Source organism: Limanda limanda, chromosome 9 (assembly GCF_963576545.1).
Source record: "Limanda limanda chromosome 9, fLimLim1.1, whole genome shotgun sequence".
In the NCBI taxonomy this organism is placed as follows: Eukaryota; Metazoa; Chordata; class Actinopteri; order Pleuronectiformes; family Pleuronectidae; genus Limanda; species Limanda limanda.
The window spans coordinates 22399179-22460143 of NC_083644.1; the positions used below are offsets into that span (position 1 = coordinate 22399179).

General features: G+C 43.4%; 1 protein-coding gene across 1 annotated transcript; it reads left to right on the forward strand.

The window, feature by feature from the left end:
• The first annotated feature begins 10378 nt into the window (after positions 1 to 10378).
• On the forward strand, positions 10379 to 38804 carry lnx1 (ligand of numb-protein X 1). Its single transcript, XM_061078488.1, has 10 exons — positions 10379 to 10827; positions 26289 to 26536; positions 28725 to 28883; positions 30910 to 31118; positions 31251 to 31664; positions 32790 to 32924; positions 35226 to 35403; positions 36292 to 36538; positions 37173 to 37331; positions 37852 to 38804. Exons 1-10 carry the CDS (start codon positions 10418 to 10420, stop codon positions 37985 to 37987), a joined length of 2295 nt encoding a protein of 764 aa, XP_060934471.1. The 5' UTR covers positions 10379 to 10417; the 3' UTR covers positions 37988 to 38804.
• Positions 38805 to 60965: the final 22161 nt, after the last annotated feature.

A 60965-nucleotide genomic window follows, 5' to 3' on the forward strand; every position in this document is an offset into this window, starting at 1 on the left:
TTTTGCTCATGTGGATATTTGTGATGAAACATTTCATCACACATTAAAGATTTGTCTAACTCTCAGAAATGATATCGATCGGGTCAAGCAACATGGCCCGGCAGGAGCTATACTAAAAAACGGAAACTTAGCAGAAATCATCCTGTAACCTGATCTTTGAATTGACCCAAAACAAAAGAACAGAAAAAAATCCTGTCCCAGCAATCTGCAGCAGCTGTAAAGCAACAAACCTCAACTAGAGTCTCTGTCTTTCATATTGTGTCAGCGAATACAGTAAGAAGAATTTTTTTGATAACCCACTAAAAGCAGTTTGTGGTGATGCAAGTTCAACCACTGTTCTTCTTCTATGGGAATTCACCAGTGATTCAAACAGAGGGAGAGTCTTGCACGTTGACATTGTAAGTAAATGGACTGTATTAAGAAAAAAATATTCCAGTCCTGTCCATTCCTATGTGTTTGGCACAGCCACCATGGGAAAAATTTTGTATCTTGCCCAAGGACACTTCAAAATGGAGTCTGGGATCGATCCACCAATCTCCTGGTTAGTGGATGATCCTCTGTACCTCCTGAGTCACAGCCGTCTTTAGGTAGTCCCCATGACGAGTCCCGGTGCAGTATTTAACCAAAAAAACTGAAAGCAATTGGTGATGGGTCATTAAATGTAATCTTTTGGTGCCATGTCACCACTGTTTTCCACCTGATTATGTACGTTGAGGGAGGAAAAGCAGGCTGCTTATATCCTCAGTGTTGCTTATAAGCTGCTCACTAACCTGGGGGGTGGGGGGGGGGTGTTCACGGCTCTGTGAAGCTGAACTAACGTGCACCTTCTCATCCTTGCTAACATGGTCATTAACATGGTTGGGTTAACATCTAATTAACAGTAAACACGAAGTAGACAAGTGTGATGAGAATATCCAACATCAGAGTATTGAACAGATTTGGACTGATCTTGTGCTGACGTCATGCTATTAGTGTAATATTCACTCTTCACTACAAATCCAACAAAGGAAATGTCGGGGGATAAGACTAAGGATTCATTTTTTGGGCACCATGGATACATCTGTACAAATGTTCACAGATCCATTCAAATCCAGTATTTGTTGAGATATGTTTGGACCAGTTGACTGGCTGATGTTGCCAGCCAATGCTTATTGCATGGCTAAAGCTGCAAATTGTAGATAATGTAATTTTATGTGTACTGAAAGTTGCAGACATTTGTTGTATTTGCAGACATCTTCTTTGTCAAAGCAAAACTAAAATGGACTCAAAGTCCCACAATGACAACAGTGACGATAAACCAGCATGAATCAACACAGCCAGTAATTCACCGAGAAGCGGCCCGGCCTTGGTGCATGAGTACAGTAACTACAGGATTTCCAGGGGAATAATTGGTTTTTATTTGAGATGGTTTCTGTTAAAGTAAATACAGTTTATTGTTGAACATGCTCAGATTGATGTTTGTGCGAAACTTTTTATTCTTCCGATTTATACTGAAGAAATGATGAGTGAACTATCATCTTATCAAGATACAGACAGAGATGGAAAAAAAACAAAATGGATTTTTGATGGTCTACTGCTCCAAAATATTATGCATGGAACTGCCTATCACAATTATATACTTATTTATCAAAGGTGTCAGAACACAGCTTTGTTCAAACCCACTTTAACCTCTGGTGATGAAGGACACAAATATGACAACAACACCTGGGTTGATCGTTGATGAATAGAATTTCTGTGTTATTTTTCATTCGTGCAACTCTTGCAGCCATTTCTTGGTAATGCTCCGTTCAGAATGATTTCCAATAACAAAAACAAGAGAACAGCAGAGCAAGGTCTCAAAGTAGGATTTTCTTATATACAGTTGTTGACGGTGTGTTGACTCAAAAATTATTAACCTTTCGGAATAAGCAGAAAGCTGAAAGTAGCTTTTCTGCTGTATCGACCCCGAATGTACTTTCTCGACAACGACACACAAATGTCTCCCTTGACTCAACACCTGCAACCATTACAGACGCCGTGTTTTGAATGATCACATCAGAAGGAAAAGAAGAAGGCCATCTCCGTGGTGACAGTGGAGCTGCCTTGGCTGTGTCTATTTGACGACCTTCCTTCTGCTTCTGTTTTCCCTCTTTAATATTCTTGCTACGAAGAGGATTAGCTTTGGAACCACAAAATAAAGATGGGGCATGGAAGGAAGAGAGACAACTGACCTTTCACTGGCACATCAGGAAGAATAGAAAAAAAGAAAGAGACAAAGGATGTTTCAGAAAACACAGATGTAGTCCTTCTCTTTGTATCAGCACATTCTCATCTGCCATCTGAATTCAAATCATTGCTGGGGACTGAGGGGAAAGTGTGACAGAGGAATTTAAAGCCAGCTAAGCCAAGAAGAGATAGAGGGAAGTGTGTGTGCGTGTGTGGTGTGTGTGTGGGTGTGTGTCTGTCTGTGTGTGTGTGTGCGTGAGAGAGAGAGAGAGAGAAAGAGAAAGTGTCCTAGAGAACCGAGGGTAGATTGGTTTCACCTGCACCACACAGTGTTTAGATAAACTTCAGCAGCAGGGAGCAGAGGACTCAGCAGAAAGGGAACAGGATGCAGGTTCGACTCAGCACTTCAAAGAAAACTCAAGAGTCCAAGAAACTCAAACTATTTAAACCACTGAAGAAATAGACACTGCTTCATTTAGGAAAAGAACTGGGTCCGTTTCCTGGGCAGTTCTCGCTAGTAAGCATATCCTGCCGTGGTGTGCAGACGGGACGAGAAGAGTAAAGAAGAGAAGAGAAGAGAAGAAAAGAGAAGAGAAGAGAAGAGAAGAGAAGAGAAGAGAAGAGAAGAGAAGAGAAGAGAAGAGAAGAGAAGAGAAGAGAAGAGAAGAGAAGAGAAGAGAAGAGAAGAGAAGAGAAGAGAAGAGAGGAGAGGAGAAGAGAAGAGAAAATAAGTCATGTCAAAAGGAAGTTGCAGTGATACGACAGCGTTAAAGGTCACAGTGAACTACTCCACTGTCTCTTGTGAATCAACCATCACTCGTCCGGTGCAGAGGCTTCACTCAGCCTGATTGTTCAGTGAATGTGAAGTGACATGACAAATACCTTTTACTGTCCAGAGCAAAAAACATATCTTCTATCAAATAGTTTCTATTTGTGTCAAGAGCACATTGGCTGCTAGAAGTGTAATCCACCTAAAAATAAAAGTGTTCTTAACGGAGTACCGCCTTATGGGTTTATCTGTTTTATTATGAACGTCAGAAACAGCTTTAAATAGCGCCTCAATCCGTCAAGTTACTTCACAGGTCCCCACACCTTTTTAGAGTGCCTGTATTTTGATCTTTTACACAACCATAACATTACTGTAATTTTAAAATGATGATGTTCTCATGAGAATGATGAGGCAAAAAGACAGGGTTAGTAAACACAGTGAAAGGGCAAAGTTCACCTGCCTACCTCATTCATTCATGTTGCATTATGTCGACTTCATCAATTATAACCAGAACCTGTTTACTTATTAGCACAAGCTTTTGTTATACTTTGTGTTATACTCTACCTTAATCGTGGCCCTGAGATCAAGGGCCCTAATTCAGTTATTTAGCTTTGAACAGGATGGCTTCTAGTAGTCTTAGTCATGTTCAAGTGTCCCAAGTATTGCACTTCGGTAACCACTAGTGTGGGACATTTCTAGGCATTTTGCTTTAATGTAATGTGCCTACAAGTGTCCCACGTATTGTACTTCCCTAACACCAAGAGTGGGACATTTCTAGGCATTTTGCCTAAATGATATGTGCCTAGAAGTGTCTGGCTCATTCTGATTGGTCGGGACATTTCTAGGCATTTTTGCTATAATGTTAAGTGCCTACAAGTGTCCCACTTATTGTACTTTCCTAACGACAAGTGTGAAACAATTCAAGGCATTTTGCTATAATGATAAGTTCCTACAAGTGTCTCAAGTCTTGCAGATCCCAAACTACAAGAGTGGGACATTTCTAGGCATTTTGCCTCAATGATAAGTGCCTAGAAGTGTCCGGCTCATTCTGAATGGTCGGGACATTTCTAGGAATTGTGCCTCAATGATAAGTGCCTAGAAGTGTCCGGCTCATTCTGATTGGTCGGGACATTTCTAGGCACTTTTGAGACAGGGATCATAACATGATGGGGGGGGGGGGGGGGTGAAAAGTAACCTGTTACAGTTTTGTTCAAAGACTTCTGATACAGGATTGTTACCATCACTTGTTTTCCTAATTTCCTAGACTAACCCATCCACCATCTGCCTACACTGTAGTCTGCCAAAACACGTCGATGATGATAACATCTGAAAGTTCAGAAGCAAGTGTATCATCCTGCATTATTAGCAATGTGGGCATGTGGCTGCAAGTTACTTGAGCCTATTCTCCATTTATTTGGTAAGCAATGACTCACCTCTGCTTTCTGAGTGACTCATGTGGAGAGCCGTCATTTTGTGTCTGCAGTCGTGTTTGCCTGCAGCACCTGAGGCTCAGCGTCGGAGTTGAACGATCTGTGTGTGGCAGGAAAAGTCAAGAGGAAAACCACATCTGAAAACCAGGATAACCACTGTTTCTGCACAGAGCCAGAGTCACACGCACAGCTTTACAATGGCAGCAATTGTCAAAGAGAAGCTAAGCCATGCACAACAAAAAAGGGCCCTACACAAGCAACAGGTCTGTATTGTACACAGGTTTAAAATACTTGCTGTACATAGTACTATTATCTGAGGCTGAGACGTTGTCATTTACTCAGATTATGGGCTTCCTCTTTAAAGAGCAGAGCACAGTGCCTGTGTTTATACAAATCGTCTGCTGGAAATCAATCATGCAGGTATTTCAAATGTTTTGTGGGTGATTACATTTTGACTGTGTTACAGCAGCGGCCCTGTCAGAACTTGTAACTCAAGAAGCTGGTGCACTTTTGCGAGACATTTCAATATTTCAGAAGAAAAAAAGCCTTTGTCTGCTTGTGCTACCGGTGCACTTTTGAAAATAAAAATGTCTCAATTGCTCGTCATATAACTGTCTCACTTCGTTTCCAACTCCATGTCCACTCCTTTTAATAGGAAATTCCAGCCTCTCCTGAACTCCCGGAGCAGGTTTGGGCAGCTCTCTTGTTTACCTTTTCTGCGGCCCCCGCCCCTCTGCTCTGCCACTTCCTGATCACCTTGGCCTATTAGAGGTGAGCTGGCTCTGAACTCACACCGGAGCAGCTTTCCTCACTTTTGGTTTGAGAAATCCCCCGAGACTGGCAACCAGATACAGTTTCTCCACCTGAAGGCCAGCGGCCAATCGGCGGGCTCGGTGACTGGGACAAAGTCCTCTTTACTGAGTCATTTAACTCTCTGTTCCCTCCCCTCCACCTCGTCTCTGAATGGTTTAACGTTACACCCTCTGCCTGGTTTTACCTGTCCAGGTGAACTGCACTGCTGAAAGTGAACGTCGCACATGTAAGTACACTTTCCCACTCCAAGTTGGCTTTGTTATTTGAAATGGGATCTTCAATTGTCTTAAATTTGTAATAGTTGAGCTTCGACTTCATGTGAAGTCATAGAACTGGTTCTGCTGGTCTTTTTCATTTGCACAGACTCCCTGTATGAGCAGGGTTTCACTATCACTTCACATGTGAGTGAGAGATGGATGACAACTACAGTTACATTGTGTGTGTGGAGATTTTCTGTTCCCTGTGCGTGTGTGATGGTGTTCAGTACAATCTGTGCTGATCCAGTCAGCCATTCTAATATTAGAGACACTTCACGGAGCTTCACATCTGCCTGCAGCTGCTATCCCAGATTGGGGTTTCAGGTCTGGCTCAGACTCACCGTGGAGCTTGCTATGAACTACAGAGTGGGACTGGTATACACAAACATACACACACACACACACACACACACACACACACACACACACACACACACACACACACAAGCTTGATGTGGAGGTTATTGAGAGGGTAGGAATTACATTACTCTGTTGCTCTACATCCCATACTCACTGGAGATGGAATAAGGAGCGCTGGATTTCAAATTACTGTCTGTTGTCTTAATATTACAGTTATGATAGTGTCCAGGTCTTAATGAGTGTGGCTTAAACCTGAGATAACAACTCGACAGGGCGTGTATTGCATAGCACTTATAGTTTAAGTCCTAATAAGGAATAACACACGCCTTATTACTTAATTATAATGAGTTATAATTATAATGAGTTATAATTAATTATATATTATACATATGTTTTGTTATGTTTTGTTTCTCAGCTCAAAGAGAGAAAAGAAAGAATTTCTTTCCCTGAATTGTCTGCGTTTTACGGACATGTCTGAACACAACAGACTTTGCTGGATTCTCTGTGTGTTGGATTTTATGAATACTCTTCTTGCCCATAACTCCAGGTCGCATTCTGTTAAACCAATTTGTGGTCAGGGTCTGTATTTAGCTGCACGGAGCAGCGGGGCTGTTCTGACATCAGACTCTAGCTGGGAGTATTTTCAGACTTCTTTTATTTATGATCTGATGACGTTTCTCACAGTTGCTCGTGACGTTCATGAGCGACTCGTTTTGTGCTGTATTTAGGCGCGAGTGTTGGCCCTGTGTGGCAGTCCCTGAAGGAGTTTCGTTCTTAATGTGAATCACAGAACAGTCCGTGGTCTTGAATGTTATTACATTACATTTCATTTAGCTGACGCTTTTATCCAAAGCGACTTACAATAAGTGCATTCAACCCTGAGGGTACAAACCAAGAACAACAAGAATCAAGACAGTAAAATTTCTTCGAAATAAAGCAAAACTACAGAGTGCTATAAGTAAGTGCCATTTTAGTGCTACCAAAGTGTTAGTTTTCAAAAGTGGTTTTTTTTTAAATTTATTTTTTTTTTTTTTTATTCAAGGTACAGTCGGAAGAGGTGTGTTTTTAGTTTTCGGCGAAAGATGTGTAAACTTTCAGATGTCCGGATGTCGAGTGGGAGCTCATTCCACCATTTAGGAGCTATAATCTTTTGAGGCCACACCTGCTAAAACCACAAGGAGCAGGTCCACTCTGGGACTTTAGAGACGTTTCTTGCAGGACACAAAAGAAAAATCATCAATCATTAACAAAGTGGTTGAGCAAAAGAAGGCTGTGTTACATGTCAGCCGTCATGCCTTTCACACACGTACACACAAACTGTCTGATTGAGTGTGCCTTGAGTGCGTGTGAGTGTGTGTTTGATTGATACGGATGTGATTTGATTTCTCCTGCGGAATGTAAGGCTACGTACGGCACATAGCGACATGCTAGCTGAGTGAGGACAGCCAGAGTGCTGACGCAGACACAGTTAACTGTCACTGGGTTGTTTTTCACCCTCAGTCATTAAAAGGGGCTGAGTTGGCACAGCCTTGTATCATTATTAACTCAAGTCGTCGCAGTTCATAGTAGAGTAACCCCAGAGTGATTCCATGTTTGCATAACATCCGCTATGTGTGGGGAAGAGGGTATTGGCCTAAACAAACAACTTGCATTTCTTCTAATAGTCGAAGAAGCACAGGGGACAGCCTGCTGGGCCGAGGCAGGACATGACTTTGGTTCAAAGACAAAGGAGACAATTTCCTTTTTCGCTTTCGGTTCAAACCTGAAATAGAAATGTATGTCATTATTCTGCAGCAAAGCTGAACCCCTCATGTTTCTCTTGCTCGCTTGGTTATTGGATTTGCAAGTGTCGTTATTAATAAAACATCAGCAATTTGTGGTTAAAGTTCAGCCAATCCGTTTCTCTGTTATTGTCGCTAAAATGCAGCAGGACTGTGGTGGTAGCGTCGTCTTGTCACTTCGGGGAATGAGGGAGCTGATGTTCCTCAGGCACGGGTGTGGCTTCTGCAACTGCCCGCCTGTGCAGTGGGTGTGTGGAGGTGTTTGTGTGTGTGTGTGTGTTTGTTTCAGGGCATGTCTCAGCATGCAGCTGGCTGTATTTGTGAGCAGGAATGTGCGATTTCCATTCCAAACACACATTATTTGTCATGTAGGTTCCAGTCAGGCTCTAAGTAAAGTGCTGGATGTGTCATCCATTTTTGTCTCAGATTAAACAAGAGCACATTCTGATCCTTTTTGTTTTTGTTTTTGTTGTGCTGATATATTCTAAGCTTCACAGCAGAATAAACAGGTAACCCTAAAGGAAACTGCTCTGCTGTTATCCTGCTCAGATCTGGAGCTGGAGAGAAAAACATCAAAGCACCATCATTTGTCATTTTCTTTAACTTTGAATTGATTTATTTTTGTAATGTGTGGTTCCTGCAGGCAGACACTTTCTCCTCCTTTCTCTCTCCCTTAATGTCTCTGCACACATCTCCTCCTGCGTGGTGATGAAAGGGCCCTGCTCAACAGATCAGAGCAGACCTGGGATGCAGCAGGTGCCACAGTGTGCAATGAATCAGACGTGTTACCACAAGCTCTCAGTGGGAAAGTTCATCCTTGCTAAGACTGCTCAGCCTCCTCTTATTAGCCTTCCCCCCCCCCCGACTCACCAAACATGCTGAGCTCTCACTGACACTGACACAACTCGCTGTGCGCTGTCTACACACTGTGTGTGTACAGAAATGAAGAGAGCCTGTTTGTTTTGACAACGTGGTGGTTACTCTGTGGATTTGTATACACGTGCTGTATTTGTATGCATTAGCATATTGGGACGCACATCACACTCTATTGTTTGCTGCGATTGCATTTAGAGAATGGGAACGTGTCCAGTTAATTAGCGGCTAGAGAACTTTTGTATTCTGTTGTCGTTGGTACTTTTTTAATAATTTTAATCAGATCTAGCGTCTCATTAAGCAGCCAGGACACAATAGTGGGTCCAGTGCGGAGCCAACAAGATGGCTGTTGCCAAGGTGACGTGTCTGACTGAGCCCATCTGTTCGTGTCCATGTGCTTGAGGATCCTGTTTTGGATATGACGTGACCACTGGCACTCTCACAGCTCTGAGCACAAAGTGAAATCTGGGTGACAGGAACAAAGAGAACACTTGGCATGTTGGAAATCATGTCACATCCCCATGTGTGTTCGTCCTGTGCATATCTGTCTCAAATCTGCCACTGAGGCGAACGGTATTGATGTCCCTGCATCCACAGAAGAAAACTCAGTGGTTCGATATTTCCTCTCAGTGCCAGAGGAGAAAAAATCTAAAAAGTGGAAAAAACTCAGCGGCAAAATACATTTTGTAGAGCTGCACAAATTCTGTGCTGCCGTTCTTCACATGTGTCTCAAAGGGAACAAAACACCCTGTTGAATATTGCATGTTTCTGCTGTGAGGGGAAGCAACTAACTCATTTCCTCAAGTACTGTTGTTGAGTACAGTTTTGAGGTACTTGCATTTTACTCAATTAGATGCTAATTCTACTCTGCTGCATTTCACAGAGACCCATTGCACTTTTTACTTTTTACTTTACAATTATCTGACAGCTTTTCTTACTTTTTTATTTCACTTAATCACATAATCGAGATATTCAAATTGGCTCCAAAATAACAAAACCAGGCCTCACAGAGATATTTTCCCTTCTTCCTCCTCTTCAAAGACCAAAATGGGAAATTTGTACATTATTTTACAAAGAATCAAACAAAAGTCTTAAAACAAGGTCACGGGCAGCTGGGGCTCAGGAGGTAGAGCGGGTGGTCCACTAACCAGAGGGTCAGCAGTTTGATCCCTGCCTCCCCCCAGTGCAGAAGTGTCCATCAGTCACACACAGCCGGCAATGACGTGTGATAGAGAAAGTGCTGCACATAGATGCACTGTATTAATGTGTAGGTGATTGGGTTAAAGGGAAAAACTGCATTTTAAATGGTTCATAAAGACTAGAAAAGGGATGAATGAAAACAGACTATTTACAAAACTACGTATCAGAACTTCTTCTCTCCTTCCCCATAACTCATCATCAGACCACCCCCCCCCCACCACCACCACCGACAATATGGAAGCTCCAGCTCACATCTAGCAGCTACAGCAGTAAAGTGCTGCTCACACTTTGATGCACAGAGGCCACGCCCAGAGAGACAGCTCTACACATTGTGTGCAAGGAGGTGAAAAGCTTTCAGTGAAACACCCGTTTCGACCTTTCTAGTATATAACATATAAGTGTATGATACCTGAGGCGTTGGTGCTCCCACCACAACTCACCAGAATGAATTTAACGCAGTTTAGAATACATTCTACATGTCATGCAGGTTATACTACACTGAAGTACCATTATTTCACCATTTGCTTCCCTCTTTTGTCATTTATTCACGTTCGAGGAACATAAAATCTCTAGTATTTCTACCATAACTGTCTTTCTTGCAATATATTTATTTTTCTCCCATACTTCCCCACAGATGCTGCCAATAACCTCCTCACTGGATCCTCCAAGACATCCTGAATCCATGTGAGTAACTTGGAGGCGAGCGTACAGCCTGGAGGTGCTGCTGCAATGGCCGAAGCACCGGCGCTGCCTCTTTCTCCCTCTGACAATGGGCTGTTGTCCCCGCCCCCTGACCTCTGTGCGGCATGTGGCCACAGTCACCAGCTGGAGGAGAACCACGAGTACCTCTACAGAGACGAGGTGGACGATGACATCGTTTGTCACATCTGCCTGCAGCCGCTCATCCGGCCCCTGGACACGCCCTGCGGACACACCTACTGCCAGGAGTGTCTCACCAGCTTCCTGCTGGAGAGCGACTTCTGCCCCGTGTGCCGCGCGGCGCTCATGCTGCAGAGCTGCAGGAAGCCCAGCCTGCTGGTGCACAAACTGCTGGACAAGCTGATGGTGGCTTGTCCATTCACTGAGCATTGTACTGAGGTCGTGCCCCGATGTGAACTGGAAGCCCACATCAAGAGCAGGTAGGATGATGGAAGCACGATTGAGTTCCTCCCAACACTTCTATTTTCCTTTAAAGAAACTAAGATACAATCCTTACTCTTATATGTAAGTAAGCAATAACTTAAGCTACTTTGTTTCAAGTGTTTCTCTCCTATTTACGTCTGCAATCTGACCTGCAGTAATCACACACTCTGAGTGCCCTGCCCCACTGTTATTTAACTCCAGCCCCAAATGGGAAATGTCTTCCTCTAACCAAGCTTTCATCTAAACTAGGCACAGCTCCTCTGTTTACACTATATATCATCAAAAGACAGTAGTTTGGTTTCTCTCAGTCTGGGAACATTTTCATTAGTGCTCATTAACACTCCCCCAGCCCACGGGCCGCTGGGATAATTAGTCCACCTCGCCACACATCCCACACAGGCAGCAGAGGGCTTCCTTCTCATTTGCACTTTACTGAAACTCAAGGTGCATAAAACTCCTCCAACATAAGAAGTTGTTTTCTGCTCCTTTCGTCTGTCTCATTTCCCCTCACCTACACACACACACACACACACACACTTATTCAACCTCCATCTTTTTTCTCTGCATGGCTCCACAGTTTCCCGAGTCTTTCCCTTCATGTAGTGAGAATGGTATAATGAGGTGTGGAGCTCTGAGGCCGACTCCCACAAGGATTCAGCTGCTCTCCCATAGTTAGAAGTGGTTATCCGTGGAGGTCAGAGGTCACGTCCAGAGAGACAGCTCTACACATTGTGTGCAAGGATGTGAAAAGGTTTCAGCGAATCACCCATTTCGACATGTCTATTCCCTTCACTTATTTAACCATGGTCTAGTGATTGTGGCTGTTTATTGATAATGTTAATGTATCTGTGGTTGGATAGTTTTGTTTAAGAGTACTGGAAATGGTTGTTGGCCTATTTGTTGAGTTTTTAGATTTGAGAGAAAAAATACTTACACTTAACCAGCATATACCGTATACTTAGGTTTATACTAAGATATTGGTAGAGCTACCACAAGTCACCTAAACACACTTTAGAATAGATGTCATACACGTTGAATTTGTCTATATAAATTCCAACTATACAGACTAGATGGAATACTACTATCAATAATGGAAGTGATTAGAGCTTTGAAACAACAACAATCTCTCATAGGTGTTCTCTTAAGAACAAATGGCCTAAATGACATTCATGTACATTCAAGGGCCAAAGCTCTCTAGTGGCTGTAGAAAGACAAAAGTCTGCAGAGGGAGGAGGTCAGGATGGTTGTATGGGAAAGCAGAATTTAATATTAGGGACCATTATCTATGACAATGTTGGTTTATTTTGACTATAAACAACATATAATATATATATATTATTTAGTGTTTATTGAAGAAGAAGAAGAAGAACAACAACAACAACTAATGTGTTCTCACACTGCTCATGGGGAGTCTGCCATCTCAGGATTATTATCAATCTAGAGCTGACTAAACTTGGCCATGTCTCTTGATCAAAGGCTTGGGCACTTTGTAATGACTTGACTAGAATAGTTATGTGCTACATGTAGTCGAGAAAATATACCACTTGCCCTCAGTTCCATTGTCCAGTGTCATGACTAGGGTTGCAAAGGGGCGGAAAGTTTCCAGTAAATTTCCGGAAACTTTCCGGAAACTTTCCATGGTAAGTTTAGCTCGGGAATTTGGGGAATTTTGAAAAAAAAACATAAATATGTAAATTAAACGCTGAGCAATAAAAACATCATTCAAAACTCTATTTTAAAGATGTATGGAATGCAGCACACACTGCACATTGAGTTTCAACCCTCCACTGAGCATTCTTCCATCACATGCACAGATAACTCCCAGCATCCTGCTCACTACAGCAGGGCTATTGAGGCCTGCTGTAGTGTGCAGGACTAGTCAGGTTAGTTTCAATGATATTACTGGGGAAAATATATTAGCATGCTGATTGAGGATTGTTCATCTGTTCATCTAGCCTATTTCCATCATTTATCCATTAATTGTAAAATATTTTTACAGATGATTCCAATAGTTTGGCTAACTATTTAAATCTCTGGCATTGTATTAGTGTTTTTTTACAAACTTTTTTCTCATCTTACTCTACAGAACAATGCCACATGCACTTTCTCATGCGTGGAGACATTTAACCCCATCCAATGTAGAAGGAAAGGCTGTGTACATTTGCAAATACTGTGCAAAGACCTATGTTAAGAATGACACAACGTATAGTCAAGTGCCCAAAGTTTCCTCAGGGCTCAAATCAGCCTATGACAAAACAAAATGTTTATATTTATGTCTGTATATGACAAGGTAAATAGTAAATACAGTTAGTATAAATTACCCACAACATTTCCAGTTTATTCCCGTTAATTCCTGTATATTCCCGTTTATTCCTGTATATTCCCGTTAATTCCCGTTAATTCCCATGGAAAGTTTCCAACTTTGAATATTTCCAGAATTTTGCAACCCTAGTCATGACACAAGATTGTGGACATTGGTGCTGTTGTTTTCATCTCTGTTTCAGAATCGGTAAAATCCCTAGTGATGGGCTCATTGAACCATTTTGTAACACACCTGTGGAGGAGAATGCTCCTGTCCTACTTGTTACACATCTCTCAGTAAAGTATATGTCAAGGGTGCCTGGGGATCAGGTGGTAGAGCTAAGTATTTAGGGACATATTGTAGACACTGAACCCCAAATTGACGTCTGTGACCATATCTTTTTGGGTTGTCTGCTGTGCCAGTAGTGTCTCTTGCTGTACCCCAGAATCTGGCACTGGCTCTGGAGTTGTAGTGGCTGAGACAGCTGACCATCTGGTCAGAGCTGATTTCATACTCATCCAATCACTCGTGACCTTTGTCGGCTTCTGGATGGAGAAATTGTTATTCGGGACACATCTGCTGCGATCAAATCTGATCAGTGGTATATCTGTGTTGGCTTTGTTCATTCGTCCTGTAAGGGCTTGCACAGAATCAAACCTCAGGTATTCTCTAGTGTATGTGTCGCTACATGTGCGTGTATTGCCGTTAGTCCGCATAACAGGTTTTGCTTCTTAGTCTTAGATAAGTAAAGTAATTATCCATGAATAGGTTTTTCAGATTTTCTGCCTTGAGCGTAAAGCTGTTTCTTATTTCTTCTTTTTTGTGAAGAATGAATGTGTTTTCAAACCAAAAAATTAAATTCCTAGTAGTTACTTTAATTTTGCTCTTGTTACTTTTGTGTGTTATCTTGTTTGTAACAGAGAGTGAGACAGGGTTGAAACCACATTAACCAGTTCAGTTATGGTAACCTGTTTTTCTGCAGTATTAGAGTTTATATATCTACACTGCGCTATTATACACAGTTAAACACACAACAATCTCTCTATCTCAATAAGCTTTATAAAGGAAGACTTACAGCAGGATTGTTGTATTGGCTTCCATTAGTTTTAGCTAGGTGTGCCCAATGAACTGTCTACTGAGTGTAGAGCCCTAAGGTCTGGTACACCTGCCCCTGGTAGACCCACATGGGTTGAGTTCAAGTGTCAGGACAAGCAATTCATATGATCATTTAGGTTGGACTTCTTGTTTTGAACAATACATAGATTTGTCATCACTTTGTTTCTTTGGCTCCTGTGAATGAGGACAACTTTTAAGTGTTGTCATGAATTCTGCTCCTCTCTCCCAATCAGCCCCAGTCCCACTCCCTCCATCCCAACCGTCATTCCCACTTTATCTGTCTCAGTCACTTCACCATCCCCACCCAGTCACACTAGTGTTTCCAGTTTTCCAACGATCCACCTGATTGTAGTATTTTGTGTTGTAACTTCACTTTTTTCATTAGAGTGTCTTCACTGCCTGTCTACATTCGTCTCCTCCTGCCGATGTTCCGCACATCAGTTGTGACCAATGGGGTAGAGTGTATCTGTAGATGTGCGCACAGTGTGTTATGATGGTGTTTTCTGTGAGTGTGAGTTAATGTGCCAGTGTATGAAGCGGCTCCTGTGGGGCAGACTGGTTTCTGTTCGCAAACTGCATCCTGTCACAATCCAATTACATTTCCATTTCCTGCGTGCCCTGTGGTCTTGTTGCTGTGCGTACTGTTCAAATACCGCAGGACAACGTATGCCTCAGTATGCACACATGCAAGCACTACTACACACACACACATTCACACACATCGAAACGCACACACGGGCACACACACACACAGACAAATTCAGCCTGTAACCACACAAACTCCATCTATGAAATATTCATTCAGATGGGGTATTTACGCCAGTTTAATGTCTTTCTCGGGGATTGCAGACAGCTCAGTGCTATGAAATATGATAAGAGCGGTGAAAGAGAAGGTAAAAAGAGGGGATTCAAGTACAAGGAAAAGTAGAAAGTGATCGAAAAAATATGGAAATAAAGGTCCGGAAAAGGAAAATGTTGAGACAAATTTGTGACATGGGTATAAATAAAAGTGACTAAAATAAATAATACAAGGATAATGGATCAAGGTTGAGATTTGAAAGGAGGGAGTTAAAATAGATCAGAGGTGCTGTGGTGTTTCATATTTAAAGGTGTTTATCGACCAGCTCCCACTTGGTGTGGACTACAGAGGTAGGGGTCGGCAGTGTGAGGTAAAGAGACAGAAAAGACTGGGAACGAATCCTGTGCACACCTCAAACAAGCTCATGGCTGATTTCTTCAGAGTCAAATCAAACCTTCAATCACCACTAGCCACCTAACAGTCTGTCAACGCACACCTCTCCCACAGTCACTTCCCAGCTTCCTGCTGGTGATGACAGGAGGGTTTAACCGTTCTCCCTTTATCTTTTGCTTTATGTTGATATATTCTGAAATAGAATGAATGTGTAAAGGACAGAGACATATTCCACATCTCAATTACTTCTTTACCCGCCTTTCTCTTTCGTGTGACTCAGAATAACAAGCTTCATCCCTGCAGAGAATATTGATTTGCCGGTTGTGTTTTGGTCTTATGTTTTTTTTTTTCTTTCCACACATGTAGGCAGATTCTTTTGAGCGATCAGACCAATCTGCAGCACAGGGAGCAGTCCATTGCTGGAGAGGAGGGGGGTGAGGGTTTGGAGGCAACATATTCGCTCCCTCCCCCCTCATCCTCCCCTTCACGGGTGGAGGCAGTGGGAGGAGGTGAATGCAGAGGTTGTTCGTGTGTGTATGAGAGTGTGTGTCCGAGCCTGTGTGTGTGTGTGTAAGTACACGCGTGTGAGGAGGCCAGAGCCAATCAGAGCAGCACCAGGTACCTCCCCCCATGTCATTGTTTGGTCTGCTCCACACCCCCTCCCTCGGTGGTTTCTGCTGCAGTATAAGTCACAGCCTGCGCTCTTCTCTCTGACATACACACGCACACACACACGCACGCACACCGAGGGACAAACAGACATGCACACACACGCATACGAGCGCAAATCCTCTTACAACTCGCCAGTGCCCAGAGCAGATTAAGGGGCTGCACATCTCAAATTGTATTCCAAATGTGCCACCTTTGCATGGGTCTCCTTCCTCTTCTTCTTGCACTTTCTCCTCTTCCTCCTGTGCACCAGCGGGACATCGCTCCTCTGCACCTGCTTCTGCCGCTTCCTCCTGCTCCGCTTCCGTCTGCAGCCTCTGGCACCTGGCCCACTTGCCTCTGCAGCTGAGATGACCAGGCGGCCAGCCTGAGGCACAGGAAGGAGCTGAGGGATAGGAAGGGTGAGAAAAGGGGGTGAGGACAGGGGACGGAAGGCAGGGAAGACGGGGAAGAGGGTGGAAAGGTAAGGAAGTGAAGAATTATTTCAGATTTCTGGAGAAGGAACGCAAGCCAGGAGGAGAGGAAGAGGGGGGGAGGAAGAACAGTACGGCCAGGTTGGGAGACTTGGAGGTGGTGGAGGAAGAGGGGGGGAGGAGGAGGAAGGGGAGGGGAGGAATAGGCGAGGAAAGGGCTTCAGTGAAGAGAGGAGATAAAGAGGGGGGGGTGGGGGGAGAGAGAGGACCATGAAGGCTCTGTTGTTGCTGGTCCTGCCCTGGCTCAGCCCGGCCAACTACACAGACAATTTGGGCAACCTGCACATCCTCTACTCTGAGCTGTGAGTACGACCCTCAGCCTCCACCTGCATCCCCCCCCCCCCACCAGCACCATGTACCTTCATCTCACCCCTCCATCCCTCCCCTCCATCCACAGTCCATGCAGCTTTTTAATGGGTTGTTGTTTCTGCGCGTCTTTCACTGTGATCAGCCGTTTGTGTGTGTGTGTGTGTGTGTGTGTGTGTGCTGGTGCACAATACCACAATCAGTGTTGCAACTTCCTGTGTTTACATTTCCATCGTTTACTTAAAATATGCCTTTTAAGTTGTGAGCACATTGCCACAGGGTTTGCTTCCCGATGCTGTGGTCGGTGGGATGCAGATGCAGTAGAGGCAGCAGGTTCATAGAGCTTTGTGCTGTTCAGGACAGTTGGGATGTTACCGAGCAGTGCTGCAGCATGGCATCTGTGTGTGTGTGTGTGTGTGTGTGTGTGTGTGTGTGTGTGTGTGTGCGTGTGCGTGTGTCTGTGTGTTTCGCTGAGCATATGGACAGTTGTAAGTACACTGTGTGTGTGGAAAAGACTTTCACCTCAGCGTTAGATATTCAAAGCTTGCTTTTCTTTGATCGCCACTGTTCTATATACAACACACGATCCATCATCATACACATAACTTATATAATTTGTAATATCAATAAAGCATGAAACAACACATAACAAGCCGATCTACTTGAAGCACATTCGCTGGACATTTCAATTAATATTTAATGACTGTAAACATAAAGATGGGCAGCGTGTCAAATGTTTTGACACCATGGAAACAAGCCTCTTGTCTGTGTGTCAACATTGGAGCTGCAACCCAGGATTGCTTACATCACTGACTGATCTGTGAAAGGTGTACACAATGAAAATATGAGGGAATTATGTGGAATCTGACACAACATGTTCAGTGAGCTAACAGTGATGTTTTGCACATTTTGTCTGACTAGTCGTCGGTATAACAGTTACGATGATATGAAAAAGAAAAAAAATAGCAAATCCTCACATTTTATCTTGGAAATCACCTTGATGAATAATCAGTTATCAAAATTGTTGTCGACTTCTCGAGTATTTCATGAATAGTTTCAGTACAAACCAACAAAAGGACAGACAAACTTTGTTACATCTATACATCTTTGCTCCTGACTCCTTGTCCTCTGAACGTCTGCTCTGTATTGGCCCCCAGACTCTTTTTGTGTTGGAGTTAATATTGACTATAACCAGCGGCTCCGCGTGAAGCCGGGGTTCTCTGATCCCTAAGCTGGGCTGCCGCTCGTCTCTCCAGCCTTGGCAGATATGTCCCATTATACCGCATGAATACATGGAACAATGGAGAGCCTCCGCAAATCTCCTCATTTCATTGTGTGCTCTTTCTTCCGAGTGGGGCTTTTGGCCCAAGCAGCCACCAAGAGCCAACATTGGACGGCCGTGGACGCCAAAGACGAGAGAAGAGAATGGGGGAGAAAAGCCAATGTTGGCAAATGAATAGGAACGGTTAGACAAGGCGGAATACTCACATTTGAAAGCAAGAAAGAACAGAGGAAGAGAGGGAAGAGAAGGCTGCAGTGAGAGTGGAAGTAAAGTGGAGGGGCCGTATAGCGGAGAAGAGACAAGAGGGTATAAGGTCACTTCCTGTGCCTGCCTTCCATCTGGCCATCCATACGGCTGCCATGGTGACGGCACCCCTTGCAGCGAGGGTCGTCTCAGTGAGGGGTTCCTTGGACTTTCTATTTGACATTAACTTAAACACACTGTGGGAGGAAATACTGATAGTCAGACAGCGTGTGTGTGTGTGTGTGTGTGTGTGTGTAGAAGTGTGTTTCTGTCTTTTTTTGCTGATTATGACATGACACAGAGAGAAGCCAGGAGCAGACACACGCGGACGTGGTGTTTTTCTGCCTGGCTGGAGAGCAGTGGCACACCATTCATCTTTATCCACACTGCTGTTGACAGGAGAAGCCTCCAGGTTTTCCCCTGCTCCCTCTTTCCACTCATCTTTCTCCCTCAGCTCTTCCTTTTTCTGATGCCTTTCCATGCAGGATCACCACAGTGGGGAAAGTGAGAGTGGCTGCAGTGTGGCTGGCTCACACAGACCATATATTGGCTGTACACAGGGTTTAGATGGGACTAACAATGAAAGAGGAGAGTAAACGCTGCTCTGTGATGAAATGCTTAATATAGTTACTGACATTTCACTCTGTCAGCAGCAACCAATACAACCGTTGCAGCGGCTCAGAGGACAGCACTTCGATGGGGATATTTGTTTCTTCCTCGGGCCCACACACCCTCTTCCTGATAATTAAAGCACAGTGCCATAGAGCATTAATGATTAATCCACGTTCACTTCTGGGCCACAGCTAACATGTCTTAAGCACTATGATTAGCTTAGCTTCCGTCCCTTCAGCCCTCATCTCGGAGGTGTTTGATCACAGAGAGCCGAGCGCAGTCCCGGACATCTTCAGCATGGACGCATCCTAACAAGATTAGCCGCCCGCCTGCCACGCATTCGCTGGGTCTGAACAACACCACTCATTGGTTTGAGCCAGTTTCCTCTCTCAGTCTGAGGCAGAGCACCTCTCCGTGACCTCTCCGGCCCACGTAGCCGCTCCGAGTGTGGGGAGGGCTTCACTAATTAGACTTTTGTTTGGATTAAATATTAATCCGTGCTCTGTGGTGAGGCAGCTCCCCCCCCCCCGTCTTATTGTAGCTGGCAGGCGAGAAATACAGGAACGTCCAGGCTGAATGTGGCTGAGAGATCAAAATCGACAGCCTACTTCCCTACCCTCATCAACAACCCGCCCAGCTCTGGAAGGAGATAATATTTAAATCAGCTTAATTATTTGATTATGCGATTTACACCACGGAGCACATTCGGCTGCTCCATCGTGGGAGTATTTATATGCACAGTACACAGAGTCAACAAGAAACAACAGTGTGAAACAGTCAGCACCGCAGGCTTAATGAAGCGTGAAAGGAAACATGGGGCAAGGACACAGGTAGAGGACACGCCGATGTGTTTACAAACAATCAGACCGATGTATACATTTAATACATTACACTTTCCATAGAACAAATGGCATGAAACATGTTCTACATACATAATTGCATGTGTGAACGAGGCATGTGTAAATACACATTCACATGAACCCCGATGAATTATGCATTTATTCATTTATTCATGAGAGAAGTGAGCAGCAGGTCAATGTGTTCACTTGAGCAGAGCCGTCCTCTCAGATGTGTTTCTGTTCGAGCCCAAATACGGCAGCACAAGCCAGGAGAACAGGTGCCAGCATCCAGAGAGGCTTTAAAGATGGGCCTGAGCACTGCAGGTTGTTTTTTATCAGTCAGTTTACTAAGCTTGGATATATTGTATTTTGCTAATCAGCCCCTTTTTCTTAGACAATTCTTATTTTGGGGAAAGGGCTTTTGTCATCTTGGTGCCTCTGGCTGCCTCAGACTGCTGAGGGTTTTTGAAGTGACATGTTAAACATGGAATATTTACTACCTCCTCCCGTCTGCAGCGGGCTAATCTGCAGGAGGGGTTCCGTTTGAGCGGCCTGCAGAGCAACGAGCCAGTGGGGTGTAACTGACAGCAGAGAGGAGAGCAGTGTGGAGTTAATCTCTCACGTGAGCGATGCCCTACTGAGTGCCAGGGCTTTGGGTTGGGCCGCGGTTCAGGCTGTAGTACCATGGCTATGGAGGTAGAGAAATCGGGACACTGCCAAGGGCTGGTGTGGCATAAAGTGAGAAATATAGGCTAAAGGGTGCCAAGAGCAATGTGGGACAGCAGCCTCGTGGGGATTCTCTATGATCATGTAGTGTAGTGTACAGGGATTTACAGTCAGAGTGGTCTGCACTTCAGTGAGAGGATAGTACACATAGTATTTCACAGCAGGACGGAGAGCTGCCACAGTTGAGGTGGACATATGTAAGGTGCATTAGTAAGCTGAGATCCAGCTCAGCCAGAGCGCAGTGATTAAATCTTCTGGAGTATCTCCTGTGCTCCTCTTTGTTGACAGACGTAGTGTGAGATTCCTCTCTTGGATGAAACCGAACACTGAAACAATAAATGCTGCATAAATGCTTCCTGCCTGATCATGGGGTCAGGACTCAACTGATGATTGTACATATTGATTGGCCGAAAAAGTCATGACTCAGTGTTGGGGCTCTTTGTAACGGGCTGACTCGGCTGAGACTGTGGTGGCTGGGAAGCCTGGTTTCCCGTGACGCACGGACGCAGGAGGAACGCCAAACCTGCCGAGCCTGCCGCTGCCGGTGGAGCACAAAGGAAAGTTCAGACACAAAGAAAGGATTTGTGTGTTGTGAGTCTCCAGCACACATTCGCTTTTGGTTTGTGTTTGCATCGGGGTTTTTTTTCCAAAAGGCTGTAAGAAGTCACACCCAACTAAGCCTGGCCTCTTACTTCAATTTAGCAGATCTGTCTTTGCAAACAAGCTTAGCCGAAATTTGCTCTCAGGACCGACGGAGAGTGTCTCCTCCAGCTCCTCATGGGATTACACCGCACAGCAGGGGCACACAATCAACACACCAGCACATCCCTTGATTCACACTCCTCTAGTTCATCATTAACTGGATTACTCTGTGTGTCTTTAGGTCGCTCACTCCCCTCTCTCTGTCTTGCCCTCTCTCTATATGTGATGTACAGTACATGTGACCTAAGTAAATGGAATTGAAAATGGCATGTACACAGTCTTGTGAATATCTCAGAGAGCTTTACATTACAGTCGCATTCACCTATACACTGCTTATATACACACTACATTCATACACTGCCGACACAGCCGTCAGAGGGTATATTGAGGTTTGGAATACAGAATGGAGTAGCGAGGAATCAAACCACACACCTTGTGGTTAGATGATCCTCTCTACCTCCTGAGCCACAGCGCTAAGTGTTTGACAAAGTAATAATTGATCCATTAATCTAATCAAGGAGTAAATTCACTCCTTAATCAAGGTAAATCAAATTATTGCACGCCGCACCAGCAGTTGTTTGGCTGCATTGTGTTTGTGCAGGTCTACATTCCCCAGAGTGCTGTGTTTGGTTGTAGTTTCCCCCGGCTCAGTCTGGTGTAGAGCAAGTTACACCTTAATGGGACTTAGCTAAAGGCTATTCTGGACAGACAATCTTCTCTCATGAGCTCCATCCTGGTATCAGCTGGATTAGATGATGAGTAAAGCGGGGGAAGATTGTTTTTCTTGCATTATTCGAGAGACGTGGGAAATTTGTTAGAGGTGGGAATATATGAAAAAGGTCTTCTCAGATGAAGACGGAGTTGGGATGAGGATATTTTGTGCGTAAACTAACAGATGATTTATATAAGTCATTGAATATTGCACAAACTGTGTCTGTGCTTTCCCATGTTCATTGCTGCTCGGAGAATAAACTCTCTCACACACCTCTCACTTTTGAGATCCTCTCACATTCTATTTTCACACGAGGAAACCTCCCACATGTCACACACACTTTCTAAACATTAGTCTGTGAGAAAGAGAACCTGGCGGCTACCAGCAGGTAAACTGTGAAGACACTTTCCTATGCGCCTCAGGTTCTAACATGTCAGGGTTTCTGGTGTATTCTTGTGAAAATCTGAAGATTGTCTGCCAGAGTCTGAACTCAGAATCTACTGTGTGGTTTCAAATGAATGCGGCAGTATAGGAGATTGAATTTTATTTGTGTAGTGCTAAATCACAACATTCATTATCTTAAGGCACTTTACATAGTAAGGTCAAGACTTTACAAAATTACAAAGCAAACTAAAAGTTTCCACAAAAAACAAGAAGCGCAGACAGTGGAAAGTAAAAGATCTCTTGACTCAAGCTGTGGATCATGCAGAGGTCAGCCAGCTGCACCCCACAGAGACACTTCAGATTCCAAGCCAGTTGCACGATTTCAGTGTGCAACACGTCCGCAGCACGTGAATATCTGCACCCAGACGGAGCACAGGTTCTGGATCTGACCGTCTGACCTGGAATTGGAGGTAATTTGGACTGTGTGCAGAGTGTGGCCCAACACAATGCTGGTGGCAGTCAGGGAGCGGAGAGAGTATTTGGGTTAGTAAGGATAATCCACTCACCCCTAAAGAGGATGGAGAATCTCACAGGCTTTGATGAGTCGTGAGCTGGTGTTTATTTCACATCGCAAGAACAAGGCTGTTTGTGTCACAACCAGGGTGGTTCCGCACGACCACCGTGTCACTTAGAGCTCCATGGGTATATCGGAATTGAGCTGGAGAGAAAGTGCAGGAGAGGAGGAGGACGAAGAGGAGGACATGGAGGAGGGAGGAGCGCTAAGCATGTTTTGGTGTCTTTGCTCCTTATCGCGCCACAGATCCCGGGGTTTAGAGAGATGATGTGATAACCGAGGCTGTGCTGACCAAGACAAGGATACTGCAGCGCTAATGAGCATCCTCTAAGCTCAGTGATCATCCCCTGAGAAAAAAAACGATGCTTCGATGCTTATGCAAAGGACAGCTTTGCATAAGCACTCAAACGTCCATCTTTGCACACAAAAATAATGTGAGAGAGGGAGGATGAAAATAAGAAGGGAAAGTGAGCAGACGTGGAAGTCTATGCGAGCGCTTCACCTCTGCTGCAAGTGCAGACTTAATTGGCTCGCTTACCTCGGCTCTCAAAGCTCCAAGACCACCCTGGTGAGAAAGACAAGGGGTTTCTGTCATGCTTGCCTGCTTGTAACCTCAGCCAGCACACACTATGCCCTTAAACATTAAAAGTCTAAGCAGCTGAAATATGTCTTTAAGGCATCTCCTATTCCCCTCACAGGAAGGAGATTTTAATTGCAGGGAGACAAACCTTCTAATAAACCAGTAACACAATAAACAATGGCCGTGCTGCTGCTGCTGCATCACAGACTCTGTGCTGCAATGGCCTTTATGTTTTTGTACGACTTATAGGTGGGACAGCTCCAAATATTAATTTTTTAAATTTTTTAAAATCATTTTCACTCAGAGAAATAAAGACTGTAAGACCCTGCACAGTCAGAGAGCAACTCTGACTCAAATTATTTGAGCAGTGTGCATTAATTAATACCTGGAAACCAAAACTGTTGGGTGGTCTGTAAGATTTATTTAACTAACTGACTGTGGTTTCTCATTTTCCACCAACGTCGGTGAAACAGGGGAATGTTGTCTTAACGTTTCAATTCCATGTAGTCAGTAGACCAGTAGTGCCGTCTGAGAACCTATCAAAGGTGTGTGTGTGTGTGTGTGTAGTTTTTGAGGACCATTTTTTTGACCTTATGAAGTGAGGACCATTTGGCCCTTCTGAGGGTTTAGGCTTGGTCTTAAAGTTTTAATAGTTAGTTATTAGTTTTATTAAAGCATTAAGTAGTGATGATTAAGGTTAGGGTAAGGGGCTGGGGAATGCATTATGCCATATGTGCTCAGTTTTGTTCCCTGTTTAGGACCCTTTCTTGCATAAACACCTACCTTCCTAGGACCAGTAGACCTTAATAGGACCAAAGCTCCGTCTTAATGAGGTAAAACACAACATGGCGGAGCTCCTGGTTAAGGTCAGGCTTAAGATGTGAATAGTGGTTAGGTTAGGGTTAGGGTTGACCATTAATGGTAAAGGTTAGGAATACGTTTTGCTTGTGCTCACCACAATCAATGGAAGTGAATGCAAAGTTCTGATAGAGACAGCTTAGCAAACTTGTGTGTATGCACATGTATCTGTTTGGGGTGTCACTATCCTTCCCCCCTCATAGTCTCTGCAGCCACTTGAAGACAGTTGTGTGGGCACCAGCCTTCATGCTGCATTCAGCTCCAATTCCTCTAATTGATGCTGAGTGACACGAGGAAAGATTCGGCCCCTTCCACGCTGCAGCGCTGCCCTCGCCTCTGCTGATGATTGAAATATTGCTCTATTCAACCACTTCACTCAGTTAAGTGGTGTGTTGGTGCACGGACATGCTTGATAGCATTCAATTTGCTAACTGAATCGATGGACAATAATAACTCAGAAGGGGCACTGCCCACACACAGGTACATACAGGCACATGCACTGTATCGCAGTGTTATGTTACAGAGCTCACAGTGGGATCAATGGGCTCTTCAGCCTCGGGTCAAGCTGAACCTAAAGGAGAGCATGACTTGTGAGATTTAAAGCCTAGTTCAGGATGAAAGGAATTCTCCCTGTGAAATATATGGACAGAATGTAGGACCCACCAGGACAGCTCTGTTTTTGAAGAGGCTCCTTCTTGTGATGTGATGATGTGTGAAGCTCACTGACTCTCACCAGCTTGTAATCTTGTTTCTTTTGTGGCTCGGCAATCATGGCCAGCGTTTATATAAGAGTCAGTGGTACCCAGCCCATCGTACAGCACAGGAGAAAGGATGCTGCTCCCTCTTGTTTTTCTGGGCTACTGTTGAAGCAGAGCCTGGGTTTGATCCAGCTCATTAAAACCCAGTTAATGTTTGTGCTGATGGGCCCGCAGAGACAGCCGGAGAGACAAGCCAGTGTTATTCCTGCCTCTGACGAAGCGTCAGCTCAAAGCCTTTATGGCTTACAGATGGAGGGAAAAAATTCCCCAACAGTACAATACCCTCCTCTTTAGGGATATCTTTAATTCACAAAGAAACATTCCGAATTTAATATTGTCAGTATGAAAAGCCTTTTATGGTACGGGAGAGAGAGAGAGAGAAAGAGAGAGAGACCTTGTCAATGTGCTGTGGTGATGTTGACAGCGAGAAGACACCTGCAACTTGGGAATTTGTTTCAGACGATCTCAGTTTTATATTCAAATGTTGTGTCAGTTTCCAGCCCTCTCAGCCCTGTAATGAGTGTTTTCTTACATTTGTGTTCAATCATCCGTCGCAGATGCTCACAGGCAGTGCCACAGAGAACAGCCATCCTAAACGTGATCCAGATATTGTTTTTTACGAAGAAGGTGCTCAAGCAACAGAAACTGCCACTTTTTCTTTTTGAGAGTAAACATGACATTCATGGTACGTTCTCTGCGAGCTACTGTGTGGGAAATATAACACCGCACACATTTGTTGTTGCGGCTGCTTGGTGCTGTGGAGAGGTTCTGTGTGAGTGTTAAGGTCAGATAAGCAGCCTTTGTGTGGAGGCCGTCTCACAGTAGAAGACAGAGGTCGGCGTGAAGAAAGCCTCAGGCTGGAGGAGAGGCTGAAATCTGCACACATTATTTCTCAAGAACACGACCTTTCTTTCCATATGAACATGAAATTGTTGACTTTCACTCTACTGCGATGAGCGGTGCTTTTTTTTTGTTTTTTCTGCTGCTTCGACATGTAGTTCATTACAGGATGTCAGCATGCTATGTCACATCATCAAAGTCACCATTTCATCAACATGTCGGGTATTAATTGCACCATGCCTACTGTGTAATATGAGTTTGAGAGTGACCTTCTGACCTCTGTGTGCAGGTGTAAAGGGGCCTCTCACTATGGGCTCTCCGCCGACAGGAAGCGCCGCTCGCAGGAGGGCGAATGCACCGACAGCACATCGGAGCTCACCATCGCCACGCTGCCCAACGATGGCCCCACCTCCGCCGCTGTGGCCCTCCTGTCTGATGACCCGGGTCTGGTTAACCCCGCCTTCGACCCCAGCATGGAGGAGAACAGCCAGTCAGGCAGCACGACCAGCCTGGCCGCCCGCAGCAGCTCCAAGAAGAGTGAGTGTGAGTGGGCGAATGGATGTTTGTACTTGTGTGTGTGTGTGTGTGTGGTCATGTTCGGTCTTGCATGATGTAACCCTGAAGTTGTCTGTCGAGTGAGAGAGAGAGAGGGAGACAGCTAGAGGGAGTGTGTGTTAAGCCAGAATGACAGATTGAAAATCAATAGAGAGTGGAGAGCCTTCTAGTCACAGTTACATAGTCTCCCGGTCAAAACCTGATACAAGTGATCTATGTCCAAACATACATTTACGCCCGCAGACTCTCGACATACAGCCCAGCCACTCGTTCACCCTCCAACACAGTCTTTGTTTTCCCCTAATGATCTCTGATAGAAATCCTATCAGCCAATTAGCTCTACTGCCTTGTTTTTTTCCACCAATCCATAAAGTCTCTCTGTGGAAAACAGAAGAGAAGCAGAGAGAGAGAAAGTCACGGAGAGGGCAGGGACATTATGTACTCAAGAAAAATAAAAAAAGGATGGAGAGGTGTGTTAATGGGAGAGACCGAGGGGAGGCTTGCAGCTTTCCCTCGATCTCTCCCACCTGTGAAACCAGGAAACGGTCACGGGTGTTCTACGCTGGCCCTCCATCGCTGCCCCCCCGTCCTAACATGAGCAGTGGGGACACCGAATGACGCTGCACCAGCACTTTAGGCCTCGGCCGGCCGTGTGCCCACCACCACCACCACCACGAGCACCACTACTGCTGAACAAGCTGTCAGCTCCAGAAGCGGCTGGGGCTTTTAAAGAGTAATGTGGCTGTCAGGAGCCCTTGCATCTCCCCGAGCCCACAAAGAGAGAGGGGGGGGGGTTCTGCAGAGGCTCGCTGCCCTGTGCTCAGTGCAGCAGGGCCACGGCTGCTGCCTCTCCACTGCAGCCTCCTGTTGCCCGGCTGTCTGTTTCTGAGAAATGCAAAGTACCAGACGAGAGTCTCTCTGGGAGGGTCTTTTTTAGACATGGTCATTAGAGTCCACGTCTTGTTACATCACTGCTGTGGTTATGCAACCATGTAACTATACTCAGCAAAGATTGGATTTGTTAATTAAACAGCCACTGGTTGAAAACAGCTCCACTATCCGCAAAGAGGATGCTCTATTCGGTCTTGTTGAGTGTTGCTCAACAAATAAACCTCTGAATAAAAGGCTGAGTCGAGGCCAAAAACTCCTCCTTCGTTTCAGTGAGACCAGTGCGATGACACATCAGATCCTGCTACGACGGGCTCCAGGAAAAGACACAAAAGGACTTTCTGACCAAAAGAGCAGGCTCAGCTTTTAACGTGTGGTGCCTTCTTTAAAAAGGTTACTTTACATACAGTTCAATTTCATTAGCTCTTTCTTTAGGAATATAATCGCTTCTTCTTCTAATTCTTCTGTGATCGGTTTATTGGCAGGTGGCAACCAAAGTCCAGTTGCATCACTGCCATCTACAAAAACAACACAGCTTTTTTTATCAGTCACATTTATTCAGGCTAATGATTCATGTTCCTTTGCATCGAAGAATTGCTCGTGGAGGTATACGTGTTATCATTATCGGCTCAAGCTACCCTGTGACCCTTAAAGGACAAGCATCATAGATACTGTATGGATGTATGGATGGATGTATGTATGGATGGATGTATGGATGGATGGATTGGTACTTTGTATTGACTAATATGCGGAGTATGTAGGTATGAGGAATTAATGTCACTTAGTTATAGCCAACTCAGAACATCCTTGATATTTACTTACTACAAGTTCTATTATTCACAGCCTATGTGGGTGCGTTGCTATTATATCGCACCACCAACTGCCAATCAGGAGAATATCATTAAGCTGGCAGAATATAAAGAAACAAAAGGCCCACTTGTAAAAACAGTGCTTCATATCATCATTACATCAACAGACAGATGAAAACTGACCAAAGTTGTAAAATCATAAGAATAAAAAAAAAACTACAACGTTTTTGCATCAAGTAAACCTTAAAACTCATGGTTATATTATTCAGACGGGATCATACAGGTGTTTAATCTTCTTACCTGAACAGATCTTATGAGGTTTTTCCATTCAGTTGTGTTTTTCAGTCTTAATGGTCTTCAAAGCCTGAACAGTCATTGGCTGTGAGGAGGCAGATCCAGACATGTCCGGGCATGTTGAGGCTGATGTAATCTATAAAGTGCCTTTTTCTCTCTCTCCCATGTCTCCATTGCAGTCAGAAATTTTGACCGATCTTCTGTGAGGAGCCGCTCCTTCAGGAGGTTGAACCGGGCGTTCAGTGTCCTGCGGAGGACCAAGAGTGGCAACGCAGTGAGCAATGAGACGTCTGAGGAGAGAGACAATGCCAGGAATTCCACTGGAATTCCACAGGAAGGTATGGATCGAGCTCTACACATCTGTTCTCTTACTTTTTGTGATGTTTCTTGATTTGGTGATGTCACTGCTGAGCCTGCACTTTTACAGTTTTAGAAGAGGATACAAGAGAGAGACACAGAGAGAGAGAGAGAGAGAGAGAGAGAGAGAGAGTGCTGAACGTGCGTGCATGCTTCTAAATGTGTGTATGTGCAATGTTACCTTGGCCGAACAAGGACGGTGACACAGCTGGGAGCCCACAGCGTAACAGTAGCATATGTTTCTTTAATAATTCAGTGGCAGATTGCGTAAGTCCACTGGTGCATCACAAGAGACGGATCAGGAGGGAGAGTGGTAGCCTCAGGCACTCTGGACAGGGCGGGTCACTGGAGATGACTGATGACATCCTCCACCCCTCGATTTTCTCCTCTCCATTCTCTCTACAATCTCTTCTTCTCCACCTCATCCTCTCGTCTATCTCCTCCCCTTCTCCCTCCAGTCGGGGTCAACAGGTGTGCACCAGGTTGATGGAGTAGTCCACGGAGGGAGCCGTGTTCTTGACATGTTAGATCCATAAGATGTTTTGTGGAAGAGACAATGTGCTCCAGAGATATTTAATGTTATATTCACAGCAGGGCCCTCATGGTATGGTAAAGTAGAGTCGGGAATACAGCCAAGTATCCAAGAGCTTAATGTTGGAAGTACAAGTGCAGCATGATGAGAAGAGGAGAAGGAATGTAGGAAGACACCAAGATAGGCAGAGAGGACGGAGAGTGAGGTATAGTCTGATCAGCTGCAATATTAAATGGTTTTCAATGTGTGGACTGATCCATACAGGAAAAAATGGAGGGAACAGCAGATAGATAAAAAATTTTTGAGGAAAAAAATAAAGGCAGGGTAATGTCCTCGTGGACGAAGGAGGGTGGACAATAAAGAGAAATGACAGGATGAGACAGAGGTTGAAAGGGTGTGGGACGGAGAGATGGAGGGGTTACATAATAGCTGCAGATCTCTGTGGTAATGTGCTCTCCACCCTTGGAGCAATCTGCTGCGATAAAGACTAAATATTGACTTTGGAATGGAGAAACTGCAGCGTGAGTAGAAACGACGACTGAGGCTACGGAGTGAGAGACCTGGGGGGAGAGAGCCCACTGAGGAAGAGGGAAAGGGAGAGATATCTCATAACCAAAGAAAAAGAAATGCAATAAAAACCTCTTCTCTATAATTCATTGGCAAGGGCTGTTGGCCAAAACAGTCAGAAAGATCCCCGCCCACTTCCACATAGGCCAGTCCAGGATGTGTCATTCCAGTGGTAAGCGGAATTCACCACTGAGCGTGACGGGGGAGCGTGCACAAGAGAAAGTGATAGAACTGGCAGAGAAGTAAACGGTTCTCAGAAACGTGAGATATAAAATAAGGGCCGTATGCTTGGAGAAAAATGTTCTAATTAAATCCTGTATTGATTGTAGAAGCAAAATCTGGTCTATTGATTGCGTTGAGTTTAAAGAATTAGCTGCAAATGCCAATTACATTTTTTTTTTATATCATGCTGTGACAGCAATTAAAAACCTAGGATAGATATATTTTTAACAAGAAAAACTAGAAAACACATTTTTATTTAACTTTGATGCAGTGCACTGGTTGAACTATGAAACAAAAGCTTGTGTGTCTTATTGCTTTTCTTGCATCCCCATCCAAGTAATAACTTTGGAAATGTGAAATTGCGGGTTTTCCCAAGCATGCTTGATACAGATGTATATGACTAATCACTAAAACATCAACCGGTATAATCAGCCAAGTAAATGTTCCCTTTTGGCTTGTACAAGTTTGTTTAACTAACCTGAGGGAGTAGGGACAGCTGGTTTCAGCGCTGATCCTCTCCAACACAATCTCTCTCCCTCTATGTGTCTCTCTCTCACTCTGCAGCACTCACTTCATCTCCTTTCATCTCCTGTTTTACTTGGCTGTTCTTCAAATGTAGTTTTTCTTGTCATTATGCGGTGACATAATGATCAGCTTCTTCCTTTCTCCCTTATCTTCTTGTTTAGTGCTGGCTCTTCCTCAGCTCCATCACCTGATCCCGGATGGAGAACTTACCAGTATTAAGATTACACGGATGGATCCCTCAGATCCGCTGGCCATCAGCACCGTCGGCGGCAATGAGACCCCCTTGGTTCGCGTCCTCATCCAGGATATCTACAGAGAAGGTGTCATTGCACGGGACGGACGTTTGCTACCCGGGGACATGATCCTGAAGGTATCACTACACGCTAATAAATAAACAAACAAACACCAATAACAACACAACCTCCTTGGCAGATGTAATTACAGTTGTATCCCATGTCAATAAGAAAGAATCATTGTGGTCATTTATTCCCTCCTCTCTCAGGTAAATGGCATCGACATCAGCAATGTACCCCACTGCTACGCCGTGGCGACCCTCAAACAGCCTTGCCAACTCCTCCGCCTCACCGTGCTCCGAGAGCAGCGCCATCGCTACCGCTCACACTCACACAGCCACCTGCATGGGCACGGCCACGATGGCGCGGGGGGTCACCCATCTCACGGAATACCCCAGAGGGATGACGGCATCCATGTGGTCCTGAATAAAAGCACTCCAGAGGAGCAGCTGGGCATTAAGCTAGTGAGGCGGCCAGAGGAGCACGGAGTCTTCATCTTTCACCTGCTGGAGGGCGGCCTGGCAGCTCGGGACGGACAGTTGTGTGTCGGTGACCGCGTGCTGGCCATCAACGGGCACGATCTGCGTTATGGAGCACCAGAACACGCTGCTCTGCTTATCCAGGTCAGTCGCCAGAGGTCATGGAAAGTCGGTCTTCCTTTAAATGAATCGATTTAACTAAGACAGCAGGTCTGAGCATTTTATAGAAAGTTCCTAGTTGTGACACTCAAATAAGTCTGCATGTTGTTACAGACCACAAACAACACTGAGCTCTGTTCTTGCCCGGGGTCTCGGAGGTATTACAGATAATTGTGGTGATTCAGGCTAATTGTGTTGTGTTGTACTGTGCTGTTGTGTCTGCACTCACTGCAGTTAATGGTATTTAATTGTGGCGATTCCCTGACAGACCGGACCATGCAGCTGCCTCTGGTTCCTGGTTGATGCCAGTCAATGGCGGTGTGTTTGTTGCTAATCATGGTTAATTGCAGAGTGTTTGTGGCCGACTGTGCCGAGTCTCTCGGCCCGCAGTTCCTGTCTGAGCAGTCTGACTGGCTCTTGTGAATCTCTGAGGAGCCACGATGGCCTCTCAGAGAAGGCACGCTCTGTCAGAGATTAAGAACTGGCAGGGAAGAAATTAAATTAGTCCAACTCAGGCAATAATGGGCTGTAGCTGGCTAATTCAGGAGTCAGCTCTGTGCAGCAGAGACCAGGGGAAACCTCAGAGGAATGAGAGAGGGGAGGGGGGGGGGGGCAGGCAGCCAGCTCATCTGTGGCTCTACTGGAGCACTTTCATTTAAATGTGTGAATGAAAGTGGGACTGGCAAGTTCAGCGGTGGGTCTTTGAGTTGCAAAATAGGTCTCTATTGGGTGGCAGTGAATTCAAATTTTCCTGCATATTTTTGTTGAAGGGCTGAGTCACCCTAACTGAAAATATCATACTTTCACACTGAGACTTTATGTCTAATGATATACATGAATATTTTTTTATCTGAAATGCTGCAATAGCCACTTATCAAGGAACTGTTAAATATTTTTGGACAACTTATTTGCTCTGTGGCAGAGAGTTTGATGAGAAGACTGATGTCACTCTACTCACTGTGACTTTAGCCATTATCAAATATGTTTAGCTTAATATGAAGACTGGAAATACCAGACAGACATAAGAGTGTTGAACTTGTAAGAATGCTTATTGTCTCAGTAACATTTGGCACTCATGTCTGATCTCTGTTGTCTCTGAACTGTCTCCAGGCAAGCGAGGAGGGTGTCCACTTCATCGTGTCTCGTCAGATCTGCCTACCAACACCAGACATCTTACAAGAAGCTCCGTGGGGCATGGATGGTCCCCCACCATATTCCCCTGTGGATATCGAGCAAACACTACTGGTGAGCAGCGCATACAGATACACAGAGAAAAGATTTGTTCCACCGTCTCCCCTTCTCCTGATAAATATTCCCTTTCAGGTGCAAATGATCCACGGAGGTAGACCATTATTCTCCCATCAAAGCATGTCATTCAGGCAGCACAGCAGACTGTCTTCTGCTCGCACAGAGCTGTTGCATTCATATCAGCCATCTTTCACCACAAAGAAAGAACATCCCGTCACCCGGCAGGATTAAGGGTATCGTCTGCCATCCTCCAGCAAAAGCTTTTCTCCGGCGAAGTCAGCTTCTGTACATTACTGTCCCAAAAATGTATCTCAAGTCAAAACACTACGGGTTTTCGCATAGTTCAATGTTGTGACAAACAGGCTAAATATCTTTGATTGATTGATACTGCTCTCACAACTGATGGGTTAACACGATGCCACGGCAAGTTACCAGAAACAGCTAGCAGTGTCGGATCAAAGATAAAAATAAAAAAAACTTACGAACGTTGTGTCCAAACAGGAGATTGTATATTTTCAGTTTTGCATCAACACACCTACTTGCTTGCTGCTGCTGTATTGTCCCAAAGGCTGACAAGGGGTCTTGCGGGGAATTTTGGGAAATGGTGGCGGCAACCGACTCAGACATTTGCATATTTGCACATCCAGTCCCTCAGCACATGCCTGAAAAGAGCTTAAAAAACACCTTAATTAATGGTCACTGTGCCCAGCGTACAAACCCCAACAAAACCTTGTGGTATAACCTTTGGCTTATTTATGTTTAAACAAATGAGATCTAATGTATCACTGCAATTACTCAGTTTTACTGGAGCGGTTTCTCTCTACCTCGGGAGTTCAATGCTGGGCTAAGCCATCCAGGTGATGTTTTCTGTATTGACACAAATGTACATGTCAAAGGAATCCTTTTAATGTCACCACTACTTAGCTAGCTTACCTCTGAACCTATAGCTGGAGGCAAATGTTACATAAGATGAGTCCTTGTCACTATCACAGCCTCCATTACATATTAAATACACAGTGCAATACACTGCACTACAACCTACTTCATATTGCATTGGAAGGCAGTTACGTGTGGATAGTGTTTACCCAGCGACACCACACTCAGAACCACGTGACCACAAGTGCTCTCCTCCTGTGAGCGCCGCAGAAACGTGTGAATGCAGCACATTAACAAAACAGCGCACACTACATCCCATCAACCTCAATGTGTCCGTGTGTTTCTCATTACGCTCCCTCTCCCTCCCCCATCCAGCACACACTCACCCGGAATATCTAACTCACAGCCTCCTTCTCCAAACCATGACGTCTCTGAATTAATCAGTTTCTCTATATCAAACGTGGACACATTATGAAACGGCTCTTGAGCCGCCTGATGTTCCACTCTAATAACCACCATACATTACCACTTATGCTAATGAGGTCGTTCATTAATTAGCAACCACGTCTCTGTCATTGGACTCCCTATAGCACATCACGGGTGGTTTTCATATGAATTCTCCAAACATTAAGGGGCTATCGCAGGTGCCAGAGAAAACAGTCCTTATTAATATGCAAATGTGCTGCTGTAAAATCTATTCAGTATATATAGTCTGAAGGTGCCCTTGGTGTAACAGTTGAGTTCATGTCATGTTTTGTATGGCGGACCATACATGACTTAAGTATAAATAAACAAATAAATAAATGTAGAAATAAATACAGAAATAAATAAATAAATAAAAAAGGAAATAAATTAATTAATACATAAATAAATAAATACAGTATAGAAGGGCTGGATCATTACACTCCTGTGACCAATCCTGCATGAGACTGCGGCTAGGCCCGCCTTTCTCATTAGCATTCGAGACTGAAATGAGGGAATGAAATAAATGAATAAATAAATAAATGTGGAAGACATTTATTTAGACATTTCTGTTGTTATTTGCATATTTATTTATTTATTTCTGTATTTATTTCTACATTTATTTATTTATTTATGCTTAAGTCATGCATGGTCCTCCATAGTTTTGGTCTTGCGTTGTAGTGTTTATATGAATACATATAGAAAGACAAAATATGTACATTTACCAACACAATTGGACCATAAAGTATATATATACTAGATATATGTATATATAAGGATTGGGACATAAAGAAAAAACTGCTTTGCGACTTTAAAAAATGTGACATTTCAGTTCAGTGATATTCATATGATGTCAAATCATAACGTCCATTATCTCAATGTACTTTACAGAGAAAGGTCACAGCCTTACAAAACTGAAGATAACAGCCATTATTAATTTGCCACCTTTCCTCTGTGAAGGACTCTTGCCAGAAGCCCGCGTGCTACGAGAAGACAGTGACTCTGACTAAGGAACCGTACGACTCCCTGGGGATGACGGTGGCAGGGGGCATGTCCAGCCGAGGGTGGGACCTCCCCATCTACGTCACCAACGTGGACTCAGATGGAGTGGTGGGACAGGAGGGCTCCATTCGAAAAGGTAGAGTCAATCGCTAATGAATGTCTTGTTTCATCTTATTAAACACCTTTCCACTTAATCCTGGAATTATCAGACTTGTTTTTTTACTGTAAGAAATGTTTTGTTTTTGTGAAAATAATTACTCACTGGGGAACGTAGTATTTTTTCTGTGTGATTGTCACATAGAACAGGGATGTCATGGATTTCAATTTGGTGATGAATACTGTGTATATAACAGAAATGCTGATTGATGAACACTCGTAGCTCGTGTTTCATTATGACGCTTATTCATCCGGCAGAAAACTCCGTGGTGCTGCTGCGGTTCAGCGCTCCACAAATTGGCTCTAACACGGCTAAACAAAAAACACAAACACACATTAGCATCGCAGTGCTCAGGGCCGACTGTGTATTTGTGTAGAGTACTTGATCGGCGCAAAATCACACATAACTGGATGTGATTGCAGCAATCTTTATATCCCATAATGCATTTTTCCATCCAGGGGAGTGAGAGATTCGCTAACTCCCACATATCCATCTTAAAATATCCCCTTATTAAGCCTGTCATTACCCTCCCTGTCCAGCTGCAGCGGCTGTCTCTGTTTGTGTGGTTATGAAACATGAAACTATTATTTAGCATTTGCACATCCATGCAGTGTCCTTCGAGTTGTCTACTAGCGTGTTGGACCGAGCCGTCTGTTTTCCGTGCTCCAATTTCATCACTGGGAGCCTTTTTATTGCACAGGTGGCACTTGGTTTCCATCCCTTTTGTGTTCCAGCAGGGACGCTGTTGAATATTAAATAGGCAGATGATGAGTCCCTGTCCTGTGAGTTTAAAAAAAAAAAGCCTATTATCAAGGCAGCCAACCCGGGCGGATGATGAGCTGTGCTGTCCACTTCCCCACCCCGCAGGTGACATCTTGCTAAACGTGAACGGCGTGGATTTGACGGGGGTGACGCGAGGCAAGGCCGTGGCCAACTTGAAAAACACCACCTCTCCTGTCGTGCTCAAGGTCTTGGAGATGCGTCCCCCTGAGGAGAGCCTGCCGGAGTGCACGTTGCCGCCCTGCCTCACACCCTCACCCACAGATAGCACCAAGAGCATGGTGCCCAATGACGACTACTCCCCACTGTGGGTGTCATGGCTGCAGCTACCCAGGTGAGCGTTCCGGAATCCACTCCATATTCATTTTTCTACCTCATCTCCTACTTGTTCTGTGCCCAGTATAATTGACACCCCCGCACTGGTTCCTCTGACCTCTGCCAGATGGTGCCAGGTAACATTTTGACAGAGCCAGCTGGGAGAGAATACTCATTATACTTTCGCTGCTCTAATATCAGCTCAACTTTCTTTCAAAACTTTCACTCAAATTTTAGCATATGAATTTATCTTCATAGTGAAATAAAAATGTGCTCATCCTGGAATTCCATCCTCCAATTGATTATGAGTCATAACTTAGTACGAAACCACCACGGGAACGTAGTCTAGACCAGTGGAGCGATTAAAAGGATTTGAATTAAATTTTCATTCAGCCCTGGGCTCTTTGAATGAGACTGACAGAGAAGTTCCATTAGTCTCATTGGATCACGTCTTCCGAGAGGAAAAGCCTTATCATTCAGCTCATGAGAGCTACCAGGCCTTTATCTCCTGAGCAGAGCTGGTTTCATCAGCCTAGCTACAGTTCTCACTCAGTATGGATACACAGTATATATATTTATATATGTATATGTCATGTACGTTAAAGGTGAAGTGGAGAGATTAGTGTTTTAAAGCTCCCTCTTGGCTCACGCAGGCATCTCTACTGCTGCAAAGACATCATCCTGCGGCGGAGCACTTCGGGCAGCCTGGGCTTTAGTATCGTTGGAGGTCAGGAGGAGGTCAACTGCAATCAATCCTTTTTTATCCGCTCCATCGTGGAGGGGACGCCAGCCTACAATGACGGCAGGATAAGGTATTCATCCTATATCACCTCTTTTTTCCCATGAGCCAAATTATATTGACCAGCTTCAAAAAATGTAATTGCAAAATAACGGTATCATTTAAAAAAATATAGTGCATATGGATCGAATTATTTCTTTGTACTCTAATCTTCTGGTCTTTCCAAGTTGACATCTTTGTCGATGGCTTCTACGTGTACACGTTCTGTTTGTTAGAAACGTAATCGAAGCGTCCCATTTGCTCACGTGAATCCTCAGATAATCTCCTGCTGTATTCTTACATAGGCTGATTCGGACATAATCCAGAGTTTTTACGAGGGGGATGACAGGAAGAATATCCTGAGATTGTCCACTGCAACAGAATCAGAGACTTGTGTTCTCACATACGTCCTCTCCAGACAATTTTATTAGATTATATGGAGTTCAGTGCGTGTCTGAAACCAGTTTATGCATTTAGCGGACCTGTATACATTTACAGCACCCTAAATTAAGCTCATTGTTTCAATGGGGATCTTTCTCTCTTTCTCTGTGTAGGTGCGGGGACATCTTACTGGAGGTGAACGGGAAGAGCACGTGGGGGATGACCCACACAGCGTTGGTGCGCCTCCTGAAGGAGCTGAGGGGCAGGATCACCCTGACCATCGTCTCCTGGCCAGGCAGCCTGCTGTAGCGGCCCTCCGAGCACTGACCAAGGAATCTGGAAGGCAGAGCTTTAGACTGGTCGACCACCATAAGCTTGCTGTGTGGGAGAAGCTTAGAATAGTGCTGTAGCTCTACGGATATCTCACAATCTGAACGGACAGCTGAGACTTTGCCAGGAGTTTGAAAGGGGGACAAAACAAAAAGACTGGATTGTTACCAGAGGTTAACTTGTCCCTCGGAGAACGCTGGACCGGGAGAATCCAGGCCTGAGGCTCCTCTAACAAGGATGTGGGGTGTTATCTGTTTAGGGGACATTTGACATTCTCTGGCACATCACCCAGCGAGTGTGGGTGGATCAAGAGAAGACACAACACATTGCCAATTCCAGTAGTTATATATTAGGGTATGCGTTAAGTTGGACTCACATTTCTTGACTGTAAATGTTGGGTGTCTATAAAAGTACTGATCCAAGCACTTGTAATACGTTTATTTTGGTTTGTTTGTGGTATGGCCTTTAAATACAGGCTCCATTCTGTTTGTACTGACAGTGGTTGTCATCATCTGTTGACCTGAGGACACGTTACCAAGTAGTCGTCAGTGTTGAGTTTTTTTTTTAATTTTATTTCAAAAGCTATGGCTAATTTATCAAACCACTGGCAAAGAAAATAAAAATAAACAAATGATCAATGTGTTCATAACATGTAAAAAAAAATAATTGACATTGTGGAGGCCTTACTTATTTTCTTACTTTTAAGAAAAAGAGCTGACTTGGTTTCTGTGTATCAGTGGATGGTCTGAGGTCCGTCTACTGTGGTTCTATGTGTCACGCTTCGGCCTGTGTAATATATCTGATGGTATATTTGGTTAAATGATCAATAAAGTCATTGTAAAAGAAAATCAGTTTGAAGCACAGTTCACATCCTCCAGAGCTCCTCGACAAGCAATAAAACATTTAGGAATATTAAAAACTTCAATATATTAAAAGCTTATACATCACATTCATATTTTATACAATGTACAGCTCTCTTTACTCTCTCTAATAGAGGAAATTATGTAATTCAGCTAAGGACAGCTATTTTCTTACAACATTGTAAAAAATTGCCTCAGGACAGTTTCTCTAATCACACAAATTGAGAGTCTAGACTAAAAGTCGGTCCGATTTTAATTTCCTCTCTGTCCATAGAGAACATTTTGCTGGTCTCCTTGTTTCTCTTTCTATTGGCCCTCGCCATCATCCCTCCTGCATCTGCTACTGCTGTTGAGGACATAGATGACAAAGAATCACATAATCACTTTTGTTGTCTTTCCTTATTTTTTTCATGAGTGTGTTTTAGTTACAGACCTGCATGGGGATTTCTTTCTATTTCGGGCTTTTAACGCTTTCTCCCTGGTGCTTTCTTCTTCTCCTTCTTTTCTTCTTCTTCTTCTTCTCCACTGAATCTTTCAAAACTGTGGCATTTGTGCCCTCGCTCCGTAGTGTCCCTGAGACTCGCTCGCCTCGCTCTACTGAAAAATACCAGACACACATGCAGTGAATTTCTTACATTTGCTATTGATAAAACTCTAGGCATTTCATCGGGAAATAACACAAAAGGAAACATAGCTCATGGCCCGCAGGAATGAGACTGCTGGCTGATTTTTTCCTCCTTCTCCACTGGGACAGAGATAAGTCAGAACTAAAGGGACCTAAACCTTAACCACAGTCCCTGCCAATGCCTTTCTGAGATTTTGTAGCCTCCCCCCCCGGCCGTGACAAAGAATGCACCACTAGTATCAAAGCATGTCCTTACAGTCATGCTGCTGTATCCTTACTGCTGCCCTGTGAGACTGACCTTTTACATTAATTCACACCTTTACCACCTTAAATGACTCACACGCACACACGATTCACACATGAATCACAATATATTCATGCAAAGAGGGAGGGTGACACTGGAGGGAAAATGAAGATTTCACACCTCCAATAATGTTATGATGTGGAGTGAATGTGTCCAAGCACTGATAGTTCAAACTAAACACTGTAAATTGCATTGGTTCCCAAAGTGAGAACTGCAGCACAAGACCAACAAGACAAGTTAATGTGCCCTTTTTTAGGTGATGTTCTCAAAGTTAAAATACACCTGCTTATTTTGGTGTTAAACATGTTTAAGTAAAAAAAAAACTGTTTAAAGTCCCTTGTTCACACTTGTTATATTTTAAGTTTTGCAACCGCTTGCTCATGTTTCTCTCTGGAGCTCTATAGCAACAGGTCCGTCAGCCAATCAGTGGCTTTGACTGACTGATGTCTGAGTGATGCACAGCCAGGACAATGCAGGTGACTACAACTGTAGCTTGGTGAAAATCAAATGACGATGGTCAGTCAGGGCGGAAATGAGAAGAGCAGATGGTCAAATTCCAAATAAAAAGCTTAAACTGGATTTGGGGTAGAGCTCCACACTGAAGCCTAAGGACTGGTCCTTTAGATCATCTGACAGCGTTGGGGTGACTGTCATGGAGCCTGCGACCCCTGGCTCCTGCTCACTCTCCTCGGCTGCTGGAGCATTCAGGCCGACCGGTACAGTGTCAGTGTATGACGAGGCAAGCAAGTGTGTGTGGCCTTAGAATCAGAGACCACCTGGGACATCTCAGAATTGGATGATGTGGCCTGGTAGAGCAATAACAGAATATGGTGAGTGGATAACCAGGAGAAAGAGCAGGGGCAGTTGACATCTCCACCTCGTGACATTTTTAATGGGATTGATCGAGGCTGCAGCTGAGAAACCAACGGTGACGTATATGGGGAAATGGCGGAAATGTGCAGCAGCAATGAAGGCAAAGCCGTCGAGCAGCTTCTCCATTGTTTTGGAGATCTGACTCCAGGTGGTGGACTTCATCCCTGAACTGAGTGTTTGCAGTTCACAGACACGCACACAGATAGCTGTGACTATAGCTGGTTTTCAGTCCAAGTGTCATAAAACCACACAATAGATAAAACGTTGCAGTGCGGGTGCAGATTGGGACCAGCTGGGTACCCCTCACCTCACCCTCCCCTTCCAAGCAAGTAGTAGAAATATATGGCCTGCCCTCAGGTGACATAAAAACACAAAAAGAACTCTCTAGAAAGAGTGTTTGGTTTGTCCATTCTGGGACAGTGTAGAAATATGAGACACTTACAGACACGACCTCTGGGTAAAATCGAAGGAAGTTTACAGAGTTTGCCCTTCACACATGCACAACTCAGCGGGAGGTTTTCTGCACAGACGTGTTCACAGCAGCAACAAATCCTCTGCATTATTCAGGCGAGAGGTGGAAGTGACGTATTAACTCTGCTGCATAGATCACGTGATCAGCACCCCCACACCTTCGTCCGCTCTTATCACCACAAACTCCTTCGTCAGTCCAAATCACAGCTTTTAGTTTTAAAATAATCAACCTGACCTTTCACAATCGTCACACTAAAGGCTTCGGATCTGGTTTTGTCTTGTTCAGAAAAAGTCCATCAGAAAGTACAGATCCTGCCCCATTAATGCAGACTCTCAGCTCACACATGGCTGGAGTAATTATTACCATTCACTCACTCCACACAGAAAAGACAGAGAGAGCGACAGAGAGCCTCAAGGGGCAGAGTTGTTGCGAGTACAAAGCTTAATGTATTCAACATTTGGAGACAGCTCTTCTGTTAGCAGCAGGGATTAGGAACCCAAGGCCCACATTTGTTCTTGCTCAAAGCTTTAACACAGAAACAGTCAACTCACATAACACCAGGGAGACAAACAGTTCCCAAGGAGACCGTTTTAGTTGTAGAGTAAATAATAGCACGGAAGCCTCAGGTTTTGTTTTCTCGTTTTATAATTCTATTCATTAGCAGTGGCCAGGCCTGTACGGCCGGGAGGTGCATGTTTCATTAGATGCATGAGCCGAACGTGTTGTAATGTTGTCCACTCCATCCCTACAGTCATTTAACTCATTCAGGACTCTCATTACAGATATATATTTATTACATTACATGGTTACATGGTTGAATGCACTTATTGTCAGTCGCTTTGGATAAAAGCGTCAGCTAAATGAAATAAATGTATAACTCACACAATTAAAGTGAAAGTAATATCCATAAAAACAAATAACAGCTGTGGGTGGAGGGATAGAATGTAACGTCTGATGACTCATGCAGTCAAATATGTTGTTATTCCAGCTAAATTATGGTCTTTGGTTGGCAAAAGAAGTGTAACTGTAACATATGGCAGTACTCTGGGGTCAGAAATAAGCCATTTTTCTTTATTTAATATTCTATTCTCCTTGTTTTCTTAGCACATTGTTGGATTTGGCCGAACAGTGAGATTTTTGTCTTAAGTGACTTAGGTTGACAGAACCATGATTATGTAAAGAGACCAGTGCCAATCAGTTTGCTTCAGCTAGAACAAAGATTTGTCTTACCTTCCATTATTCCTGCTGGGGCGTGGGTGTAAAATTGAACAAAATTGGAGGCTTGGGTCAAACCTACAAAATAAGAGAGGTGGAAACTGCAGCTATGTTTGAGAAGCAAACATGTTTTGTAAAGGATGACCAGTATGTTGAGATGGTTGCTTTAACCCGTACAAAGCAGGTAAGTGAGCGAATGATGCTGCAGCAGGGAAAAGAAGAAGCTATGCAAAGGAATCTAGGGCAGCCACTACACATATGTATGTTAAGTCAAGGCAGGCTGATGCAGTGTGTTTAGCATTAAAGACCTAAAGTGGTGTTGAATGCAGGGACACGCAAGCACTGTTGGAAAGAACATTACAATTGACTTGGTAAAGATCCCAAGACACTGGCTCTGGAAAGAACTTAGTTTCATGCATGAAGTGAAGGCAGAAAGGCAGAAAGTATGTCACATTCAGCACTAACATAAGTTAGCCAGAGGGGAAATAAAAACAGATGAAGGAGGACGAATACACAGGCTCCAGGACAGAGCCTGGGGCCAGGATAAAACTGGCACCTGGCACAATAGAAGCTGAAAAAATCAGGGCTTTTATTTTAGACCTGTCTGCCAGTGGGAGAAGGCAAGTGGCAATTTGGATCACACTCCTAAATCTAAAACCAGACCTGGGAGACAGACATAGTTGCTCCTAGAAATCACAAGGCTGCCATCAAACAACAGACACATATTAAACCAATGAAAATGTTATTCTCCCAATCTTTTCTTCTAAGGAGGTAAATCACTAAAGTTTGAATTAATTCAAATTGAAAGAGGCTGTTGCTATTGACTGGCTCACATTTGTTTGACTCTGTAAATGGTTACCGCCGTGCTGTTCTGAATTAGCTTTGCCCTAATTTTGGTTCCAGAGAATTGCAGCTGTTTCTTTTATCAGTTTCTCTTCTACATTTAGAATTAGTCAAACCCTTTGTTAACACTGAAACCAACTTCTTAGCAGCAGTGTTGCCACAAGCGAGACATAATAAGCAATTACCTGGGGCCCCTAGATAAGAGGGCGGCCCCTTGAGTATATTCCATAATTGGCAACGACACCATCATCGTGCCTCTAGCTCACTGTCAAATACATTGTACCTTTGTTTTGGGGAGGGAGTTTACACTTAAACTTAACTACTTTACTATTATTTATGTGCACAGTCTGACATTTTTTGATTTGGTGTAGGACCCCGCAAGGTTTCTTTTGCACAGGTTCCTAAAATATCTCAAAATGCTCCTGCTTCACAGCAATTTCTATTAAAGCTTTCAGTGCAAGTTAAAGCTGGATGACAGTTGTCGTTTTAGTTTCCTCATCGTACTCAGACTTCTCTGAACTCACTGGGCTCTGTGTGCAAGCTTTTCTGCCAAAGCATATCTCAATTGGATTACATCTCTTTGAACGTGTGAACAAGTATGGAGGACCATACATGACTTAAGTATAAATAAATAAAAACAGAAATAAATAAATAAATACAGAAATAATTAAATAAATACAGAAATAAAAAAGGAAATAAATTAATTATTACAGAAATAAATAAATAAATATGTTAATAACCACAGAAATGTCTAAATAAATGTCTTAAATATATTTGCACATTTATTTATTCCCTGATTTATATTTTTCACGTTTTCAATCACCTTATGCTAATGAGAAAAGCGGGCCTAACCGCAGTCTCATGCAGGATTGGTCACAGGAGTGGAATTATCCAGCCTTTCAATGCTGACTGGTGTCCAGTAGCTGTTTGCAGTGTTGAGCCGGTTCACACTTAAAATGAACTCGTTCAAGTTCAGAGGGTTAGTTCAGGTTATTTTTTATTGGGATGAATAAGGTGTCAGTAATCCTGACTGTGAGCGTCACGTCTCGTGTTCTCCTGAGCACAAGGAGAGAGCAGAGAGGAGGAGGAAGCAGAAACTCCAGCTCGGTACAAACCACCTGCAGCTTCTGCTCTGCCCATGAAGCAGCTGATCTTTGAGCAGATGTGACCAGAGAAACTCTGTGTTTTCACTGTTTCCACTGTTTTACAAAGTCACTCAGCAGCTGCTTCGCGGTGACGAGCTCAAGTCTCTGTCACTGCTTCTGTCTCTGTGCGAGTGTGTGGCACTGAGGGGGGCGGAGCCACGGGGCCTGTGTGCGTGTGTGTGTATAGCTCAGTTGACCAATCCTGCATGAGACTGCGGTTAGGCCCGCCTTTCTCATTAGCATAAGGTGATTGAAAACGTGAAAAATATAAATCAGGGAATAAATAAATGTGCAAATATATTTAAGACATTTATTTAGACATTTCTGTTGTTATTAACGTATTTATTTATTTATTTCTGTATTAATTTATTTATTTCCTTTTTTATTTATTCATTTATTTATTTATTTCTGTATTTATTTATTTATTTCTGTATTTATTTATTTATACTTAAGTCATGTTTGGTCCTCCATAAACAAGGCCATGTGGAAGAAATGGACCAAGGCAAAAAATAGATATCGCTTAGTACCATTGTTCTATGTGTGCGCGCTCATATTTCCACACGACAGAGAATAGAAGAATAACATTTTTCATTAAAGATTTACAATTTGAGGGCAAGTGCTGACCAAATGGCAAGTCAGCTAATCAGCCTGCACCCGTTTGGAGAAGAGACGGAAACCCACCCAGTGTATATCACACACGTTGGATAAGTGCATGGCAGGAAATGCTGGTGTTGAGCTTGTGGAATCAATTAGTAGTGGTGGATAATCTGAAGCCTGTAGTCACAACCACATAAGCAGTAGCTGATGCCCAGAGGGTTTCCCTGCCCCATTCTGCCTGCGTTTGACCTTTTTAAAAACAGCCTGTGTGTGTGTGACTCAGCGCAGGACATGTGGGCTATACCAAGCACAGCTCCCACGTCAGTTGCACAAATGCGTAGAAACACTTCACCAAGAAGCAACACGCACATCTTCATCGATGAACAATAACGGTGGCTGTGGAAGGCTCCATCTGCTTCTCCCTCTCTCTCTCACACACACACACACACACACACACACACACACACACACACACACACACACACACACACACACACACACACACACTAAAGATGAATTCCTCCAGTTCAAATCTAAAAATACTCTCAAGCACAGTCATAAATCAATGTAACAGAGAAAATATAACCTGCACATGTGAGTGTGTGCCTGAGTGCGCGTGCGCATGCGTGTGTGTGTGTGTGTCTATGTGTGTGTGTGTGTGTTTGTTACATGCACAATATGAAGTCTGATCATGCAACCAGAACGCAGGGCACACACATGGGAGCTCAGAAGGAGTGAGCAACAGGAGTGAACTGCTGTGACTGTGACGTTAGAACAAACCTATGGTAGGAATCACCAATCCTCCTGTGCATTCCCTGTGTCACGCACATGTGCATCCCATACGTCCTGTCTTCTGCAGCCTACAGCTTCCCAGCTGTCCCCATGTCCCACTTCCCTAAACTGACCCACAACACTGTTCTGAACACCGTATACAAACCTGGATCCAGGCATTAAATACGCACAAATTCCTGGGCGAAAGCTAGCCACAGTAAGTAGGAGAAGTGCTGAGAAGCATAACAGTGTATTTCAAGCCGAGTACAGTAAGAGATATTTCAGTTTGTCGTTTTTGCTATTTTGCACTTATTTCCATGCAAGTTAATTAACAGTAAAGCTCCAACACTTGCTGACAGAGGGATTCATTGTTATCAAAGGTATTACAGATTTGCAACCACAGACGCAGATGGAGAAATTATACTAGCTAAGTTCAACTTTCAGTTGTACTGCATGTACTTTCAGTGAATAGGCAGTGAATATCTAATGACCGTATCCCACTCCTGGTTAAGAAAGTTCCCCTGGTCAAGGGCAGGAGTATCCCTGATACCTATCATGAGCATGTTTTATTGAGGAGTCCTCTGTCACAGTAAAATGTCACGCTTAAGGCCATTCATAGTTCTGTTGCACAGAGACTACTCACGGAGCCTACGCATGGAGCCTACGCACAGAGCTATGCCTTTGTAATCATTCATAGTTGTGCGTAGGTGTGTGCGGGTCACTCTGCAATTTCACCTCCGAAACGCTAGTGGGCCTGGAGCCAAAACTGTAGTAGCGATTCCATGCTACTATGTTAAGTTTCTTCCAGCTTCTAGCCCACTTATTTACAAATTCTCTGGCAAATGAGTTTACTTCAGAATAATTTCAAGAGTTATCATGTTGGAGTAAGAGCTGATGAAGAGCAATTACATTTTCTTAAAGCGCTGCAAAGAAGAAAAGAAAGACGTCGGAGGAGATGGTCTGTACGACCATTAAACCCAATGAGGCTAAGTAGGAGATCCCGGAAATACTGTCTGCCGTAAATGCGATGCTATCAAGCGGGACGTAGCTCTTGTGGTCTGCGTTGCCTCGGCGCGTTGTCACATTTTTCGGGAGGTGCACGTCAGGGTATGGAATAGGGTACACATCTGCACGTAGGCTATGCTGGAGCTATGTCTGGCAGTTGCCTGACTGAATAATTAAAAAGACAACTGGCTACTAGTCAACAGAGTGTGTGCAGGGAGGAAATGTACGGCAGGATTTGGCCTGTGCATGAATGTAAGTATGTGAGTGTTTCAGTACACATACGCCGGCACTCTGTCAGACTGTAGGGTAGTAGGGCATTAAGTGAAATTTGAAGTGGTACTTATTGTCACTGAGCCACCAAGAGGAGAGGACCAAACTCCAAGCAGAGAAGTGTATACACTCAATTATGTCCTAGTAGTAGTTGGCAAATACGATGATTTGTTCCCTCATGTGCACAGCACCCTGCCCCCCCCCCTCACTGCACCACAAAAACTAAAATAGTTCTGCATATGCTGGCAATAATTTCTCCTGGCCTTGCAATAGTCTTTATTTCTGTCACAATAGCCCAATGTTACTTTTGCAATAGTGTGCATTTCTTCCCAATTGTTTTTTTTCTCACAACAGTTTTAGCAGTTTGTATTATACCATCAGCTGGAGATATGGGAGAGACACCACCGACAGACTCAGAGCACAATGTGATATGGAAACAAATTAATATCATTTTCTTGGGGACTTGATTTTACAGCACCAAAAAAACTAACATCTAGATGGAGAAAACATTTTAATCTGTTCTAAGAACTAAACGATAAGTGCACTGTTACTGAAAAACTATCATTTCCCGACTGAATTATTTCCCTCTACACGTGTCCTCAAGGCTTTTGGTTCTCTGCCACTTGAGGCAGCCAGTATTTCAGAGGATCCTACAGAAGCTGCCATCACATACATGTTGAAATATTACCAGGCACTGGTGCCAACACCATACACAGCACCCGTCTCATAACTCACCTGACAACCTCCACTTTTTTTTTTTTATCTTTCCTCTAAAGTTCTTAATCATATACAGTATAGGTAGGCACATGTGTATGTGAGGAAGAAAGAGAGCGATATAGAGAGACAGAGAGAGAGAGCCAGGTTGTGAGGGCAAACATATTGATAGAGTGAAAATAAAGTGGATATCTGGACTAGAACCAACACATAGCATGTTGCCTAATCCAGAAGGCCACAGCTGCTCAGCAGATATTTACATGTGTCCACTGCAGCGGGAAGGGTGAATGCTGAGGTTGCACAGTGATATTTTATATCTGATTATGGTAATGCTGACCAAAGTACAAGTTAGAAAACAGTGAACATTTTCCCCTGCCATAGCTTGTCCAAATGGTGAATTATTACATAAAGTCGGTGTATTTATGTCTTCAATGGGAGGGTTTAGCTTCATCAGCATAGACTGCAGGCTGGCTGCTAACGTTAGCTGCGGCTGCTGCTCGTGACTTGGCCTTAAGATGATCAAATATGGTATACTGTGCGGCCTTTAGATATATTTTTGGTGTTAGACCTGGTGTCTCATCAGTTTGCATGCTACGCGGATACACTAGTGCACTATAAGTGTTTAGGCCACTTGCGTAGGCTCTCCATAGAGTCTACTTGCTCTCACCCAGATGATTTAACGTCAATCAATGCTCGACTGTGCTGACATAACTTTGTCTGTTAACTTTCAAAAGTACTCAGTTCGGTACCTATCCCTAAACATGATATAGACAAGGGAAACAGACTTGAGAATTACATGTATTAAATAAATAAAATGATCTCGGAACTGATAAGGAGTATTTATAATCTCAAATCTCAGAGACCCACCTGGAGGGAAGCTGTGAGCTCGAACCTAGAGTACAGTGCACTGAGCCAAAGGTTTGAATCACTGGATTGGCAGAAAGAACTGGCAAGAGAGAGAAAGGATGGGGGAGTGAAAGAACAGTGCTTTCCCCTCCCCTAACATCCCAGGCACCCCTCTCCAGGTGTGTGCGCTCACTGCTTTCTCAATGTGCCTGTGCTCAATAGTTACAGATGTGTTCAATGTGGAGGTCCAATTTTCTGTGTGTGTAAAACATACTTGGACACTAAATGATTATTCTTCCACTTCTTCTTCTGGTGTGCAGAGGACAAGCTCTCACTTTCTCTCTCTCTGACTGTTTTAGAGTCTCTCTCATGGCCACGCTCTCTAGATCTCTTTCTGCTTTTGTCACACTTTTCCTGCCACATGTAGCATTTCTCAGAGTTGGCAACACAGATCTTTCTGGAGCTGGGGGCCATACTCCCTGGGATTGAAGATGACACCCCAAAGAAAGAACAGTCAAGCAGGCACATGACTGGAGAATACCATAAACAGCAGCAGATGTTCTGACATCGATTTTACTTATTCAATGTATGAAATAAGCATTCACCACATCAGAGTGTTCAGATGAGCACCTGCCACCAATTTGTGTCATTGTTTTTTCTTTCAAAACATGCCAATGTATGAGTAATGGAACTTCTACTTTCTACTTTCAACTGTTATGTGCATTTAAATGTCTAAATTTAGGAGGTACACACACACTGGAGGTTAATAACAATGTTTTTTAGATTGTAAATAAAAGAAATACTGGTTCACTGCCATCCATTAAAACACAGTAACTATCCCAGAATATTCAGGTGGCATCATATTATGTATAATAAAGCTGTTTCTTTGAACATTATGAAATCGAAACATTGTTTGTTTTTGGAAATAGTGATTTTACCTGATGTACTTGGGTTTTGTGAAGTTGGGGGATTGTAAATCTCTCCGAAGTCTCCACTGAAACAAAAAAAAAAAACATATGGTATGAATACAAAGTCAGGTCCCACACATATACATACAATTACACTGCAAATATATACCATGAAAAACTGCCTCAATTTGAGTTTATATAATGGCAATTGACAGACAGAGTGCATTTAATTACAAGTGAAACCACCAAAAATATCTATACAGGATTTATGATGTGAGGACAGCATGTTATGCATCTTTTTGTGGTAAACTAGATTACAAGATCATACTAAGTATATCTTCTCTGTGGCATAGAGTTTATTTGAAAAAAAGTTTTGTATAGAAGTAATATTATATCATAGCATTTATAAACCCTCCTGTGAATGATCTATTCCTGGCAAGCTGTGGTGCCAATTCCGATTCATTCAAGGAACTGAAACGAAAACCTGATGAGCAGATACATTTACAGATGATTCAATGAATAAAAAACAAGTGGACTGCTCTGCAGCATGATCAAAGCACTTCTCCAAATGCACATCTGCGTTTTCCGAGTGTTTGAAGTGACTGGCTCATTGTCAAGGTGGAGCCAGGAACGGATGGAGGGCACATTACTGATCCTATCTGGATCTTCTGCTCATCCACGTGGCTCATCCACCCGCTTCCAGTTGAAAACTTCCGAGTGGGCTGGAGGTGCATTGGTTGTGTGTGAAGCTCGTCCAATGGACCTGCTTCCCACCAGATGTGGGTCCAAACACACTAAATCCTGTAGTAACTGGGTCTTTCCCCCCCCTTTGTTACATCAGCACTGGCCGGACCAGTTCTCTCTCCTTAGATTTTCTTGGTGTAACACAGACACAGAGCTGCACAGAGGCTTGTTTGTGAATGGAGACTAAATTAGTGAATTGAAGAGTGAGTGTGGGTGAGTGAGCATGCAGCTGCTGGCAAGGCCCTAACACAAGGATAATAACTGTGATCATCATCAAAGTATTATGTATTACTCAGGGCTCACACATTGACTCGGTCTCAGTGCTAAAGTGGATAAAACAAGCATAGATCATTGATGCTTAATCAGAGGTAGGTTTTTTTAAACGGTAAAATAGATATGACCCTACAAATAATAGCTCACTGGTAGGGGGGGTTTATGGGGTCTGTTGAAGGATTTCTTTGTGAAGTTGACATGTTCTCCTTCTGTCTGCATGGGTTTTCTGAAGGGTACTCTCATGGCTTTCCCTCAACAGGCCAAAGACATGCAGATTAGAATTGGGTCAATTGGAGACTTGTCCCCACATGACCAAGGTGTATCCTGCCTTTGGCACAATGTCAGCTGGGGTTTGGTTGGATACTGGAGGAGAGTCATTATAATCAGCCCTGGATTTCAATATGCTGATCTGTTACTGTTTGTGTTTCTTTGGGTTCAAAATCCAATTATTGAGTAAATTTCCTTAGTTGTATTGGACAGTCTTACTGACTAAACTGAACTAAACAAAATATGTTTCAGAGTAAAAGTTTTAGCTACAGCCAATGTGTCTCTCTATGTATAACCAGCAGCACTGTGTAAAGCTAATCCACAAAAATGTCTAAATATAGATTTTTGTACTCAATCGACTGAATCCTCTTCCTTCACATGGACGTTTTTTTCCTATGAAAATCAAGTTATAATTGGTTTTGTTTGAACAGTGTGGAAATATTTAGTTATTTCTCTTCCATAAAGGCCTCTCATTGAGACATTAACACAACTATTGTGCTAAATACTAAATATGGATGTTGGGAGCCCAATTGGACCTTGGCCCTCCACACAGCATGAAAGGTCAGTGCTGAGATCAAGCCAGAATTACCCTGAGGCAAAGGCTGAGCAGCTACAGTAAGGTAGGGACAGTTTGTGTAGACACTGCACACGTGTGTGTGTGTGTGTGTGTGTGTGTGTGTGTGTGTGTGTGTGTGTGTGTGTGTGTGTGTGTGTGTGTGTGTTTGTGTGAAAGTTAAAAAGGAAATGATTTATAAAGCGAACGGGAGATGGCTGGCAGAGTTCATAGGAACAGTAAGTCCCTGAAGGATGTGAGGATTTGGCAGATGGACTGAGATGTGAGAAAAACCATCTTTTAGGACAGAGAAGTGAGTGAATTCAGTCACACGTGGACAGAAATTAGGAGCAAGGAAAAGAGGAAAAAAGATGAAGGGGCAGGAAGCTGGAGAGACAAACAGAGAGATGGATTGAGACGAGCTGGATACAGACAACATCCATAGGACATACAGCTACATAGCAAACAAAACAGGAGAGCAGCTACATTCAGAAAATGCGGGAGAGCTTGGAGTACAACGTGGTCCTCTCGTTATCTGAGTGGTGTAAATTAGAGCTGAAAAGAGGGAGTTTGCTGACAGGTTGTGACATAGATAAGAGGAGGGGGCTGAGGATGACTTGGATACTGATAAACAGGAAACTGGAGGCACAAACAAGGTTGCTCTCTTACTTTCTACCTTATTTGGACATTGTCTCAGTTGCAAGATCAGCCACAGAGCAAAATGTGCAGTGATAAAAACCGATCCAGCTCATGATTAAAGCACAAGTGTCCAAAAAGCTAATTTCAGCTTGTGTTTTGATGTCCAATGAGAGTCTGCCTCAGAGAAAAGGCAACTGATTTCAACGGCATCTATTTTTTAAATTTCAGCACTAATATTGATTTTTAATAATGATATCTGAAGTTTCTTAATTTCTTCCAAAATGTTTGCTGAATAAGTTTCTGTCTTCAAGTGATCAAGCCTCCCTAAAAATATAGGTCTTTCTTTTTTTGACACTTGATCTCCATCCCACCTGCATTTTCTCCTGCTCCTACACCTCAGACAGTGCACACTAGTACGGGCTCACCTGTCCAAAGTAGCCTCAGGGAAGACTGCAGGGGGTTCACGTTCACAAAGGAAAGCTGCATGGAGAAAAAAGATAGAGGGTTACTTTTTTGTCATTCTTGACAGTGACCAGGATCACTTCCTTTCATGAGCAACTAGTCCCCCTATGAAATCACATTAACATCCACGATAGCTATTGAATTGATTAGCAGGCGAAACGTAAATGTTAAAGAAATTGGAAAAAAAATCTGGATCCGCCCCATGATTCAGATCTGCACCAATTTCCAATGGGTTATTTCCCAACCCGTACTGCACCCTTTGCCTAGTTTTGTGGCAATCCATCCTGAAACTAAAATGGCAAAAATCCCTTCCTCTTGCTCCCACAATCATCGAACATCTCAGGACATGGTCTGAGCAGACCCCTGTTATAAATGTGCTTGTACTACGACAAAAATACAAAAGAGCAATGAATGCCTCATTGTAATTTGTTATTTTCCTTTTTTTCCGTCTTTTGTTTTCTCCACAGTTTGACATGTCTTTGTTCTCTGTGCGCTGCTGCCAACTCAACAGCTAGCCATTAGGGAGGGAGGAGACCCACGTCAACAACACACAACACCATATGTGTATGATCAGTCTTCTTTAAATTGGTCACTTGCTGTAGTGACAATAGACAGACTCACTGTGAAATCCAGATGTGTTTGATCCATATTTTAAAGAACAAATAATCAAGGATAATCTTTAGTCAATATGCAATATCATTTATATTGGAGCATTTTGCTTCAGAGTTGTGTGATGTGCTGAAATTGTGTAAAGCAAATAAAACAATATTGGTTACAACTATATCATGGCAAACTCATTTAAAACATTTGTTGCATATTAAATGCAAAATCGTGAAATCAGATTAACTCATACAAGATGGTTTCAGTCATAACTTAACCTTGTGGAGATCTAAAGGATTCCAGGCTACATGCATTAGGGATGGCAGTCAAGCTAACATTAGACATTAGACAGGTGGATCTCATGTTTGAGATGGATGGATTTGGAAATATCATAGAGGTACATTAACTGTTGGAAGATCAAAGTGCAGCATTAATATGGGAAACACATAACAAGACCAGGAGCCAAAAATTCAACAATATTCACCCATTACCAACAAGAGATTCTCTGAGCCCGTCAGATATCCAAAAGGAATTTGCCTCTTGGTGCAACAGCCAATACTTTGGGGCTTCTGGTGTAGATAGCAGATATCAAGGCCAAGACGCCATCTTCCGTTCATTGTTCATGAATGTTTACAGTCCAACTTGTTTTATCCCACAGGTCAAATGTTTCTGCACAAAAATCACAAACAGTGATACCTTCCGTAGGTATTGGCGACATTTTGGCTATCTCTACAATCTGTATATGCAGTTAAATTCAAAAGCTGATAGCTGATGCATTTCAGGCATTGTGTTCCACCTCTTTTGCACTGTTTACCCAAAGCCGGCTCAAATGTGATTGGTAAAAATAAATAGAAACAAGATGGCTTCAAGCCCCAAAACGTTCGTCACAGATTCTGCATATTAACATAAAGAATCTGTTTTTTCCTCAGTAAAACTGAATGAGTCACTTGGCTGTAGCTCATCGTCCCACTTGTTATAATGTTCACATCTCACATGAGAGAGCAACACAATCAGCTCTAAATCAGACACACATGCACACACTCTCTCTCTCACACACACACACACACACACACACACATCCCTTTGAGGAATCAAGCACACAAACACACGGTCACATCTGGATAACATCCCCTTCTTTTTTCCCCATAGACCCCCAACAAGCGAATGGGCTCGGAGCCGTTTTCACCAACATTAAGAACACAAAGAATGGTTGAAACTGGAGCAAGAATAATAAGAGCTGCTGGAAGTTTAGACGTGAATAAGAAAAAGAAAGTGCAGCGGGCTCCCCTGCTTTGTGACTGAAATGTAGAACATCTTCCTTCCCTTTCAAATATGAGTCCCACAGAGTTGAGAGGCCCTGAACTGCTCACCACCGAGCACTGACCCAGAGAGGCCTTTGATACCTCAGACACCTGGACACCCAAGGGAAGACACGTGCACACACATGCACACATTGACTTCCAACAGTTTGAGAAAGGAAAACCTGGGGCTGAAGGCCTTTAGGCAATTCCTTTTGGAGAAAAACAAACTAAAGGACAATGGAGTGATTCATCAGGAAAGAGGAGTAAACAATAAGATGAGGATTCATTACGAGGAATAATTCATGGCATAAGACAATATAGAGTATAAAGAATCTATAACAATATGAGGGAAATATTTAAGATTTATATTGAAAAGTGAGTGAAAAACATCAAGCATCTACTGCCCATGGTGACAGATCTCAGGACTCGTTCTGCAGTGGCATATACTGTGTGTACACAAGCACACACACATGCACGCACAATAAACATCGGCTTTTCCACACGCATTGCATCAATGTTAGCGTGAGTGAGTAATTGTTTCTACCTGTGGCGATCTCAAGTGAGTGTTTGATGAAGGCTGGAGCTCCATGCTTGGCAGCATATGAGAGAGCTAATGGCCGAGAGCTAATGGCTGCCGATTGTGCTTGCGTGGCTTTCTCTCTTGATTCGCGCTAATATTTCACAGAGCTTCAAGCTGGAGGGGTTTAGATGGAGTAGATAAAGTTTCCCATCGGACCACACTACACTACAGCAAAGGCCCGAGTTTCGATGGCTAGTCATTAGCTGCTGGTCATGTGCTCCCTGAAAAAGAAAAACGCTGGCTTTCTCAACTCTAATTTGCAGAATCACTACGAGTGCCGACTTTTCACATTGACGATCAAAACACAAGAATTACTGCTCTAAGATTCTGTTTTTAGAGAAGATGAAAAAGCCTTAAGCTTAAAAGCAATTTTCAAATCCGTTTTTTTTTTTTTTTTTTTTTTTTTTAACCTAATGGTGATTTTAAGATGTCAAAGTGCTGATTTCCCCCTTTCGATTTAAATGATGCTTACACTTATAAGAGCTGTTGAGGTCACTGGTTCTCATCAACAGCCCTGATCAGAGGACATCTGTTCATATGGTTGTTTCAGCAAGGACTGCACATCTGCTCAGCTGTGATCTACAGTAAGTGTATCAATGCCAAATGAAAGGACACTCATGTACAATCCGTGTTGCTACACTGACCGTTCTGACCTACTAACCAGCTGCAGAAGGCCCGGGTTGCAGCGCACAGCCGCAGACAGCCTCACCTTAGCTGTACACTGTGTTGCGCTAAAAGATGACCCAAGTATACGCCTGCAATGATGCACTTGGACACCAAATTGGGCACTAATCAAAGACACTTAGCATCTAATCTGACCTCACTGAAAAACAAACCAAGGAATGAAAGCAGCTCATGTCTTTCCCTCCGCTCCAGTCCCTGAGGTCGGTCTGTTCAGCACATTTCTTGTGCCCCAATCTGCTGGCCCAGCACTTTCTCTTTTTTTTTCTTCTTTACCAGGGGCTATTTTTATCATGTTACACATTTGCATCACAAAAGGAGGCAGGCCCCATAACTTAAAGAAGAGGGAGGGGCCTGGATAAAAGCTACGCAAATACACTTCAAAGCTGGACTCCTCTGTTGAAAGCTGCACACAACATGGCGTTGAATATTTTGGTTGTATTAGCAGCTCTGGCATGAGTTCTCTGGGCAGTGTGTGGCTCACTGGGGGTGTGTGAGGGGGTAAGACGGGGGACTAACCCTGCACTTCTATTTTAGACCCTTTGAAGATGAAGATATGACATGCGCTCAGTTGTGTGCTTGAGCCAGGAAGACTTCCTGGATTTCTGTCTGATTCACTTCAAAGATCAGCAGGATGCACCGATGGACTCCTCGCACCTGGATTATACAACAGGAAGGCCCATATCCATCCTTTGAATTAAAACTCATGCAAGCAGACACACACACACGCTCACCAATGCTCACCTCTGTCCTTAAACTCTGCAGGATTATTTATTATAAGACGTGTGGCAGCTTCTCCAAACACACACACTCAGATTGCCATTAGTCATTTGTGCAGCTGCATGAACCTCTGGCCCACAGGGTGTGTGTGTGTGTGTGTGTGTGTGTGTGTGTGTGTGTGTGTGTGTGTGTGTGTGTGTGTGTGTGTGTGTGTGTGTGTGTGTGTGTGTGTGTGTGTGTGTGTGTGTGTGAGTTGGTGTGTTTGTATTGGGGGAGTGGGGGGGGTATTGGGGGAGTGGTGGGGGGGGGTAGTCTCCTGGGGCTCTTTTCCCATGAAACCCGTGTTTCACTTAAACCTACTCCCCCAGCTCTGTAAAAGACAACTCATCTGTTCATAATAATAGCGTCAGACGAGGAGGAAGATGATAATATGCAGGGATATTTGTCTATTAATTGTAAGGATATTGTGAATGAGTATGCACATAAGCACGGTCAGTGTGTAGGTGTTTGTTTTTCCCAGTGGTGTGGTGACTTACGTGGTGTCGAGGTGTATGTGAGGAGAAAGCTGGAATGGGGCCCAGGGCTCGAACTATAATAGCTGAATCTATCCTCCTCTGGGGACATCTCAGTAACCACCTGCAAGGTAAACATAATAGCTTCAGTAAGTGTCTTTGGCCCTGGTCAGACCTGATATTAACATCCGTCCTGAGAGATCCAATCACAAGAGGAGAGCTCTAAGTACGTCTCTTCCCACCAAGCATTAAACTGAGTCCTCAATGTGTCTCCTGTGACCATGTGTGATGGGATCTACCGTCCTGGTCTACATGCAAAAACACACATATATCATTTCTGTTTGCGAAGACCAAATGATGTTGTTTTTAGCCAGTCCAACTAGATAGATGGATCCGTTGTCAATGTGTGTGTTGGTGTGACAGGGAGAGAGCAGCACGATCTGATATTGTGGCGGTGGCCACAAATAAATCAAAAACACTGAGAGGTGTTTAACTATCAACATCCGTCCAGAGTGATCTGATCACAAGTGGTCAGCGATGAGCTCAGGTCTGAACCCAATCTAAATGCATCCTGAGATGCGATCAAACAAACCCCATTCTGAGATGGTCTGGGATGCATTTGGCCAGAATCTTTTCTCACCCGAATATTAGTGAAATCCAATCACACATCTTCGTAGGATGTTTATTAATGCCCACACACACATTACCTGAGTATTTCCCACATCGATGAGATGTTCGGGCCTTCTTTTTTTTTGAAGTTGTCCTCCAGTCACATCAAAGGGGGCTCTTGATTCTCTGTTGCTCGGAATGTTATAATAATTAGTCAACAAATACATCACATACAGTATGTACATGCAACATGTGGATACAGTGCCAGAAATGTGAGATGAGCCTTTCTTAAAGGTAAGTCCTGTTTTGATGTTCATCTTAAATGATTCCTTCATGTGCTTGGGAAGAGCACTTACATAACATTTTTTTTTTTAAAACAGGCCATCACTTTGTCCTAATCTCACTCCCCATGTCCTTACTACAACCCCCTCCAGGTCCATTAACGCATTAAACCTCCTTATGTGGGTCATCTCGCTTTCTTCACAAAACAGCTCTTTACAGTCCTAAGCACCCCCTCCCCACACACACCCCCATTGTGTGCACACACACATGCAGATGGGACACTAACCCCTTTCTGTCACTAGGATTTAATCAACAGCAGAGAGGAACATTGAGGAAAAAAGGGAAAACAACAACATCTAAAGACAACGCAACAGGGGACGGCTTCGAGCTTCTTAATGTCTCTTTTGATCACTCAGCTTTGAAATAGAACAACTTTTAACACAACAGATTTGTAAAAAAAAAAAAAGAACACAGACTGTCTCCCATTCTGTATTTTGAGACAACACAAATTTAGAGGTTGAATCTCACAGTCAGTGTGTGTGTGGTTCCACTCTGATGCAGCCCTGTCACATAGGGTGAAGCCACAGAGCTCTCAGATCCACATGACCTTCCCTGAAGGGCAAACTTGCCGATGGAGGAGATCATAGTCAAGGGTAGAATCTTTAATTAAGCAGCCAGTTCTACCAGTCAGCTTCAGCTGAGAGTCAGACCCTCCAACATCCTCATCAACCATCCAAGCAAATGGGAGGGAATTGGGGCAGTTTTGCACAGGCAAAAGCACTCAAAGGCATACAGCACCTGGTCCATAAATAGAAGGAAGAAACATGCTGGGATGGATGCTATTTACTAACAAGACAAGCATCTGCTGCTCATGAGTGTATACATAAATGATGGGAGACTGTAACTGGACTGTAAAGCACCATGGGCCCAGTCTAACAGCCCTGTCTCCCACAGGCTTCCCAGCTCTGCTGCTCTTAAAAGCTTTCCCCATAATGTAAACAGACTGGAGCCAGAGCACAACGCTGACCCACTTAAATTTAGATGATCCTAACCATTTTTAAATCACTTCTAGTCAAGTTAAATCAATTTTAATTCAGTCAGCCCCAAAAACACAAATCACAAATTTGCTTCAATGGGCTCTCCAATCTGAAAATCACTTGATATCCTCTATATTGAGACACTTTGTACACTTAGATGGAAAATGTTATGGTTACTCCAATTTATGTAAAATAATAATAATAATAATTTTTCAGTTAAGCCACAGGACAAGAGCAACATACTTTCCAAAGTAGTCATAAGACAGCAGTGTGGCCTATGTGGCCTGTGATGGGTGTGTTGTATTGCTGCATCAAATGTAAGTGGCATTTTGATGTTGCAGCTTGATGAGGGCAATTTAATCTCTGACAATAAATCAACAACTAGTATGACTCCAGTATTGAATAATTGTAAAAAAAAAAATTTTTAAATAATGTAAGACAATAGATCAAACGTAACACTTTGGAAAAGTTGACAGGAATTCTGACGCACAATAAAAGTAAAAATGCCTGAAAATATGTGTGATACCATTTGTACTGTATTCAAGTCCGTACAGTACTGGTGGAAATACACGATCCCACCACTAATTGTAACTGAAACTTGAATGAATGAACTAAATAGTAAAAAAACAGTAAATAATTCTGGAAAAGCATTATCTGTCAAAACCTTGTTTATCATTATCCTCTTAACCAAACATTGGCACAAGTCATCTCACAATATTCTCTGTGTGTGTTTACATACCTTCTACGAAATTTAACTTTGGCCTACAACAGATGAACACAAGTCTGTGTTTACCTCAACACTATGGGATCCCTTGCCAATACAACCCTATTACCCTAAGCCCATTTAGGATCAGAGTAAACAGATGGCATCAGTCTGATAGCTGTTGCATCACAAATAAACAAAAACAACCAGCCGCCATCTTCCCCTGGCCTGGCAGCTCGGAGCTAGGTCAGGAAATGGAATTTGGGCTGGAGCAGTGAGGATATACACTCGATGACAGAAGGAAACATTATGTTACAGACCTGGAGGTCAGCATAGATGACGTGCCTGAGCAAGAAGGAGCAGAAAAGGGCTCTTTTTCTCTCTCTGTCTGTTCAGCGTTCCACTTCAAGATCTAAGAGGAAAAACAACAAGCTCTGAGTCCTCTAAAAATGTATTTCTAGTTAAAATCAATAGAAAGTGACAAACTTTTGGTGCTTATAGTCTTAAAGAAATATTAATATCAATAATATCTGTTCTCACCCTGGTATTAGGGTATGGTTTTCCATTTAGGTCACACAGATTTTGCTGTTTCTCACAGTAGGCCATCCAGGTTCCTGGATTAAAACCATAGTTATAGTAATCTGAGATGTCACAACCTGAAACCAGAACACAGCATAGTGAAGACAAGTCCGCATATAACGAATGAGTACTCAGTAAAGGCGAATGAGTTTACACAGAAGGAAAAACATCTGCAGACTATAGCCACTACTCACCAACTTTTCTCCATGGCTCTTCCCCTGGAGACTCAGCCTTAGTGTTCAGTGCTGACGTTTCGTTGATGTTGGGAAGGGCATCGTCATCTTTTCTTATTTTAGCCCCAACTGTAAAACCTTTGACAGGATTCAACGTATGAAAACACACACTTAGAACTCATCATTGTACATGATTATCTGTTCATTTTAACAGGACCGGGGGACATTGCTGGGTTAATAGTTCTGTCACCTTTTTTAATATAATACTGTATTTGTATTGTTCTACATTCTTACTATAATGTTTCAAGTCTTATTTGTTTTTAGTTTGATCTTGTTTTTTTTCTCTTTGATAAAAATTGTTCACAATTTAATGTACTCTATTCTCATATTTAATATATTTTCATCTCATATGTTTAGTCACGTCATGTATCTTTGTTATTCATCTCAAAGCCAATTGAGTCTGTATCCTTGTCATGTGAATTGTGCTGTATAAATTAGAGGTCTTACTATATATAGCCTTGTTTCCTTTCCTGTTACCAATATCATAACTTTGCATACTGGTCAATACTGAGTTCAGATCAGGTACCAGTGTATTTAAAAAAATAACAACCTTTATAACATATTGTATCAGCTGTACGCTACTAACCCTATGGAAGTGATGCTTTATATAATTTTTGTATGGCCTGGCTGAAATTGAACCCTTTGTAAAACAAACACACAAAGAGAATGTATGCCATATAACTCATTTTAGTAACTTCTTTGAAACATAACTTGAAACAAATAAATAAATCTAA

Coding starts and splice junctions, on each gene's coding strand:
- lnx1 (XM_061078488.1), top strand. CDS start 10,418: ATGGCCGAAGCACCGGCGCTGCCTCTTTCTCCCTCTGACAATGGGCTG. Junction 10,828..26,288: donor GAAGCCCACATCAAGAGCAG/GTAGGATGATGG, acceptor CTCTGTGTGCAG/GTGTAAAGGGGCCTCTCACT. Junction 37,332..37,851: donor TACAATGACGGCAGGATAAG/GTATTCATCCTA, acceptor TTCTCTGTGTAG/GTGCGGGGACATCTTACTGG.